The sequence below is a fragment of the Pyrus communis genome, chromosome 16 (genome assembly GCF_963583255.1).
Source record: "Pyrus communis chromosome 16, drPyrComm1.1, whole genome shotgun sequence".
Lineage (NCBI taxonomy): Eukaryota > Viridiplantae > Streptophyta > Magnoliopsida > Rosales > Rosaceae > Pyrus > Pyrus communis.
In genome coordinates, this window is record NC_084818.1 from 12,166,194 (window position 1) to 12,227,141 (window position 60,948).

Genomic DNA, 60,948 nt, shown 5'->3' on the forward strand with positions numbered 1-60,948 from the left:
ATTTGATTTATTATATAACCAAACACATGACTCTAACAAGCCCATTACAAGTTAGTTTTCCGAACCAACATCTATTCACAGCCAAGAAATTAAACTTGGAGCTATGCTTTTGCTTGCAAATCAAAATCCTGAATCAATAGGGTTGATTTAGTTGAATTAAGATGGAGAGTGACGGAATCAGTTGCTAGAAACTCTTTCATGCTTTAATTGTGGTGCTAACCTTACTACAATGTGTCAACCCTCCCCTTTCCCTTGGATTCAAAAATATTTCTTCAGGAGGAGTGATGAGGTGCATTGAGAGGGGAAGAGAAGCACCCCTTGCTTTCAAACAAGGCCTCGTGGATCACTACAATCTCCTCTCTTTGTGGGGAAGAGAAGAACACAAGCAAGATTGTTGCAATTGGGTAGGCGTCCACTGCAGTAACCGAACCAACCATGTTTCTCAACTTAATCTTGGATGGTATTATTTGCGTGAAGCTTATGCACTTCAATAGAAAGGACACCCACAGTATGTCGAATATTATTTGCAAGGTAAGATGATGAGTCCTAAACTGATTGAGTTGCATCATTTGAAATATTTGGACCTTTCTTGCATTAACTTCAATGGAAGCCAAATTCCTGATTTCATTGGTTCTCTTTCCAATCCAAGACACCTATCTCTCTTATACTTCTTTTGGTGGTCAAATTCCAACTCAGGTTGGAAACCTTACCCACTTGTAATATCTCTGAATTCATGGCTGCCTCATCTTTCTTCATTAACAAATTCGGACCTAAGTTGGAGCAATCTCAGTAATGTTCCTGACTAGCTGGAAATAGTTAGTAAGCTCCCTAAACTTACTAACTTGACATTGGCTAGATGCGGTCTTCCTTCTCTTGGAATTGATTCCACTACTCTATTTAACATAAATTCTTCTAAATCTTTTGCACACGTTGATCTCAGTTCCAACCAACTCACATCTTCATCTTCTTCCGTATTTGAATGGTTATCCAAATACAATGCCAGCCTTGTTCATCTTGACCTCTTTCACAACTATTTAACTGGTTCAATTCTCAGGGTTATTGAAAACTTGAGCTCTCTTGTCCATCTAGATCTCTCTTGGACTGTGGACCACTCTAACAATCATCTTTCTGGATCAATTCCTATTCTCACTAACTTTTCATCATTGAAAAGTTTACGTCTCTATAAGAATCAATTAAGTGGAACAATACCTGAAAGTATTGGTCAAATGTCTAATTTGGAGAATATATACTTGGGTATGAATGCTCTAGAAGTAGGGATGGGCAAATTACCCATGGGTATGGGTAACCGCGGTTACCCGCCCATTTAAAGTTCAGGGTTATGGTTATGGGTAACTGTTTAGACAAAAAACGGTTATGTTATAACCGTTTACCCGTGAAATTTAAATGGGCGATTATGGGTATTACCAGCGGTTCTAACGGGTATCCATTTAACCGTTTATGGGTATTACCCGCAATTATAACGGTTAAAACTCCCTTATTCGAATATATCTAGAAGGGGTAATTACGGAAACCCATTTCTCTCAACTCTCCAGATTAAGGTCTTTGGGTTTGTCCTTTAACTCCCTAGTTTTAAACTTCCATTTTAATTGGATTCCTCCTTTTCAATTGGATTTCATACGTTTGTTGTCCGAGCCCAAATTGGCTTCGAACTCAGAATGAGTATTCATACCTCCGTATTTCTGATGCTAGAATTGTGGATATCCTTCAAAGTTGGTTTTTGGGTATGACTCGTTACGTGAAACTTATCAGTCTTTCAGATAACCAAATTGGAGAAATGTTTGCAAATTTGACAATGGATTTTGCATATCACCCTCACATAGATTTGAGTTCGAACCAAATTGAAGGTCCAATTCACGAAACTTTATCGCATGCGTCATATTTGGATCTATCTAATAATAAAATTTCAAGATCGATTTCTATCTTGTGTGAGGCATATAGCAAGTTAAAGTATCTTAATCTCTCAAGCAACAATCTCTCTGGGCAACTTTCCAAACAATCTAGTTATGCTTGATTTGAGTTACAATTCTTTTTCCGGGAAAATTCCATCCACAATAGGGTCACTGTATCACATGCAAACATTGAAATTAAGAAGCAACAGATTTGTTGGAAAGTTGCCTTCATCCTTCAAGAATTGCACCAGTTTACAAGTTATCGATGTTGGATACAATCAATTATCAGGACACATACCAAAATGGTTAGGGGTTAGCCTTCAGAATTTGGTTATCCTAATGCTTTCCTCTAATAATGGTTAGGGATGATGCAACATTAATATCGAAGGGAAGAGAATTGATTTCTCGAGCAATAGATTAACATGGGACATTCCAAGTGATATCATAGATCTTGTTGGGTTAATTTCTCTAAACCTGTCGAGAAACAGATTGACAGGTGAGTTACCTGCAAAGATTGGAAAGTTTCAAGCACTGGATGTCCTTGATTGTCAAGAAACCAGATGGATGGCAGAATTCCAACAAGCCTTGCTTGGATACATCGTCTTAGTGTCTTGGACTTGTAATACAACAACTTCATTGGCAAAATTCCTACAGGCACTCAGCTCCAAAGTTCTGATCCCTCTGATTTTGCTGGAAATCCTCAACTATGAGGACCTTCACTTCAAAAGATGTGTGGTGATCAACAGGTAACTGTGATCTCAAGTAATGAAGAAGAAAAGGAAAGAGCCTATAACGTGGGGATTTTATGTCAGCATGGGGCTTGGTTTTATTGTTGGATTTTGGAGAGTTTGTGGCGGTCTGATTTTCATTAGGCCAAGGAGATACTCGAACTTCAAGTTCTTGAATGTCTTGAATGATTGGCTTTATGTGAGGGTGATTTCGATCAAGTGGCTCTTCAATTAAGCAATGGTACAGAAATGTGACACTATTTTTCTTTCTTAAATTAACCGATATGCATGCATCTATTCGTAAAGACTTTTTGATAATTTCATTGTCTTCTTCAAAACCTAATTATGCGTGCTTGTTTATTTTTATCTTCAACGTCTTCTGAGATAACACAAAAGGGTTCACTTCACTTCACGGGCCTTATCTATTTTAAGTTTTCAAGTATTGAGTTGTCATAATAAAGAACTTTACTACTAAATCTCCTTGGCTGATGAATTGTTAGTGTTACTTGTTTGTAAGAAGTTTATGTTTATGTTTACTTTATCAAGAACTTTCTGTAGTATATGTTTTGAATCCTGATATTTACTAAAGAAATTCAGTTAATTCCGGACTGCATATGATTGTTTTGTTTGTCATAAATTTTAGTTCAATGGTTTGGTTGCATTCTTGTGCATGTCTATCAATGATCAGACGACGTTTAACAAACTAATTTTCATTAATTTTCATCAGAAATAATACACCAGGAATCCTATATGCTTTCTGTACACAAATTACAAGCTTCTAAATGACATCCTGCCTATCAGTGTTTTTTTACAACTTTCTATTTTTTCTATTTTGTCAAAGTAATTCATATACTCGAATCATTTGACGCATGGGAAAGCAAATCAAATAAACATTTCAAATACAATATATACTGCTGGAAAATGACGAAATCTAATACTGTGGAAATGATGAAGCTTTGGCTCTAGTGGTTTTAAACCTTATGATTGATCGGCGGCTATATAAGCTGAGAACCAACCCGAGAGAAGCGGTAAGCCATGCGCCTGGTCGACCAGCCTAGATTTTCACTTCTGTCTAGCTGCTTTGCTCCTTTTGGATTCAAGCATACTACCCTCCTTAAGTGCTGCTTCAGCTTCACTGTCCATTCCAAGGGCCGAAAAGGCAACAGCCTGAAGATAACATGCAATGTGCCAAACTAGGGAAACTATTTGTGCTTGCATTGCAAAGTTTATAGCTTCCTGAGGCTTGTCACTCATGAGATAAGACAAACTACGCTGGGCAAAAATTGCTGGAGAAACCATCTTTCCAACACCAATGAACTGCAAGTGAAATAGAACTGTCAGCAACGATAACAAATGCAGAGAAAGCAGCATGTTCGTTTTATTGGTTAAGCAAGTAGAGTTACTAGGTTCAGATACACTAAGATACTTTAGACTACCAATTTTCTTTCTTCAATTCTTCCTATTATGAACTAGAAGATAAAATGTAAAGATCGTATTCTGACTGGAAATCTATTGCCAAACAAAATTTTGTACGAAGCTGCGTTTAGTAATTTATTTTAACAGGTCAGATAAAGAACATCCTATTGAAGGCCAAATTTCGATATTGGTATGAACATGAAAGCAACTCTTATCAAATCTCTACTTAGAATTTCCCATTAGTGTCATAATAAGAACCTAACCTATGAATAACACTCAATTGTGGTTTGAAGTCCTTGTGCTTAAAAGCAGAATCCCCCCTTTTCTTTGATTCTAATGATTCCTGCATTTGGTCAGTCCACATTTGGAACGAGAGCAGCAATGGAACAAAATCATTGAGAAGGCTAAATATATAATTATATATACAACAAAACTTATTAGATATTTCCTCATTAATTAAACAAAAATAGAACCTCATTGTCATTCCATCGTCTTTATAGCCAATATTCTCTAGGATCACATGTATAGCAGTCAAATCCCTTCTTGAGCAGGCTCACCAAGTAGTGAAAGAGAAGACCAAGAGGTACCGTGTGGGATACCCATCAAAACAAAAGAAGGAACCTGCTGAGGTAAGCAAAAAGAAATAAAGGAAGTCCAGGATACAGTTACCAGCATCATGTTAAGCATCTATATATGATTAAACTACTACGACGGTGTAGATCTGAGTGCTTCTAATTGGCACCCAACAGGTACGGTATCACTGAAAACCCCTGTAGTTAACTACCCTCAATTTTGGGGCATGAGAGATTGATATTTTATAAAGTATCATTCACCATGAGAGGCACGAGACAAAAGTGTAGCTCTCTCAAGTCCTCACTAATAACAAATTAGAGTCACGTCCCTTTCCCAAGTTTTCAAATATTTCTGCTTGGTACAAGGTTCAATATTAATACAAACAACGAATTGGTCGATAGTTAGATACGAGCTTACACAAATAGCTCAGATTGAGCCCAGTGAAAAGAAGATAACACATGAATATATTGCTTACAAGACTGCCCCAAAATATAGATATAGAAACAATTGTGAAGATTTTAAACAGCCAAACTAGGCTCCCTGGGTGAAGTTGGGAATATAATGCTTAATTAGAGAAACAGAGTACAGAACTAACCTAAGTTTCTATTTCGGAAGAGGAGTCAAAGGAGCACCTAATGATTTTGGATTTGGTCGCTCTAAGGGTTTAGATTGTAAACATCGTGAAGCCAAGTGTGCCAACTCAGTACCATCATCATTAGAAAGTTGTCCTTCCAAGCAAGAATCTGTCAGCATCTGAAGATTTCTGTCTCGAATCAGGTCTAGGGCCTGATACATAATGGTCAACCACCAGATGAATAAATTTACTTGTGTTTACATATCCTAAGAAGGATAAATTCTCACGCAGAGTTCATAACAAGTACTGCTTGAACTTCACTGTCCATTCCAAGGGTCGAAAGGGCAGCACCCTGAAGATAAGATACAATGTGCCAAACAGGGAAACTACTTGTGCTTGCAGTGCATCGTTGAGAGCTTCCTGAGGCTTGTCACTCATGAGATAAGACAAACAACGCTGGGCAAAAATTGTTGGAGAAACCATTGTTTCAACATCAATGAACTGCAAGCGAAATAAAAATGTAAGCGATGATAACAAATGCAGATAAAACAGCAATCAAGGATATACTAAGTTTTTTTTCCGGTTTTGTTCTTTTTATTGGTCATGCAAGTAGAGTTACTAGGTTCAGGTACTCTAAGGTACATTAAATTACCAATTTTCACTAAACACGTCGTTCCTAACTGATTAAAAATGCTCCTCTACATTCATAGAAGAAAAAAGAAAGTGCTCAAACAATCTACACAGTATAGCAGTCCAAGAGCATTCATAAATCATATTTTCTCCAGCTTTTTACAATCGTAACTTTGGCTTCGTCGTAAACAATCAAATCCAAATGACAGAAAGATCGCTTTGGGCATCTTGAGCAATCAAATACCAAAACATTTTTAATTACAGAGTGGTAACTACACAGGCAGACAAAACTTCCCAGAATCTCACTGACATTATCATTTTGCTAAAAAAGACGTGAACAAAGTCGATGAAAAGCGAAAACAAAATATACCAAACTAGTCCAGTTACACAACTCACATTCATTCTACAACTAACAATTGTAAATCGAACCTGAAATGGAAAGACCCCAAAATTTGTGAGCTCAAATTGCAGACCTGAGAAATTAAATTGTGAACCAAGAGATTAAGTTTTCATTTTCTCGCTACCCTTTTCGTAAAAAGATCAAAGTTTGATTTCAGAAGACGAAATTGCGGGAAGAAAAAGGAACTTACAAGGTCGAGAGCGTTGGGCTTGGAGCGGTAATCAGCAGTCAAGAGGAAATAGGGAGCAATGACAGTGGTCACCATGGTTGTCCTCCTCACCAGCCCTTCGGTTTTTGAGTTAATCGTGATGCTTTTGCTTTCGCTTGGATTCTGTGGAAAGAAAAAGGGTTTAAAGATGGAGACTTTTGAGAGTTGGTTTTGGAGAAAGTGATTAAGTGAGGGTTTTCATTCTTGGGAGGGGAAGAAAGCACAATATGCAATTGGAAGTTCAGTTTGAATTGGAAGCAAAATGGGTTTATTCCTTTATTTTATAATTTACTAGATTAAAATATAAAAGTTTAAAAAAATATACAATATATGAAGGGATGTGATATTCACACACCCTATTTTACTTCTTACACACATTTTTATTATCGGCCGTCGGATCGGATGAATGGAAGAAGATCAAAAGATAGAAATTATCAATAGGTGTGTGAAAAGTGAAATAGGGTGTGTAGATAGCACATCCCTATATGAAAAAGGAGAAAAGTGGGAGAGAAATGATTTTTTGGAATTTTTTTTTTTTTTGGATGAAAATGGGGCTAAAAGTAAGAGGCCAAACAAATCCACTCAATAATAAATCTAGATCCGAATATCCTAAATTGATCTTCACGGATAAATCTAATTGAACAAGAAGGAGAAGTATCAAAATAAAAACTACCTAAACCTACATTAAGACTATAGGCCACTAAATTGTCCGCTACAAAATTCTTTTTTTTTTGTAGACATGCCGAAATTTGCATTTGACACACTTCGACCCAGAATGTCCACTTGGACTTCAAATCGAGATGTGTTGATCGATACCAAGAAGGTGACCAAGCCATAAAGTGTAGTGATGTGGAAAAATGTGAAGAAATTTAAACCTAAAAATGCATAAATATAAGAGTACGCCTACGAGTTCGAACCGTTGAGTACTTCGAGAATACGGTAAAATAATAGCTCGTACAAGTCACAAAATGACGGTCCACGAAAGTCAACAATCTCGTTTTTAGGGGCAATTTCATCAATTCACTCTTTTAAAATTAATAAAATTGTAAAATTAGGGACGGGTTGTCATAGTATTGCCAATATCTTGAAAGCAAATCTCGATAAGCCAAAACAAGGATACCTAAAGGATGATTATTGCCAACAACTTGCAACACCAAATGAACTATGCCTGCAGAGTCTAATTCCACCAATAATTTATAATTAAAATGCAATGATGATGGCGTTTGAAAAAAAAATTGGTTTGTGCGAAATTACATTATGTTCAAGATTTTATTTTGTGGTGGAAGACCAATTTGTTCATTTTTCATTTGATAATTTACTACCTTGAAGTTTCGTGGTTTTCAACATTTGGTATATGAATTTTTTTTTTCCCAGAGTCATACCTCAAGTCTTAATTTTGGGACAGTCTCATACATTTATTAAGTTTTCCGTCAGAACCTTCAGTAACTGATGACCTGGTGCTCAATTGGACAATGATTGGATGCCACGTGGCCATTAAAAAAAAATTAAAATAAAAAACTAGGGTAAGTTTTTTATTACTTTGAAGTTTTTTGGTTTTTCAATATTTCATATATTAAGTTTTTTTTTTTTCATCCCAGTCTAGCACATAAAGTGATAATTCTTAGATAGTTTCATGCATCCGATAAGCTTTCTAATAAAATAGCAGTCAACTTGTGAAATGATGTTCATGTGAACAATGACTATGCACCATGTGTCAATCTATGGCCCACATGCATATTAAAAAATTAAAAATTAAAAACACCAAGTTCCTGACGAGTTTAAAACTCAACCTAGGCAAACTCGGCCTTGCCGCCCGCAACATGTTGACACAAAGATCGCAGCCGAGTGTCGAATTTGAAAAAACAACACTAGGAGTTTCAACCCTTCATTTTATTTTAAATTTTAAAAATTTTAATATCCATGTGGGCCCTAAATGCGCCCAGTCATCGTCCATGTTGGCGCCACGTCACAGGTTAACTACTGTTTTAACATAAAGCTTAATGAATGTATAAAACTGTCCAAGAATCATCACTTTAGGTACTAGATTGAGAAGAAAAAAACTTATGTATGAAATATTAAAAATCAAAAACTTCAAGGTAGTAAATTTAAATTTATCCTAGTTTTTATTTATTTTTAATTTTCTTAATTTTCGATTTTTTTATGTCCACATGGCACCTAATCATTGTCGACGTGGGCACCACATCATCGGTTAACGGAGTTTCTGACGGAAAACTTAACGGATGTATGAGACTATATCAAAATTAAGACTTGAGGTGTGACTCTGGGATGAAAAAAATTTCATGTACCAAATGTTAAAAACCACGAATTTCAAGATAGTAAACTGAGATTAACTCAAGATATTATATATAGTGAAAATACGATACTTATGAGATGAGGATAAGGTTTTTGAGATGAAAATCATCTTGGGGAATTTTAATCCACACAAAGGGAAAAAAGAGTGTTGCCACATCAAAATATTACATAGTTTTATTATGAATATAAATAATTATATCAAGTGGCTCTTCAAACCATTTTCGATTTTGTGCAAAAAGATATTAGTCAAGGATTTAAGAAAATCCCCCTTTTTGAGTTGCTTCACTTTGATCCTTAATGTATTTTCATCTCAAGTTTGTCAAAAAAAAAAAATAATAATTTGAGAACTGTTATTAGCACTCTAAAAATTCTATTTTGCATTTCTCACAAGTAGGGGTGCAACACAGGTTGGGTCAACCTAAATCCGCTCATGCCCAACCCGATTTCAAACCTAATAAAGAGGGTTAGAATGAAGTACAAACCCACCGAAACCCAACCCAACCTCAACCCGATTATCTATTAGGTTGTAGGGGTAGGTTTGATTCCATTTTGTTTGGTTTTTTGCCGAAACCTAACCCGACCTCAACCCGATTATTTATTGGGTTGTAGGGGTGGGTTCGGTTCCTTTCTGTTTGGTTTTTTGCCAAAATTGAAAATCGAATCGAAGTTACTATTCTGTTTGATTTTTCTTTTCAGATTGGTTTTTTTAATGTATATTTTCAATAAAGATAACACCGTTGCATGGCCACTTAGTACTACTGACACACACCGACCAAAATCAAGGCCTGCTACCTGTCACGTGAGGGTGACGTAACCATGTGTGCAGTTCGGAAATGATAATGATATAAAGAAATGTGAATAACTAAGAACCAAGCTAACTAATTTACACTAAGCAAATAACAGTGCAATCTCGATATTTAAGTGTGGTTACACAATAATCAAAGCATAGGTAGTCAAAGTGCAGTCTAGTAGGACAAATACTAATTATACAATACTGGAGGTGGTCCTACATTAGTGATAATCTATCAGAACCGCCATCAATTCCTCATAAGCCACCAATAAGCACTCTTACCTAAAACATGGAGGGGCGCAAAACAGAAAGTGTGAGTGGGCAAAAATAAAGCTTTTCAAAACCATTTCACTTATCAAAGGTAATAACCCTTTGCTGTAAAACCTGTATAATTTCCCAGAAAATAGAATACATACGTATATCAAAACCATGCTCGGAATAGCAAAATCCACATATATGCCATGTCAAATATCTTAGCATAAAATATGTAAGCCAGGTGATATAAATTAATGCAAATGATATGTCAGCCGGAGTCACTTAATATGACATGTACAGCTGAATTTATAGTTTATCCATATAGCCGGAGTCACCTAATATGACATGTACGGCTCAACCAATAGCTCAACAAGTATGCCTGCACACGAGTCGGAACCACCTAAAGTGGTCTGTACGACAGGACTGGGTGTAAATAAATACGCTCAAATGCTACGATCACATGAAGACTGTGCGAATGATCGTGGATCACCTACGAGTCGGAACCACCTATAGTGGTCTGTACGACAAGAATGTGCACCTAACTTGGATCCAAGGTGAGTGTACGGTGCAGGAGGTGAACATCACGTGAAGGACTATGCCTTGACCACGGGCGGGAGCACTAACACTGGGGTGCAGGTTTATGAGCTATAATACATCTCAACATAATCATGCAACTCACATCCACAATCTATTAGCTCACCTGGCACTTACCTGAGCTTTTGTAACGTCAAACATAAATATGTGCAACTACTAAATGCATATTCTAAGTATAAAATATTTGGCATGGCATTTCAAGACATAAGTCCATTTAAATGAGTTTCTGGGAAAAAATACCAAGCACACATATATATATATATATATATATATATATATATATATACTGAAAACCAAAAGCCCATTCATTGATATGTGGCAGGGTCGTAACCCCCGAGCCTCGCCTGATTGCGCTCGTCCTCTAGAAATGTCTCACCTATATGTGAAACTATTTTAACGTTATTTTAAACACATAACCAAAACTAGGTAATAACTTCTCATACGTTACTCGATTGGGGTATTTGAATATACCATCGTGTCCTACTCAACCCCACGAACATCCCCATATTTTTAGAATAATTTTCTAAGTTCCCACGTGCCCTCACACATTGGTCAAGGCATAGCCATATGCGCCGCGCACGCGCAGGCACGTGCCTGATATGCTAATGGATTCCCTAATGGTGTTAAGGAATATTCCGTTAAATAACAGCATACACCGTTAATTTTACCTAATGTCGTTAGCATATTCTATCAAAATTGAAGGAATATTCTCCTTCTTCTCCAATGGTTCGCCGGATTCCGACGCCGGCCACCGCTGCGTTTGCCGGTTTCTGGGAAAACTTAAAACTTGAATATCTTCGCCATTTCTCAACCAAATTTCATGAAATTTGTACCAAAATGAAGCTGTAAATGCTAGTTCTTACCACTTTTACATCCTAAACCCAATGGAAAATGGCCGGAAAAATCCTTGAAAAACCGGCTATTCCTGCAATCCCACAACCAAGCTCATTTTGACGTCCAAACTTAACCAAAACTAGCCTAACATGCTAGAGAAGATGAATTCTTACTTCTTAAGTCTTAAATCCAGCTAATATCTTCTCGATCACACAGAAGAAAAATCCACTCCTTGCTGGAGCTCGGGCATCTCAAGTTCTACTCGTCTTTTCCTCGAACCAAAGGCATGGCTCAACTCCAAGGCTTGCAAGGAGTTCAAAAAAAAACCTCTACTAGCTCGATTTGTGAGAGATGAAGCTGGTAGAGAGATTAGACGTACGGATTGTATGGACGAGGAAGACTCGAGAGAGGGAGAGAGAGAAGTCTATACGTGTGTGTGCACGTGTGTGTGTCCGGATTGGGTATCCATATAAAATTCTTAAGCCCTAATTGGGCTACCAATTGTAGGCTAAGATTCATCCAAAACAATCCCAAGCTTCAATTGGGTTCAAAGAAGTAGGAAATGACAATAATTAGTCCATTTTCTTAGCCCAATAATACATTCACAACCCAACGCCTCAAGGGTAAAATAGTCATTCCACGCTATCGAGGATAAAATATATTATATTTCGGGACAGGTTGTCACAACTATAGTCTAGAGGTATTTATTTTCACTTGTAAGTGAGAGATTTTAGGTTTGATTATCGCCAAAGGCGAATTTGAACCACATTATTATTAGTCCATTGTGAGACTTAGCCCACTCCCTCACCCCTTAATGTAGATAATATCGTTTGTTCAAATAAAACAGAAAAAACACCGTTATGGTACACTATATCACTAATGTATGCATTGTTGAAAGTTCAAAAGGAGGCCGAATGCTTATTTATTCCATTACCAAAAAAAAGGTAAGATGCATATATTACAGTACTAAAAATGATAAAACAATTAAAAAAAAAATGATACCAATAATTGTATCAAGCTAAGCTTACATTACATGGATAACCAAACAAAACAACCGGGCAAAAGCCTTATTCAAACATAAGGCACCGACCTCAAATAATTATAACGCAAAAACTAAATTCTAATAATTATATGCAATGGGAAATTAACATAGAATCCATTTCATACCGTTTATTAGTTAAGCAATTGGCTCCTGCCAAAATCCATTTCATCTTAAGCACTTGGCAATAAAAAACAATAACAAATCCTTACGTTAATTGCATATGTACACAGTGTAATGTATTAGTTAGTAAGGGTTTGTTAAGTATCATAATACTCGTTTAAATGGGTTTATAATTCGGTTGAGTTTGGTTTAGTTTGGTTTCTGAACTTTTGAAACTGAAACTAAGCCAATATAATCCAGTTCGGTTTATTTCAATTTTGGTTCGGTGTTCAGTTCGATTTTTTTCGGTTTCAATTTTTCGAACCAGTCTCTATTGGGTTGGATTGATGTTTTGCTCGTCCATGTCAACCCAAACTCAATCCAATTTCTACTCAAATTGCTCATACACATATTACTCGTCCCACTTCGTATTATATAAGCTAGATTACAAGTTTGGAATGGCTATACTTGAAGTTTGTTGTTTGCTTTTTATTTGAACAATGTGCAATAGTATTGCTTTTTGTTAAAACATTAATATTGTCTTGTCATTTAATTTCAACTTTGCATGGTTGAAACTTTAAAATGCCTATTTGCTATTTGGTTTATTTTTTTAATGGATTATGATGTGTAAAATTGAATTTTAAATAGTTCTGCATTATTTGGTTCAAATTTGAGATCTATTTTATAAAATAATGGGGTTAAAAAGATTGAATATGATAAAAGGATAATACTTGGGTGACTGTTCAGTACCTCATCAAACCAAACATTCTTCTTCTCCCTCAGGTACCGTTTGGTACGTGGGACGGGACGGAACAGAGTGGGACAAGATGTTCCGTCCTACGTTTGGTGCGTCTAAAACGGGTGGAACGAGCTGTTCTACAAGACGAGTTTTGGATGAATTTTCGTTCCACCTCACCCCCTGGAACAACTCGTTCCACATCCGTGGAATACAAAATTATAACCTCTCCGTCTCCTTCTTTTTCCTCCTTATTTCCATCCGAAGGCATCTTTGCTCCTACTTCGTTCTGTTCCGTTCTGGCCCGTCCTGTCCCGTCCCATTCCATTTCGTCCCGACCCGTCTGCATACCAATACCTTATCGAACCTGACGCACCCACAACCCCACTCTTCTCCAGTGATCCCAATCCCTAATTCCTGCGACCCACCAATCCCTTTCTTCTACAGCGACTGCGATCGTCGTCCTCCGTTATGGACGATGGCGATGATTGCGACCTATCATCATCAATTCGGACAGTCCCTCTCACCATTTGATCGATGATGTTTGTGCCTTGTGGTGACGAGCAAGATCCTGAAGCCACAATTTCTGCCATTAATTAATTTGGATCTCCATAGTGGTTACAATCAGTGCGTGAAGAAGAACCTCAAGGAAGAGCATGAATCTATTTTTTATAAAAGTAAATCGTATGAGTTCAGTTAGATGGGTGACAGCTTTTTGTGAAAGAATTTGCAATGGTTTTGCTGGTCTGGAACTGTCAGTACCCAAGTACTATCCTTGATAAATTTAGGCAAACCCGAATTCACTTGAGTAAGCCCGAACCCAATTTAAACCCGAAACCGAATAAACAACAACAATGGAAGAAGAGGCAAAGCCAGCCGTGTCCACAGCCACCCAAGTCCTCCCATCCCCTCTGAGCTCCGCCGAAGTTCTCCCTGTCTAGCCTCCGCCGTTTTCTCTTCCTTCCAAGACCAAGAAGAGACCTCTTGAAAATGATGCCCTTTTCTCCAACTCATCCACTCTCTAAAAGGTTCGCGCCGTCCTCATTTTCTCGAGGTACAGTTAAAAACCCATCTCCCAAGTGTTGCATCTTTATGTGAATTTCTTGTGAATTTTGAAGATTTTTGTGATCTGGGACCGGGTTTTCTTTCTATTCAATTGTGAATTTGGGTTTGTTTGGATTCACAATTTGAATGTCTTTAACATTTCTAAATATTTCATTTTCTATAAAAAGATTAGATAACTGTGTAATCTTTGTAATTCCGGTGCCTTGTACTTGCATTTTAGTCTTTATTAATGTGTTAAGTGATCGTTACGTAATCTGTATGCCATGGGTAGAATTTAGAAGTTGATTTGGTCCTTTTGACACTGCAGAGGATAGGCCTATGGGAGTTAACTTGGTTTGTAGATTGTTCATCTATCAACGTTGTCATTGTAATCATTCTCAATCAATTTCTTTAAATTCTGCTGTTGTGCGCTGCTTCGTTTGTTTGCTACATTAAATGAAGTATGGATGAAGTAACTTTTTGTTTTTTTGTCATCTTGAAGGTTCTCCGGACCCCTGACTTTTGAACGTGCAAATCATCCGAAGAAATTCAAGATTGTCAGCTCATCAGGATTTTGTTTTCATCTTTTCACACAATGACATATATTTATCCCTTGAGTTTAATATGATAAAGCTGAGCTGATTTGTTAATCTTAAATTAGTGGTTTATTAATATGGTACTTATGATTACATCCGACCTTCATTCACGTGCTAACTTGGTTTATTAATCTATCGTGTGAATAATTATATTGAGTTTCACGAGTGAAACTCAGTTTGTGATAGTTTTATTGTTGGCCACCCAATCCTAGAATATTGTTAGTAGCATTCAGATGGCATTCTGCTTCCTTTACGAGGAGATATCTGTCTCACTCATCTTCTTATGTTGACGCATGGTTCTGTCCTGAGTTTCTTGAGCTCCATGTATGCCTTCACTCCAGATTTTGGATCCCTTTAGACACTTTTGAGTTCAAGGCTTTTTATGACGGAGCCAATTGCATGAGATGTTGTTTGTCACTAGTGATTTGCTTATGATTATGTATGTTGCAAATTGCAGATGTGAAGCTTCTGATGGAACTTTGCAAACAGATGATATTCGCTGGAGATTATACATATACTAAAACCCGGTTCGCCCGGGCACTGTTTTTCACTGTTCGTGAACAGTTAAAGGACGGTAATACCCTCGGGGTTTCAGCTCTCATTTTCTGCTTTCCTCAACTGGGTTTTCCTTCGTCGTCGTTGTGCGCTCTGATTTCTCTCAATTTCTTCCTTCTTGTTTCGCGAAATTATCTCCGGCGAGACACGATCTTTGAATTTTGCAATCATTGTTGGCTGTTCTTCTCTGTGTTTGGCTGCGATCCGTACGTTGGATCGATTTCGTCTTTTTCACCATTTTGTTTCAAGCCTCTCGTTTGAGAGAATTGTTACGTATTAAGGTTAGTGATTTCTAAATTTTTGAGTTTTGCTTTGCAGTTTGATTTCATTTTTGGTTGTCTTGCCCAGATGTTAGAAGCTTTTAATTTTTTTGGGTTCAATTTTAAATGGGTTGTTGCTTTCGGAGTTTTCTTTTGATGACAGAGATTAATCCGTTGGTTTTTAGTTAGGTTGTGTTGGTTTTTTTGGGTACAATTGTTTGTTTTGTTTTTTTAGTTAGGTTGTGTTGTGGGTCTTGACAATTGTTTGTCTTGCCCAGATGTTAGAAGATTTTCTGTTGAAATTGTTTCTCTTCTCTTCTTTGTTTTTTTTTTTTTTTTTTTTTTTGTGCCATCGGGTTTTGCATGTGGGTGTATAATCAGGTTTTCTTTTGAATTTCAGAAGATTCAGTTTTTAATTTTTTTGGAACTTTTGTCTGCAGCTTTGGAAGGCATTTATGCTTAAGGTGAGAAACTTTGGTTGCTCGCTTTTGGGTTTTGTTGTAGAATTAAGTTTTTTTTTTAATTTTTTAATTTTTATTTAAAAAAAAAACGAGTTACATTCGTGGGAATTCATTTGTTCTTCTGTTTTTCTGCATCTGGAAAATGCCACCTGATGTGAGTTTATAATTAAATATGAATATCAAAATGGGTTTTCTGTGCAAATTTTCTTTTTCTGATTTTTGGGTCTTTGTTTTCAGGCTTTAGCGCCGTCGTTTTCCGAAGCCCTCTGTACTCAAGGTAAGCAATTTAAAATTTTGGTGGACTTAGATTTTTGTATTAAGTTTTATTATATTGGAGTTAAATTTGGTTGCACCTTGGAGTTGGTTTTGTTGAAGTTTCTAATGAAATTGAATTCGGTTCTTTTTTGGGGTTGATTTTGTTTATATTTTTGTTTAGTTTTATTTATGCTTTTAACTTAAAGGAGTAAATAGGTCCTCGTTACAACACTAATGTACCACTTAGATACATATATATAAATGAAAGGTCAGACTGATACACTTTGGAGGAGTGTATCAGACGTGTACCTCCGATCTGGAGGAGTTTCTCCATTGAAGTGTTTTAAGATATGCTCAAAGTATTTGACGTATCTCTGGGAAAATCATAGAAAAAATTGTTAATCACAATGATGTAGATGGATAAGGAACACCAAGCTTAAACGGGAAATCCAAAAATTTAACTGACTCACAAGCTGACTTGGGAGAACCAGAGTTTTTCCATCCATACACCTTATATGGTTATAGTAATTCATGGCCTCCTCAGCCATAGGGAAGAACTGCAGATACATGGAAAAACAAACAAGAAAAGTTATAGTCATAAGTGCAAGAAATATAAAGCCAAAAGAAGCACCAACATTTCCACCATACAACCCCAGGTCTTAAGGTGCTGATTATTGATTTTACTTTAAGAAATAAGAGAAGGCTACAAATCATTACTCCTGTCCTTGCCATACCAGCTTTACAATGAACCACCACAACATTTTCGACGCCCTCCTGTAACCATGAATGAGCACTTCGACAAAAGGATTCTATGAGCTCGATTGGGGGGCAATTATGATCATCAAATGGGAAACTTGCAACCTTGAAACATTCAGAGAAGCCAAATATAGAAGAAGCTCTTATTCAACATGACTGAAAAACAGAATTACAGCAACGAAAAGTTAAACGTTTTAATCTATTTGACTATACTTTCAACTTTCTTCCTTCTCAATATATTAACACATACAAGATGGCCCTCATTATGTCATCACATCATTCACATAAATGTCTTATGATTTCATCAACGGCCATTTTGTTATTTAATCAAAGATGTTAAAGTGAAGAACTTTAATAGCTCCATCAATGATATAGAATTCTTTTATTATTATTATTTTTTTGCATATAAAAGTGTTCCAAGCACTTCACCTAGCAACAATATCATGCCTTATTTTTCAATTTACTTATAAGGTTTCACATTTTTGTAAATATCAAGAACAAAAACCTGGGACAGCCTCACAATTTGGTGCACTGACTAGGTAATTGACAGTTGGGTATGGGTATGGGTAGTTAAAAACTATGAGACATGAAATTATTGTCAAATGCAAGGACAGAAGGTCATGTATTTGCAAAGTTGAATCGGCCCAAGGACCGAGTTGGTATGTTTGAGTAGATTACCTGATCTCCTAAGTTGGGTTTAGGTTTAATGCTCAGTAGTTGTTGTGCTTCTGCTGCTTTTTAGTTGTCGAGGATATGCAGGGAGAGCAAGTAAAAAGATTGTATTCACTGTGTTGACGCATTATTGAACAAGAGACCCAAGGGGAAGGACATATTCAATCTCAAGGTTTGTCAGCTTTCACTTATTAATTTTATTATTATTAATTTTGTTTGCTCTTTGAAATTTGAATGCATGAGTTTTTAAATTTTATTGCGATTAGTTTACCTGAGATGGGTTTTGTATGTTATTTTCTGATTTGGTTGCAGGATGCGAATCATTGCTTCTTTAGAAAAGATTAAGGAAGGTGAGCAATTTCAGAAGAAAATGCGATTATCATTTTCCAGAGATCACGGCATGCCCCTTCCGTTATTTTTTGGTGGTTGTAAAATTATGACCTGACATGGAAGTGGGTTTTGACAAGATTTTTTTTTTTTTTTTTTAATTTTGCATCTGCAGTGTCATGTTAAGCATTATTGTTTACGTATAAATGCGAGTGTGTTTTACATTTATTTAATGCCTTTAATTTTAACCTCTGCATTTTCAATGTTCACTAATGCCTTTAATTATCCTCTGTTTTACATCTCAGTGACGACACAAAAGCTCCATAGAAAAGGTATCAGTTTTTGACTCAAATTTCGACGGTGCCCTATCATCTCTCCCAAAATCAAAGCAACCCCAAGCAATTCTAGAATCATTTTTCTGTGTCCCAAAATACAGTATGTAATATCTTCATCTCAAATTTATTCATCTCACAAACGTTGATATCAAGTTCATAGTTTTTCATTGTTCGAAATTCCACACTACTCAATATTTAATAACACTTTTATTTTCCTCTATTCACCTTGTTATTTGTGATGTTGCAGCAAAGGAAATATCAGACGCGACTCTTACTCCAAAGGCTCCAACTAGAAATGTATCAGATTCCCCAATCATTTCTGAAACCATATATATGGCTGCAAAACAGATATGTATACCCTTTCATTGTTCTATACTTTTTGAATTATTCACGACCTAGTAAACATGATCTCTTTATCCCATTCGCTTTAAACTCAAATAGTTCACAAGATTTCTTTATCATAGTATCTTTCGACCATCTTTTGTATGTAAGTAGGACAATTTCGTAAATCTTTTGTATGTAAATATTATATACATATGCATCAAGCATTCTCTTTTGTATGTAAATAGGATTATCTACTAAATCTTTTGCACGTAAAATAGTATGTACATACAGATCAAGTATTTTTGTATGTACATAGTGCTATACACAAAATTCCATACAGTTTTCAATCCTGCAGCATCGCGCGGACCTCTCTTACTAGTATGGTACTATTATCTGGACATGGGACTAGGACATCAACTTAAAACAGTTGCAGTGTGTCAAGTGTGCATGCAGGCCCAAATGCAAACCCAGACCAAGGTAAGCCATCTTCCCAAACCCAGGCCCCTCCCAAATTCCTTGTTTCGATTCGAAGGAGGATGAGAAACCGGCCAGTCCAGCGGCAGAATTGATGACAAAAAGCAGGGTCAACCAACGGGATTGGGGATTGTGGGTTAGGGTTCTTTTTGGGGATTGGGTGAGAGAGATTTTTGGAGAAAGGTGCAAATGATGACTAAGTTAGAGGAAATAACTCATTTATATACGAGGGCAATTAAGTCATTTCAACATGTAAGAAAAATCATATTTCTGTCCTATTGTTTGTTGTGCATGGCGTGCGCATATTCGGTTTGTCCTATTTCAATCCTAAGATTAAGAAAATTGATCATTTTTAACAATTTCTCAAATTTTTAAGCTTACTTATGTGATATTAAGTATGGCCATTGTAGTAACTAGTAAGGTTTTAATAGTTTAAAATTATCAAACTAACTTACTTATGTGCCTGGCATTTTAAACACTAAGAGGAAGAGCGTTTGTAACAAATATTGGATTAACCGTTAAGGTTTTAGTAGTTTAAAATTATCAAACTACTAGTAAGGTTTTAGTAGTTTAAAATCCAATTCCCACCACCACCGCCGCATATTTTTTCACATTTTCACACTTCTAAATGAATTATTATGAGTTTTTAATGTGCTTTGGCATTTTAAATTCCTTTGTATTTTTAAAGTGCCTTGAAAATTTTTAAGCTTACTTATGTGATATTAAGTATGGCTATTGTAGTAACTAGTAAGGTTTTAGTAGTTTAAAATTATCAAACTAACTTTTTATCTTAATGGGTTGAAACAAGTCATCCACATGTAAATCCGTTAACGACGTCATTAACGGGTAACCCAATAACGACCTGATTAGTTATTTTATTGATTCGAAATCCGTTGTTTTTTATCGTGCTAACTGATTGTGTAATAAATTGCTAGGTCTAAAAAGGGCTAAGGCAAACAACATTTAAAACGAATAAATAAATCTTTTTTTTTTTTTGTACAGAAAAAGAATAATAAATTTTGAATATATAGATTTTATAGGAAACTTCATTTTAATCCTTAAAAAATATGAGTTTTAGACTATAGCCTTGTGTAAGATTAAAATCTAATTTTAGTCCCTAGTACATTTAATCATCTCATTTATTAGTTATATTTTGATGTTTTATTTATCTTTTTATCCCTATTTTAATGTATTAATTACATTTAAATTTAATTTTCATTTCATTCATCATAATATATTTTAATGTCTACATTTACGCAACTAATTTTTTTTATGATATATATTTCGATAAACTCCGAAGCCAGTATGTAACATCCCGTCCCGAAACTAAAGAAACGTACGTTTGAAATTACAATTTTACCCCCTAGTTCGTTACATTTACGTGTAGTTTTGTGTAGTGTGGTGTTGTAGGACCACACACACACTCACACATCACCCTCACTCTCCCGGGATTCCCTCCCTCTTTCCCTCACTCTCTGTCTTTCCTGTCTCTCTCTCTCTCTCTTTCTCTCTCTCCCCGAGTCCATCTTCTTCTTCTTCCTTCTGCAAACATACGGACTACACACAAACATATTCAAACCTTCACCAATCAAGAAACCAATTACACCATTGAACTCGTGAGGTTGTGAGGAGCACAACCATACCAACTTCAGGTAAGAATTCTAACGTTTTCACGTCGTTTCGACAATGGCCGAATTATGTAATGTTCATGCAACCCTTAAACTAGCTTGTTTTTGGAATTTTGAAGCTCGTAGTTGTGTTTGTGAGGTCCCAAGGAACCTCGGAGTGTATCGTTGGACGGAAGTGGACGTCGGGATCGTCCTGTTCAAAGTTGGCCGACTTTTGAAGTTGTGGACAGGTATGATCTAGTAATTTTTAGCCCTTGAAACTAGTCTATCGTGATTCTACTAGTCCTAAGCTTCATTTTGGCGTTTGAATCATGAAAAATGGTTGAAAAACGAAGGAGAAAACTAAGTTAGAAATTTTCCCAGTTTTCCGGCGCCGTAACGGTATCAGTTAAGTTTAACGGAATATTCCTGACGGCGTCAGCTGACGCCGTCAGTGTGCATGGCACGTGGCCGCGCGTGGGGGGCGCGTAGGTCCGTGCCTATTCAGGCGCGTGGGGGCGCGTGCGGGGTCCAAAAATTATTCTAAAAATATGGGTGTGATCCTGAGGTTGTGTAGATCACGTTGGTATATTCATTTGTCCAAATTGAGCAATGTATGAGAAGTTATTACGAGAAGTTGGTTATGTGCTTTTAAATTAACGTTTTCGTAGCTTTTTCGCGTATAGGTGATTCGTTTTCCGAGGACGAGCGTTCACACTCGAGGCAGGGGGGCTACGACCCTTCCACTTATCAGTGAGTGGGCTTTTGTTTTCCGTATATACCTATATACATATTAATTCCCAGAAATTAAATAGAAAAGGTTATTTGTTTTATGCCATGCATCATATGAATGTTGTTTACGCATCATCGCATGTATTAGTAGTGGCATACATATATATATATACATGTGTATTTGGTGTTGTGGACGCACAGGTAAGTGCCAGGTAAGTGGTATTCATGTTTGTATTTCTGTAGTAGTTTGAGATGCTTAGAGAGCTCATAATCTGCACCCCGGTGTTAGTGCTCCCGCCCAGGGCCAGGGCATAGTCTTTCACGTGATGTTCACCCGCACCACACGCTCGCCTTGGATCCAAGTAGGTGCATAGCCTTGTCGTACAGACCACATTAGGTGGTTCCGACTCGTAGGTGACCCGCGATTATTCGCACAGTCTTCACGTGATCGTAGCACTAGAGCGTATATATTACACCCAGTCCTGTCGTACAGACCACGTTAGGTGGTTCCGACTCATGTGCAGATTCAGATATTGAGTTGAGATTGGAGCTCTATATGCAACCGTACAGGTCACGTTAGGTGACTCCCGGCTGCCAGATTATATGTTATTGATGTGATTACGCTTGAGCATTTATAATTGATTATGAGATTCTGTTATGGCATATTCTCAAGCATGAATGGCATATTTTGGAGCATGATTGGCATATCTATACATACGTATATATGTTCATTTTCTGGGAAGTATACAGGTTTTACGGCGAGGGGTTAGAATATATTTTGCTAAAGAGTTTTCAAAGAACTTTGTTTTTGCCCACTCACGCTTTTGTTTTTGCGCCCCTCCAGGTTCTAGTGGTCTAGCAAGTTCGGTGGTTTATCCCAGAGGGCGTCCCGGCATTTCTGACAGACACTCACCATTGTAGGGTCACCTTCGGGTGTATATATGTCGCATTTTTCCTTCTTGACTGCTGTAGACTCGCTCTGAAATTGTGTCTCACATACACTAGTACTTTGTATGCTAGTTAGTTTTTAATTATTCGTACTTTTATATTACTATCTTAATAGCTTCCACACGCGCACATGGCTACGTCACCTTCGTGTGACGGCCAGCATGCCCTGATCTCGGTCGGGGTGTGTCAGCTTGGTATCAGAGCCTAGGTTTGGCAGTCCTGTGTCTTTGTGAGTATTCTAATAGTTGGTGTCTTCTGTCAGAATCATGCCGCCTCGTCGGGAACCACGTCGCTCAGATGAGCCTAGTTTCCCCGATCTTACTCAGTTGGGGGAAGTGATTGCTACAGCCCTTCAAACAGTGATGCGCCCTCCCCAGAGGACTCCTCTGGAGACTATGTATAATCTGAAGTTGGATAAGTTTAAAGGTAGTGAGGGTCACGAAGGCGCAGAACGATGGTTGGAACACATAGAGAAGACTTTCCGTGTGTTGCATAACCAGGGGAACCTTCCTATGGAAAGGTGGGTTGAGACAACCTCATGGTTTCTGGAGATGGAGTCTGCAGCCTGGTGGGAACAGGAGCTTCGTAGGTTGACTCCAGCTCAGATGACCGATTGGAATGTTTTCAAGGATGTGTTTCAGAGGAGATTTGTATCCCCTGAGTATATTGATCGTAAGAAACAGGAATTCACTGAATTGAAACAGCGAAAGATGACGGCTAACGAGTATTATCGTAAGTTCACTGATTTGTCTCGTTACTATCCTGATGTCGCTGGTAATCCGGCGGAGATGCTTCGTCGTTTCCGTTTAGGCACTAGGAAGAGATGGCGTTCTATGGCGACTACTACTCACTGTGAGTCCTACCAGGATTTTTACGAGATACTGTTGAGGATAGAGGACTCAGAGAATATGTCGAGTGACAGTGACGAAGAGAAAAACGGCAATCAGAAGAAAGACGACAAAGGAAAAGGTCAAACATCGCTTGGGCCTCGCCAAACTCAGAACTTTAAAAGGGGTGGTGCTAGTTCGAGTTCGTCTAGTGGTGGTTTCAGTACCTCTGGACAAGGACGTGGAGGTAGGTTTTATGGAGGTGCTCGAGGCCAGAGACAAGGTGATGGTGGTCGAAACCGAGTTCCATTTTGCCGTAGATGTAATAACCGACATTTCGGCGAGTGTAGGCGTGGCAACGGTGTTTGTTTCACGTGTGGACAGATGGGACATATAGCTGTGAATTGTCCCCAGGGTCAGCAGCAGAAGCCGCAGCAGACCTTTATGCCGCCACCTGCACCGATTCGGCAAATCCAGGGTCCGAGTAATTATGGTCAAGCAGGTAGAGGTGGTGCTTACCACTATCAGGGTGATGCTGTTCCCTATGCTCCGGGACCGTATCAGTACCCCCAGGACCCGTATTCACAAGGTGGTTATCCCCCGTATCCCAGCAACTACATGCCGTATCCTCCAGCTCCAACGGGTGGTTCTCAGTGGTACCAAGGAGGACAGTATCAGCAGGGTGAGATTGCCACTAGTAGTGCAGGGTCTTTGAGACAGTTGGGTCAGCCCAGTCAGGGGCGTGGAGCTCAAGGTCGCGGTGTTCAAGCGAGCAGAGGTCGTGGCGGACGACAGCAGGGCCATGGGCGTATTCACAATATTTCCCTGCAGGATGCTCAGAACAACCCGGATCTAATTATGGGTACGTTAAACATTCTTGGTTATTTTGCTAGAGTCTTAATTGATTGTGGAGCTACACACTCCGTTATTTCTCATACATTTGCTCAAGTAACGCAACCTCGCCCCACACCTCTAGGGTACGATTTAGAGTTCGCTATGCCTAGAGGAGAGAGATGTGTTGTAGATTGTATGTACCCAGGATGTCCAGTGATAGTAGAGGGTGTTGTTATGCCCGCTGATCTTATCCCGTTAGATATTGTCGATTTTGATGTGATTTTGGGCACAGATTGGTTGCACTTCTATCGTGCCAACATTGATTGTTACGGGAAAGTAGTTACGTTTCACCGTCCTGGATTACCTGAGGTTACTTTTGTGGGTGAGCAGAGTGGGGTAAGACATGGCGTTATTTCGGCTTTGCGAGCGAAGAAGTTGTTGTCTAAAGGTTGTCAGGGGTATCTAGCTCATGTGGTACTAAAGGAGACCGTTCCTAGCAGAATTGAGGATGCGAGAGTGGTTAGACACTTCCCTGATGTTTTTCCTGAGGATTTACCTGGTTTACCCCCAGATCGAGATGTGGAGTTCACTATTGAGTTACTTCCAGGTATCAATCCTATTTCTTTAACTCCTTATCGTATGGCTCCCGCTGAGTTAAGGGAATTGAAAGTGCAGTTACAGGAATTAGTGGATAAGGGATTCATTCAGCCTAGTACTTCACCTTGGGGCGCTCCAGTGTTGTTTGTGAAAAAGAAAGATGGGACTTTGAGGCTATGTATCGACTACAGGCAATTGAATCGGGTGACGATTAAAAACCGTTATCCATTGCCTCGTATCGACGATTTGTTTGATCAGCTGAGAGGTGCTTGTATATTTTCTAAAATAGACTTGAGGTCTGGGTACTATCAGCTGAAGATTAGTAGGGATGATGTTCCTAAGACGGCGTTCAAGACTCGTTACGGTCATTACGAGTTTCTGGTTATGCCGTTTGGGTTGACGAATGCACCAGCAGCTTTTATGGATTTAATGAACCGGGTATTCCAGCCTTACTTGGATAGATTTGTTATTGTCTTCATTGACGATATTCTGGTGTATTCTAAGTCCAAAGCGGAGCATGTTCAACATCTTACTTTGGTGTTAAAGAGGTTGAGGGAACACCAATTGTATGCTAAGTTTAGCAAGTGCCAGTTCTGGTTAGATCAAGTCGCGTTTTTGGGGCACATCATTTCTGCTCAAGGTGTTCTGGTTGATCCTCAGAAGGTTGCAGCTGTGGAGAGTTGGGAGCAACCACGAACCGTCACTGAGGTGAGAAGTTTCATTGGTTTGGCGGGATATTATCGGAGATTCGTTAAGGATTTTTCGGTGATTGCCTTGCCACTGACGAGGTTAACAAGGAAAGACGTTAAGTTTGAGTGGAATGATAAGTGTGAGCAGAGTTTCCAGCAGTTGAAGCATTGTCTTACTAATGCACCTGTTTTGGCACTCCCGGACGATAGTGGTGATTTCGAAGTTTATAGCGATGCTTCCTTGAATGGTCTGGGATGTGTATTGATGCAGCATGGTAGGGTGATTGCTTATGCTTCGCGGCAGTTGAAACCCCATGAGATGAATTACCCTACACATGATTTGGAGTTAGCTGCTATCATCTTTGCGTTGAAGTTGTGGAGACATTATCTTTACGGAGAGAAGTGTAGGATCTTTACAGATCACAAGAGTCTTCAGTATCTCTTTACCCAGAAGGAACTTAATCTTCGTCAACGGAGGTGGTTGGAGTTGCTCAGCGATTACGATTGCACGATTGATTATCACCCTGGTCGTGCGAACGTAGTGGCCGACGCACTTAGCAGGAAGTCACAGGGCCGTATTAATGCGTTGTACGCTAGTCGTATTCCTCTTTTGGTGGACTTGCGTGCTACGGGAGTAAGGTTAGAAGCAGAAGATCGAGAAGTGGCATTACTTGCTAATTTTCAAGTTAGGCCAATCTTGGTTGATCGGGTGCTTGAAGCTCAGGTAGCTGATGAACAGATTCAAGAACTAATTCGAGCTCGAGATCAAGGAAGGAGGCGAGATCTCAGAGTTCGTGATTCTGATGGCATGTTGATGTTAGAGGGTAGAATGTTCGTGCCTAGTAATGTGGAATTGAAGAAGGAAATTCTCGATGAAGCACATATCTCGGCTTATGCCATGCACCCAGGGGCAACTAAAATGTATCATACCATTCGACCATTTTACTATTGGCCGGGTATAAAAAGGGAGATAGCTGAGTATGTGAGCAATTGTGCTGTTTGTCAGCAGGTTAAAGCAGAAAGAAAGAAGCCGTTTGGATTGTTGCAGCCGCTTCCCGTTCCAGAGTGGAAATGGGAAAATATCACTATGGATTTTGTGTACAAGTTACCGCGTACACATAATGGCTTTGATGGCATTTGGGTGATTATTGATCGGCTCACTAAGTCGGCACATTTTATTCCAGTAAGAGAGAAGTATTCTTTGAGCCGGTTAGCAGAATTGTTTATCTCGAAGGTTGTGAAGTACCATGGTGTCCCTGTAAGTATTGTCTCGGATCGTGATCCACGATTCACATCGAAGTTTTGGGTAGCTTTTCAGGAAGCTTTGGGTACGAGACTACTTTACAGTACGGCATATCATCCACAGACGGACGGACAGTCCGAGAGAACTATTCAGACCTTGGAAGATATGCTGCGAGCTTCGGTGTTACAGTTCAGTGATGCTTGGCACCAGCGGTTAGACTTGATGGAATTTGCTTACAACAACAGTTTCCATTCGAGCATTGGCATGGCGCCATTTGAAGCCTTGTATGGTAGATCTTGTCGCACTCCGTTATGTTGGTCAGAGGTTGGCGAAAGAGTCTTAGTAGGTCCGGAGATTGTCGAGGAGACTACTCAAAATGTTCAGGTAATTAGGTCTAACCTGAAAGCAGCTCAGGACAGACAGAAAAGTTTAGCAGATCGGCATGCTACGGACAGAACGTATAAGGTCGGAGATTGGGTATTTCTAAAGTTTTCACCGTGGAGAGGTGTTGTGCGGTTTGGAAAGAAAGGGAAGTTGAGTCCCAGGTACATCGGACCGTACATAGTCACAGAAAGAGTTGGTGAGGTAGCTTACAGGTTGGAGTTGCCTCCGGAGTTGGCTAAAGTGCATAACGTTTTTCACGTGTCTATGCTCCGACATTATGTTGCTGATTCGTCGCATGTGATACCTCCTCAACCGTTAGAGATAAATCCAGATTTGACGTATGACGAGGAACCGTTAACGATCTTAGATTGGAAAGAGAAGGTTCTGAGGAACAAAACGGTGAATTTGGTGAAAGTTTTGTGGAGGAATCACTCGGTTGAAGAAGCGACATGGGAGACAGAAAATAGGATGAGGGATTTGTATCCTAGATTATTCTTTGACCGTTAGGGGTGTAATTAGTTATTTTGAATTTCGGGACGAAATTCTATTAAGGTGGGTAGGTTGTAACATCCCGTCCCGAAACTAAAGAAACGTACGTTTGAAATTACAATTTTACCCCCTAGTTCGTTACATTTACGTGTAGTTTTGTGTAGTGTGGTGTTGTAGGACCACACACACACTCACACATCACCCTCACTCTCCCGGGATTCCCTCCCTCTTTCCCTCACTCTCTGTCTTTCCTGTCTCTCTCTCTCTCTCTCTCTCTCCCCGAGTCCATCTTCTTCTTCTTCCTTCTACAAACATACGGACTACACACAAACATATTCAAACCTTCACCAATCAAGAAACCAATTACACCATTGAACTCGTGAGGTTGTGAGGAGCACAACCATACCAAATTCAGGTAAGAATTCTAACGTTTTCACGTCGTTTCGACAATGGCCGAATTATGTACTGTTCATGCAACCCTTAAACTAGCTTGTTTTTGGAATTTTGAAGCTCGTAGTTGTGTTTGTGAGGTCCCAAGGAACCTTGGAGTGTATCGTTGGACGGAAGTGGACGTCGGGATCGTCCTGTTCAAAGTTGGCCGACTTTTGAAGTTGTGGACAGGTATGATCTAGTAATTTTTAGCCCTTGAAACTAGTCTATCGTGATTCTACTAGTCCTAAGCTTCATTTTGGCGTTTGAATCATGAAAAATGGTTGAAAAACGAAGGAGAAAACTAAGTTAGAAATTTTCCCAGTTTTCCGGCGCCGTCGCCGGCGCCGGAGTCTCGCGGGAGAAGAAAGGGGAATATTCCGTTAAGTTTAACGGAATATTCCTAACGGCAGTAACGGTATCAGTTAAGTTTAACGGAATATTCCGTCAGTTTAACGGAATATTCCTGACGGCGTCAGCTGACGCCGTCAGTGTGCATGGCACGTGGCCGCACGTGGGGGACGCGTAGGTCCGTGCCTATTCAGGCGCGTGGGGGCGCGTGCGGGGTCCAAAAATTATTCTAAAAATATGGGTGTGATCCTGAGGTTGTGTAGATCACGTTGGTATATTCATTTGTCCAAATTGAGCAATGTATGAGAAGTTATTACGAGAAGTTGGTTATGTGCTTTTAAATTAACGTTTTCGTAGCTTTTTCGCATATAGGTGATTCGTTTTCCGAGGACGAGCGTTCACACTCGAGGCAGGGGGGCTACGACCCTTCCACTTATCAGTGAGTGGGCTTTTGTTTTTCGTATATACCTATATACATATTAATTCCCAGAAATTAAATAGAAAAGGTTATTTGTTTTATGTCATGCATCATATGAATGTTGTTTACGCATCATCGCATGTATTAGTAGTGGCATACATATATATATATATACATGTGTATTTGGTGCTGTGGACGCACAGGTAAGTGCCAGGTAAGTGGTATTCATGTTTGTATTTCTGTAGTAGTTTGAGATGCTTAGAGAGCTCATAATCTGCACCCCGGTGTTAGTGCTCTCGCCCAGGGCCAGGGCATAGTCCTTCACGTGATGTTCACCCACACCACACGCTCGCCTTGGATCCAAGTAGGTGCATAGCCTTGTCGTACAGACCACATTAGGTGGTTCCGACTCGTAGGTGACCCGTGATTATTCGCACAGTCTTCACGTGATCGTAGCACTAGAGCGTATATATTACACCCAGTCCTGTCGTACAGACCACGTTAGGTGGTTCCGACTCGTGTGCAGATTCAGATAGTGAGTTGAGATTGGAGCTCTATATGCAGCCGTACAGGTCACGTTAGGTGACTCCCGGCTGCCAGATTATATGTTATTGAAGTGATTACGCTTGAGCATTTATAATTGATTATGAGATTCTGTTGTGGCATATTCTCAAGCATGAATGGCATATTTTGGAGCATGATTGGCATATCTATACATACGTATATATGTTCATTTTCTGGGAAGTATACAGGTTTTACGGCGAGGGGTTAGAATATATTTTGCTAAAGAGTTTTCAAAGAACTTTGTTTTTGCCCACTCACGCTTTTGTTTTTGTGCCCCTCCAGGTTCTAGTGGTCTAGCAAGTTCGGTGGTTTATCCCAGAGGGCGTCCCGGCATTTCTGACAGACACTCACCATTGTAGGGTCACCTTCGGGTGTATATATGTCGCATTTTTCCTTCTTGACTGCTGTAGACTCGCTCTGAAATTGTGTCTCACATACACTAGTACTTTGTATGCTAGTTAGTTTTTAATTATTCGTACTTTTATATTACTATCTTAATAGCTTCCGCACGCGCACATGGCTACGTCACCTTCGTGTGACGGCCAGCATGCCCTGATCTCGGTCGGGGTGTGTCACAGTAAGCTCCCAACAGGCCTCGTGCTAGGTAGGAATGGAAATATACATATAAGGATCACTCCCCTAGGCGATGTGAGATCTTACAATCCACCCCCCTTAGGGGCCTGACGTCTTCGTCGGCACACCACGACTAGGGATAAGCTGTGATACCAAATTGTCACATCCCGGTCTCGACTTTACCATAGCACGATATTGTCCGCTTTGGGCCCCGACCACGCCCTCACGGTTTTGTTTCTGGGAAGTCACACGAGAACTTCTCAGTGGGTCACCCATCATGAGATTGCTTTTGCACGAACTTGCTTAACTTCGGAGTTCCAATGAACTCCAAAGCCAATGAGCTCCCAGGCCTGAACTCTGAAGCCAGTGAGCTCCCAGGCCTCATACTAGGTAGAGATGGGAATATATATAAGGCTTACAGGATCCACTCCCCTGGGCGATGTGGGATGTTACAATTAATACATTTGAATATTTTGGTATATCTATCGATACAAACATATAGGTACATTAATTCAATATAATGTATTTTGGTACGTACATTTTGGTATACACATTTGAGTATTGACTTTCTGGTACATTAATTCAATATACTATATTTTAGTACATACGTTTCGGTACGTACATTTTGGTACATACATTTCAGTATTGACATTTCGGTACATTAATTCAAAATAATCAATTTTATATATTTCGGCACAGTCATTTCTGTACACTTATGTATTTATACATTTTTTTTGTATCACAAATTTCTTTTAATATTTTCTCATTTATGTTCTTTTGTAATTAAAGAACTAAATATGTGCATATTAATAAAATTAAAATTTAATGTGGAGAGATTAAATAAAAATACACATTAAATAACAAAAATTGAATATAAATTTTGATAAAAGTACACTTCAAGGGATTAAATTGAATATGTAATCTAGCATTATGTTTTTTTATTTTTATTTTTAATTTTAATCTTTTACAAGGACTAATGTTCAAAAATCCCTAGATTTCATCCAACTTTACGCTTATATTACGTCAACAAATCTAGTGTGTTCCGACCTATTCCAAGGACCAATTACCAATTACCAAGTCAAGTCAATAGTATACATCTGAGCTAATTAATAATTCCAAGGACCATTCATAAAAAATAAAAAATAAGAAATAAGAAAGAAGAAACAAGTACAAAAGTTCAAAAAGAAAATACAACAACAAAATGCCGTTAAAAATATAATAATTCCAAGGACTAAAATTTTAAATTACCAAGTAAAGTCAATAGTATACATCAAAACTAATTAATAATTCCTAGGACAAATACTTTAAAATACAAAGTCATTACATTCCCACTTGAATTGTGGATACTTTAATTCCTGTATAAAGATTTGGCTATGTTTTGGTTACTTATTGTATTGCCTCTGATTGTTACTTGTAGGCCAACCATTCTTTGTAGCGTGTTTGACTGTCTTCTTCAAAACTTAATTACGCGTGCTTCTTTATTTTTATCTTCAACATCTTATGAGACAACGACAACTTCACTTCATTCAAGGAGCTTTCGCGGGCCATTATATGTACAAGTTTTACAACTAAATCTCCTTGGCAAGTGATTTGTTAGTGTTAATTGTTTGTAAGAAGTTTATTGCTACATTAACTTTATCAAAACATTTCGGCAGTATATGTTTTGAATCATGATAATTACTAAAGAAATTCAATTAATTTTGGAACTGCATATGATTGTTTTGTTCGTCGTAAATTTTAGTTCAGGGGATTAATTGCACTCCTGTGCAAAATCTTGTCAAATTTACTAAATGGTTAACTTTTTATTTTTTATTTTTATCCAAGTAGTAATTTATATCATGCCTAACAATGATGCGACGACGTTTAACAAATTAATTATTATTTATTTCATCAGAAATAATACATCGACAATCATATATGCTTTCTATACACAAATTACAGAAAATTTCATGAAAAATAATTTAAGATATATAGAGGTTGTGAAGGGTGAAGGGGAAGTGAGGAGAATTTAAAAGAAAAATAATATAAGATCAGAAGTGGGGCCTTGGCTTTTTGTGTAAGTGAGGATGAGAGAGAAAGGGATGGATGAGAGAGACAGAGAGAAATCGATGAGGCAAGGATGAACAGAGGGGATGGGTGAAACAAAAGGGGGTGAAGAGAGAGAGAGAGAGAGAGAGAGAGAGAGAGAGAGAGAGAGAGAGAGAGAGAGAGAGAGAGAGAGAGAGAGAGAGAGAGAGAGAGAGAGAGAGAGAGAGAGAGAGAGAGAGAGAGAGAGAGAGAGAGAGTTGTTAGTACTTTTATTATATTTTTTGCCAATATTTTTATTATATTTTAGAGTTGTTAGTACTTTTATTATATTTTTTGTCAATATTTTTGGTCTTAATTATTGAATAAATTATTAGACTGCTTTTAGTAAAGATTCAAAGTTTTGAAATTCTTTTTATTATCGTTTGAAGGCTGAGTTATGATCTTTGTACTGTTATTTGTAAGAAACCTTTTTTTAGAACTGTTATATGTAAGAACAATTTTTTTTATTGTTAATTGTAAGACTTGGTACTTCTTCAATGAAATGTTTTCTTTGACAATAGCCTGACTCAACCATAACATGATATTGTCCGCTTTGAACCCCTAGCACGGGTGTGTCAAAATTGAATATGTAATCTAGCATTATGTTTTTTTTTTATTTTTAAATTTTAATCTTTTGCAAGGACTAATGTTCAAAAATCCCTAGATTTCATCCAACTTTACGCTTATATTACAAGTCAACGAATCTATTGTGTTCCGACCTATTCCAAGGACCAATTACCAATTACCAATTACCAAGTCAATAGTATACACCTGAGCTAATTAATAATTCCAAGGACCATTCATAAAAAATAAGAAAAAAGAAAGAAGAAACAAGTACAAAAGTTCAAAAAGAAAATACAACAACAAAATGTAGTTAAAAATATAATAATTCCAAGGACTAAAATTTTAAATTACCAAGTAAAGTCAATAGTATACATCAAAACTAATTAATAATTCCAAGGACAAATACTTTAAACTACAAAGTCATTACATTCCCACTTGAATTGTGGATACTTTAATTCTTATATAAAGATTTGGCTATGTTTTGGTTACTTATTGTATTGCCTCTGATTGTTACTTGTAGGCCAACCATTCTTTGTAGCGTGTTTGACTGTCTTCTTCAAAACTTAATTACGCGTGCTTCTTTATTTTTATCTTCAACATCTTATGAGACAACGACAACTTTACTTCATTGGAGGAGCTTCACCGGGCCATTATATTACAAGTTTTACAACTAAATCTCCTTGGTAAATGATTTGTTAGTGTTAATTGTTTGTAAGAAGTTTATTGCTACATTAACTTTATCAAAACATTTTGGCAGTATATGTTTTGAATCATGATAATTACTAAAGAAATTCAATTAATTTTGAACTGCATATGATTGTTTTGTTCGTCGTAAATTTTAGTTCAAGGGAATAGTTGCACTCCTGTGCAAAATCTTGTCAAATTTACTAAATGGTTAACTTTTTATTTTTTATTTTTATCCAAATTGTAATTTATATCATGACAACGATGCGATGACGTTTAACAAATTAATTATTATTTATTTCATCAGAAATAATACATCGACAATCATATATGCTTTCTATACACAAATTACAGAAAATTTCATGAAAAATAATTTAAGATATACAGATGTTGTGAAGGGTGAAGGGGAAGTGAGGAGAATTTAAAAGAAAAATAATATAAGATCAGAAGTGGGGCCTTGGCTTTTTGTGTAGGGTATATTATCAATTTCCCCCCTGAACTTGTGACCATTGGCCAATTTCCCCCCTGAACTTTAATTTTGGCCAATTTCCCCCCTCAACTCTCATAATTAGTCAATTCCCCCCCTGAACTTTAATTTGGCCAATTTCCCCCCTCAACTCTCAAAATTAGTCAATTTGCACCCTACTGTTAATTTTTTTTTTTTTAAATTTTCCATCTATTCTTTTCTTAATTTTCAATCTTTCTAATAGCTTCCAACAAAGTACTAAAATTAACATAAACTCACCTGCATAATATAGGGTAAAATGTACAAAAACATAATACAGTTAGTATGTGACATGGGTTGATTATAAGAAAAAGTTATGAATCGGGTTTAAAGCATGTAGAAGAAGAAATAATAACAAAAAGAAATAATAATCCTAAACTCATGGATCAAACCTATTTCAATAAAATGGGTTATTCTTAATAAGGAGTCGAAAATTATGAATAGACTAGCCATTTTTTTACTAAAGCTCGATTCTCCGCAATTTACTTGAACTTAGCTTTCACTTTTATAAAGAAAATTGTATTCACATACAAAAATTTACACATCAATCCTTTTTGTTATCAATTTTGTATAGTCAAAAATCAAATAAAATTACTCCATACTGATTTATTATGACTAATAATACTATCTATGATAAATTGTAAAATTCTAAATTTTAATCTATTTGTAATAGGATAAAGATATAGGAACATGATTAACATACATCTTATTTAGTTTCTTACACACACTTGTTTAATTATGATCAAATTAAAAATTTAACAGTAGGGTGCAAATTGACTAATTATAAGAGTTGAGGGGGGAAATTGGCTAAATTAAAGTTGAGGGGGAAAATTGACTAATCATGAGAGAGAGACGGAGAGAAATCGATGAGGCAAGGGTGAACAGAGGGGATGGTTGAAAGTTGAAACAAAAGGGGGTGAAGAGAGAGAGAGAGAGAGAGAGAGAGAGAGAGAGAGAGAGAGTTGTTAGTACTTTTATTATATTTTTGGTCTTAATTATTGGATAAATTATTAGACTGCTTTTAGTAAAAATTCAAAGTTTTGAAATTCTTTTTATTAGCGTTTGAAGGTTGAGTTAGGATCTTTGTACTGTTATTTGTAAGAAACCTTTTTTTAAAACTGTTATATGTAAGAACAATTTTTTTTATTGTTATTTGTAAGACTTGGTACTTCTTCAATGAAATGTTTTTTTTGACATTATTCTTGTCTCAATGTCGACACTCACCATATTTTGAAGAAAAACAAAATACAACATTCTATACAGAATGACTATCTAGGATCGCATCTCCCGAAAACTTTCTCATGAAAATAGAATTTTATCACTTAGTACTATGATCTAATCATATTTCTCTTCACTTATAAGAGAGATCTCTCACTTAAAATAAAGTTTTGCCATTTTGTATTACGGCGTTGTTGTACATGACAATTGAAGACCAAGCGGCTAATTATCCCCAATCATGTACAACTGTGATCGAGATTAGCAAGGGGCCTCTTAAGTTGTGCATCATTTTTGAATAATTATCTCTTTTTTAGTTTTGAGCCTGGTCTCTTTGTGGCCCTGTTTAATTGTGTCTTGCACTTACTTGAAGCAGATGAAATATTAGGATGAAAATCACACACATACCAAAGGGCCAAGGCAAACAACATTTAAAACGAATAAAACTGTGAAAACAAATATAGTGTGTTTTGAACTTATAATTTCAAGGAGCCAACACGGGTTGGTTCAGTTGATAAGATTTCTGACTTGTGTATCGCCCCACCAAGGTTTGAGTCTCATTGCGAGCTATTTCCAACTCGAGATTGTAGGTATGTCCTGACGTTGGTGGTGAGAGTAACCAATCTCCCCTAAATTTTTTACGATCGAATAATTCCAAGGATCAAGACTTTAAATTACTAATTCAAGTCAACACATTCTCACTTGAATTGTGGCAAGTTTATCCTGGATAAAGATGTGGCTTTGTTTTAGTTGAAAAAAAATTGAGGTTCCACCATAAAACCAATTGTCAATATGAGGAGTAGCCAACCTCTTGTAAGCCCTTACAAGGTTTCTCCTTTCACCAATGTGTCACTCTTGCAAGGTTTCTCCTTTATAAATTGGAGAAAGAGAACCCAAATTTAGGGACACTCTCAGTGTTAATAATAATAAAAAAAATCTTATTTTCTTTTAACTTTATATAAAATGTTGAGTTGCAAATTTGAGAAATGTATAGATAAAGGTGGAAGCACAATAATCAAAATTTGAAGTGTCTTAATTAAATATTGAAATCCCACAAATATTTAATTAATAAAATATAAAATTTGAGCGCTCAAATTTTTTTTTTTTTTTTGGTGAATATATATCGTTGTAAGAAAAATAAAAAATATAGAAATAATATCCCGCTGGAAAGATAAGTCAGTCTCGTGAAAAATAACGCAATAGTATTAACACTTATGCACTCCAATCTCAAGCATTGATTCTTTTGGTTCCAAATTTCCACAAGTAACCTCCCCGATTCAACAAAATCCTATTTGCACTGAAAAAATTTCCAGAAGTAATCTCCACAATTCAACGAAATTCTTATTTGCATTGAAAGAAAAAAAAAGAGTGAAAATTTTGAAATATCACATGAACTTATATATATATTTTTTAATTTGTCATATGAACTAAAATTTTAAGCAACTATGATAACCCATTGTGAGGCTTAGCCCAATACCCACCTGCATAGATAATATCGTTTGTTAAAAAGAAATACAAATCACAAATGATGTGACTGTAATAGGAACAAATTTCTGGGTTTTTGTTGTTCATTAAAGACACATGTTCCATTTCCAGTTTGTGATTAGGGATGGGCAAAATACCAAAGGGTATGAGTAACCGCGGTTACCCGTCTATTTAAAGTTCACGGTTATAGTTATGGGTAATTGTTTAAACAAACTAACGGTTATGGGTATAACCGTATATCCGTGAAATTTAAATGGACGGTTATGGGTATTACCTGTGGTTATAACAGGTATCCATTTAACTGTTTATTTGAATATATGTAAAATTAAAAAAAAAAAAATTAAAAACCCTTAATTGTTCAATCTCAGTGTTTTGTGAGAGAAAATAAGTGTTTATCACAATAGGTGCTTCTTTTGGCCCGCATGTTCCATTTTCAAAAGTGCTCGAGAGTGCAGAGGGAGCAAGTAGTCAACTTTTTTTTGGCTTCTAATGAATGTCTCCCTCCAAGATCGTTCTTTGTATTTAGATGCATCAATCAACATCCACGTTCTTTTAAATAAATAAATAGTTGATTTGTTCAACGGAAAGTGATTTTGTTTTTTCTTATTGTTGTCTTTTGACACTCCTTTGTAGCTATAAATAAATAAATCTTTTGACACTCTATTAATTTATTCAATTTAATGGTAAAAAAAAATAAAAATTAAAAACAATAATACATGATATGAATTATTGTTTTTTAGTCTTAATTCAAGTATGTGATAGAGGAGGCTCATCCTTGGTTGTCGTCTCATCTCCAATTTGATGTACTGTTTTGGTGGAATAAAAAGTGTATAAGAGGAACAAAAATGGTGTGCGACAGTCGGAATCTTTTTTCAAAATGTTGAAATTTCTTTTATTTAGCTTTTACAACTCATTCTCATTTTTTCCTAGAAATTTAATAAAAAAAGGATAATATTAGGAAGGTTAAATATGCAGGCTAAATTTTAGTATTTATTCAATTTACATGTGATAGAGGAGGCTCATCCTCAGTTGTGGCCTCATCTCCAATTTGATGCACTGTTTTGGTGGAATAAAAGGAGGTGGATTGTCTGCCCTTCCATTTCCATACTCTTCCCATGTCTTTCTGTTTGTGTGGTCACGGTTAAGTCACGTCAACATTTTATATTCCTATTACTTTTTGTTTTATTATTTTTATAAAAAAATTAATAAAAAATGTTGACGTGGCTTAACAGTGACCACACATCACATGAGGGCATGGGAAGAGTATGGAAATGGGAGAGTAGACAATCCACCTCCGGAATAAAAAGTGTAGAAGAGGAACAAAAATGGTGTGTGAAAGTCCCAATCCATTTCCAGATTGTTGAAATTTCTTTTGCTCAACTTTTTGTTTACTTTGCCACTTAGTACTACGGTATAGTAATATTCCTCTTTATTTGTAAGTGAACCACTTGTTAAGCTATTGTGAGGCTAACCCACCCCCTTTTTCTTAGACCATCTCCTACCCTTGAGTTAAAACCTAAAATTTTTAACTCAGGAACAATTTTTCTAATCCGACTCTTATGGGTTAAATTTTTTGCCCGGAATTATTAAAGAATGAATTTAAGATGATTTTTTTTTTCTTAAAGTGACTTAAAAAAAATTATGTAGACTATCCTAATTTAATTTTATGAACATTTTAGATTTCGATAAATATTGAAAAATCACTAAACTGACACCATAAAACTCGTGGAACAGTGCGAAAGAATATGAAACACATAAAATAATTTTTTACTTTGTTTAAGATTTATACTAATTAAAATTCCAAGTAAAAGTTGGCCGAATGTGAAGAGAAAAAATTGGGAGGGGTTGCCACATGCATAGGGCAAGTCCAAGACAGATTTCCTTCGACGCTTACAAAATAAAAAATAAAAAAAGTTAACAAGAATTGGAAACAAACACCCTTAAATTAGGTTCGAAAGATTACACATTCAATGTTAATATTACATATATCGTTGTTACAATTTCTACTCTAGTTCAGCAATTGGTTCCAACTCTAGTCGTCTTGCCGGAATGCTTCCATTTTTAGTTGTAGGACCTGTAGAAACAAAGGGATTAGGCGGCATGGTCAAGCTTTCTCCGTCTCCTTCTAACATCTGAACTGCTATTTTCATGGACGGACGATCCACCGGGTGCCACTGGATACACCATAGCCCTATAATTGCAAGTTTCTTTGGAATTTTACCATCTCCTTCTTCCCCAATATGGATTCGTAGGTCATCCCCTTCCTCTAGAAGATTATAAATCCACTGTGGATAGTAAATTTCATTTGTGGTGTTCTCGATGGTTGAACCAATATTCTTCCTTCCTCCTACCATCTCGAGCAGCAGCATTCCAAAGCTATAGACATCTGCCTTGTAAGACACGTTTCCGAAATTCCTGGAGAACACTTCGGGTGCAATGTATCCCATGGTCCCCCTGGCTGTAGTCATAGACACCAAGCTTTGATCCTTGGAACATAACTTGGCCAAACCAAAATCAGAAATTTTTGGAGTGAAGTTTTGGTCTAGCAAAACATTATGGGGTTTGATATCGAAATGGAGGATTCGTTGATCACATCCTTGGTGAAGATATTCAATTCCTTTGGCTATTCCGAGGGCAATATTTTGCAACTTATCCCAACCAAGGAAGGAATTCTTACTATCTGCAGATGAAATGAAATCTTGCAGGGAACCATTGGGGAAGAACTCGTAAATAAGAGCTCGTACAAATCCATCAGCACAAAATCCAACCAAGCGAGCCACGTTGACGTGGTGGATATGACCCATGGTTCGCACTTCATTTACGAACTCTTCGCCATCTCCCTTAGAACTGTTGAGGACTTTGACAGCAATAAGGAATTCAGAAGAAAGCCTTCCTTTGAAGACAGTTCCATAGGCTCCTTGGCCCAACTTGTCCTTGAATTGATCTGTAATCCTCTTAATATCTGCGTACAAATACCTGCTCGGTTTGAGTGCTTTGTAATCTTCCAAGAATCTTTCAATTCTTAATCGACTCTCTTTTTCCTTTCTGTCAGCGCTATATACCCGATATGCTGCAATCATCAGTAGAACGAGAAGCAAAGAACCCAGGATTCCACCAGTAGCCAATAATTTCCATGTGTTGCCTGTAAAAGATAATTGCAAATTAAATCAAGACTGTCAATCGATTAATCCTAATAAAATGGACAACATCTTTTTTAAATAATAATTACTGAGACATAAATTTAAAGATGTTTATAAGTAGTTACCACTGAGTACAAATATATGTTATCCTTACTTGGTTTCCTCACACATTCAATTTCACTGTTGGTGCCACTGTTCTTCCATCTACACCTCTTTCCATCTGCTTCACATTCTGTACAATTTGGTTTAGACCACTTGAAACGAAGAACATCATATTCCTTTCCTAACGAACTACCAGTTGGAACTGATAAAACATCATACATTCTTGTACAAGACAGTAGCCGCAGGAAGAGATAATCATAATAATAATCACCATAAACACCATAAGTTGTGCTACCAGGGTCACCGAGGCAGGGGACTTGATGCCCATAATACGTTCCAACAGGTGGGCAGCTGAATAAGGTAACGTTATCGAAGTTCAAATTTGACAAGTAGAAGGGAGAGAGTGGCATGTTTGGGAGTTTTACAGGCTTTATTAGCAGCAAGCAATTAGGGTGATATGGGTCATGCACTTGGATTTCCTGACGCTTGTAATCTATGCGCTTGACAAAGAATTTTACTAGGATTATTGGCTGCTCATCTATCTGATTGCATTCAAGCCCAGGACCACAATGATGCTTGAGGTGCAGTGGAAAATGGATAGCCGGGCCTTGATCATCGCTACATTTGGATTTGGAGCACGTAAATTGGCTTGCTTCAACTACTTTGAAGAAAACCAGTAACAATATGCAAAAGGAAGCGATGAGCAATTTCTGCATTTTTGAGCTAGTAATAGTAATAATAATGCGCATGGAATCTAATTAAACGTGCACACATATATATACATACGTAGTAGTTATAGAGTATTCTGCATTAACAATATGCAAAAGGAATAGAGGAGCAATTCCTTCATCATTTCATTACACAAGTCGGTCTTTGCCATTGACCGACTTTCCTCTATGATATTTTCTATGCTAATCAATAATTTGAGTGCTTACTGCATGCAACTTCAGGGAAGGTGCTTCCTTTTATATTATACAAATTAAAAAAAAAAGATTATCCGTCTTAAATTGTCTTCTCAACTGCAAGTACTGGTTTGTTTTCGTGGATGTGACCTTCTTCTCCAACCTACTCTTCTCAATTACTAAAATGCTACAAATGCACTACCAAAATACTAAATAAAGGTCTTTGAAATTCCATAAAATTCTATGAAATTTATAACTCTTTTAAAATCCTTCAAAATCTTAATTGATCACACCTCTCTAGGTTTTGTCATCCAAAAACCATCCCTGCCCTCAGAGGGTACTTTTATTGATACCCAATTTTATGTTAAGTTCACCAACTAAGAAATTTTTGTCATAGCTTCCCAATTATCCTCCACTAATAACATTAGAATTTTCAAGCTTCCCCCACCTCCTCTCTCCTCACGCTGCCTCTCTCCTCCCTCTCATTTCATTGCACAAGTCAATCTTTGCTATTGACCGACTGTGTCCAACAAACATCATTCACTGACTTTCCTCTAAGGAACTTCACGGAAGGTGCTTCCTTTAACCCCATTCCTATATTATAATATGAGTATGTATACAACCGTCTAAACTACTACTTTTTGTCTACTAGTAAACAACTCTCTCTCTCTCTCTCTCTCTTTCTCTTCTACCCATGGAAAAAAGTGGAAGCAGATCCTTCACCTTGTCTTGGTGGCCTTTCGTTCTAGCCTTTCTTGTTCTTTGCTTTTGCAGTGAAACTTGTAACGCTAAGGATGATAGTAAGTCTTCATGTACCTCCTCCTGCGGCCTTATTTACATAACTTCTCCTTTTCGACTAAACGATGATCCGAAGAAATGTGGCGACAGAAGGTACACTCTTTCCTGTGAGAACAACAATACAACAGTTCTAGAACCACTTGGTTCTGGCAAATACTACGTACAGGCAATCAACTACAAGAACAAAACAATCCGACTTCTAGATCCTGGCCTTGACAACAACAATTGCTCTTCCATGCCTCGAAATTTTCCGCACTATTATTTTCCAGTTCCATATGGTTCACCGCTTTCAACGTCAACGTCAGTATTTTACTTGATGTGTAGAAACCCAGTGAATTCTTCTCTGTACGTGGATACTGCTCCATGCTTGAATAATAGTGCCACTTCTTTGATCCAACCTAAATCTTATAGTTATGTCATGGTTGGCCGCCCAGGCTATTTGGATATGGAAGATTGGAATGAGGGTTGCAGTGTCGAGCGGATGGCTTGGATGCTCTTGGACTACTCTAAGGGGTACTACAATGCCTCTTATAGTTATGAATATATACACAGTGCACTCATGTATGGCTTTGAGCTTCGACTGTATTGGCCTGATGAACTACGTTCACCCTGCAATGGCACGTATTCCTTTTTGATGCACTTGGACTACAATGCCTCTCATTCTAAATGTTTTCCACGCACCATCCCAGGTGCGTAATTCTCAAATGAAGTACTAACTTATAATTACTTTGTTCTCAAGCAAGCTTATTTGATGGATGGCTTGTAGGTCTATTTTACATTGTATTTGAATGATTTAATTGTCTATCTTTTAGTTCTTTCTTTAAATGCCAGTCATACTAGTATTTTTTGAAAAATCATATTCTTCTATTTTCTTTACTACAACTGAATGTGTTTATGGTTTTGGATTTTTCTAATTTTTTTTTATCTATGAACGATGTACTAAAATATAAACAGTTTGAATCGTTGTATACAAAATGAGCAGCACCAGTCGTTCCTCAACGGAAGAGGAATATATATTCTTTCTTTGCGAAACCTCCTGCTAAGCCATTCATTCTGCTTGAAAAATATATCAACAATATTCATATCATGTCAACAGTATATAGATACATACAGACATTATTATGGATATCATATCGTAACAATATTATTGATATCGTAACAATATTATCTTAATAATACAATATTTATGAGGTTATCTGAACTATATAAAGAGATAAACATTTCATCCTATTAAGACTATTTATATTGTGGTTGTTGTCTATATTTCTATTACCGCTAAACACTTTTAATTGTTTTTCTTAGGGTAAATACATTTTCCCACCTCAAGTTTGGGATCGATTTCAATTCCTTACAACATCTTTAAAACATACTTTTTTTATATCAATATAATACCTATTTTCTATCCATTGATTCACTTGACGTGGTTGCTAAATTTATGTGGCAAAAAAAATATTTTTTTATTCATGTAAAAATAATTAATTAAAAAAGTTATTAATTAAAAATAATAATAATAAATAATAAATAAAAAAATAAAAAAAACCCAGAAGCCATCTTCTTCTCCGTCCCCCTTCCCTGCAACCCAAACCCCCCATACCCCCACCCCACCCCACCCAAAACCCCAAAAAAACCCAGCTATTCAACCCAAAGCCCCAAAATCAAAAGGGGGAATTAAATTCTCAAGACGAAAGAAAAGCACTTCACACAGATCCAATCAGAGCAAAACCCAGATTCAATCACACACAGAAACCCTCAAATTAAAACCCAGATGCAAAATCCACAAATTTAACTGAAAACCGCAGCTTAGGAGCTAGAAGATTACCTTACCATCCACGATGTGGCAGCAGTCCTTGCCATCATTGTGAGTGGAGACCTCAGTCAAAGCAAAGGGAATTCTAGAGAGAGAAAGAAGAGAAGTGGACTTAGAAGGAGAAAGCAGCTACAAGACCCGATCCGTCTTCTTCTCCTTGTCTCCGTGGGGGCACCTCTGTGTCTTCTGCAACTCTCGCTTCCAAAAAACCCAGCTGGGTTTTCGAGTGGGGGTGGGGTGGGGGGTTTGGGTTGCAGGGAGGGGGGTCGGGGAAGAAGATGGGTTATGTTGTTTTTTTTTTTAAATTTTAAATTAATAACTTTTAAATTATTTATTTTTAAATGAATAAAAAAAATTTGTCACGTGACATAAATTTGGCAGCCACGTGACACAAATGTGACAACCACATCAGTTTTTAAAGGATCAATAGATAAAAAATATAACAGATTTACCATATTGAAATAAAATAGTACTTGAGGTATGAAAGTGAAATATTTTAAAGACATTGTAAAGAATTGATATCGATTTAAAAGTAAGATGGTAAAGTATAATTTACCATTTTTCTTATATAATGGCCATTTCCCAAAACTATATCCCTTTATTTCTTATGTATGCTAATGCTGTACAGGTATCAACAAATGGCAGCAGCTTGAATTTTATTTTCTAACGGTTGTTATGCTAATGTTGTTTTATTCTTTTACTGTAGGTTTCTTTCAATATGTATGGGCTCAAATCCGTAAGTGGTCCCTCTCCAAAACAAAAATGAAGAAAATAAATCTCTCCTTTTTGTTTCTCTTTAAAATTCAATATTTACGATTTTAGAGTATACACAAGCTTCTAACTTCTGTAGTTAGATTTCAACGTGTATCCTCTTCCAACAAATTATAAGTAAGAGTAAATTATGTTACATAACAAACTCGTACCTCATTTTTTTAATATTGCAACATCATATATTAACTTATAAATTCATTGCAATATTAGACTTCCTTATTTTTATCATTTATTTGTCAATTAAATGATGACCTTAGCCACTCCCTCAACCTAATTGAATTGAGAAATTAAATAGTAAGAAATTAAGGTTTTTCAGTAGTCTTGCACCCTAGCGTGCAGGTGTGCGAAGGTTTATGAAATTCTTAATTTATTAATATTTAATTAATTTTTCAATTTAGTTGGGCGAAAGAGGGGGTCTCGCGTCTGATACGTGAGCAGTTAATAGACAAATTGATGGATAAGAAGACAGAGGTCTGACGTTGTAATAGATACGTAAGTTAATGTATGATATTGTAATGTTCAAAAAAATGAAGTAAAAATTTGTTGTGTGGCCCAAGATTGAGGTTGTGAATAATTACCCTATAAGTAAACATGGCAGGCAATAAACTAAATAATCTTTGAAATTTGGTATTCAGTTGTTGGTTATATACCAAAAGCGTAATTGTAGGACTCGCTGAAAATGTATGTTTCAAAACTTGATGATGTAACACTAACGAAGACTCGTTGTGGTATTGCTAATGTTGTGTATTTTTTTCACTTCTGTCACTGTAGGTTATACTCTGAGTGGAACTGCGGATCTTGGTAAGGACTGTCTCTTCAAATGCTAGCTTCTGTCTATGCAGTCTAGTGTTTTGCCGGTGCTGAATTTTGTTTGGTATTTATTGCAGGATACCTTCCTCGATGGTTTCCATTCCATTACATCCATTCCATCGGTAAGACAGAGCTTGTATTTCTTGCATATATGTAGTCAAGTCTTTGATTTTTATTCACTTTTCAAACTAATAGCCGTTGATATAATTGGCTTTTACTCTTTGCTATTTTGTTGCAGCGCTTGGATGGGAAATACTGATGGGCATCGGTAAGAAAAGCTTGAATTATTAGTTGTATATGTGCGTGTGTAGATTCCAACTTGTCATGAATGAAACAAAGTAAAATGTAATTTAGAAACAAAAGAAGTTGAAGAAAGTTGAAAGTAGTGTGGATCTAACATATAAGTTTCTTATCTTATGATTCTTTTGGTGATATATATTTTTGCAGCCTTATTTTTTACAGCAAGACTACTGTTTGGCATTCCAATTGCGGCTGTATTTTTAGTCTATAAATGGCGAAGAAGACATTTGTCAATGTATAATACAATAGAAGACTTTCTCCAGCGCGATAAGAATTTCGTGCCTATAAGGTACTCTTACTCGGACATCAAGAAGATGACTCGCAGGTTTAAGGATAAGTTGGGCGAAGGCGGCTATGGCTCGGTATTTAAAGGAAAGTTACGCAGCGGCCGTTTTGTAGCAATTAAAGTTCTGGGCAAGTCCAAAGCTAATGGCCAAGATTTCATTAGTGAAATAGCTACCATTGGAAGGATTCACCATGCCAATGTGGTGCGACTCATTGGTTATTGTGTTGAGGGATCAAAGCGTGCTCTAGTTTATGAGTTCATGGCTAATGGGTCTCTTGATAAATACATTTATTCCAAAGAAGGAAGTGTGCCTTTAACTATCGACAAAATGTATGAGATTTCTCTTGGAGTGGCTCAAGGGATTGAGTATCTACATCAAGGTTGCGCGATGCAAATTCTCCATTTCGATATCAAGCCTCATAATATTCTTCTTGATGAGAACTTCAAAGCAAAGGTTTCTGACTTTGGGCTAGCAAAGTTGTATCCCGTTGATAATAGCATTGTCACGTTGACGGCAGCGAGGGGTACAATGGGATATATTGCTCCTGAATTGTTCTACAAAAATATTGGAGGCGTCTCACACAAGGCCGATGTCTATAGTTTCGGAATGTTGTTGATGGAAATGGCAAGCAGAAGGAAGAATTTGAATACAACGGTAGAGCATTCAAGCCAAATCTACTTCCCACTGTGGGTATACGATCAGTATAATGTGGGAAATGACTTGGAGATGGACAATGTAACAGAGGAGGAAAAGAATGTAATCAGAAAGATGGTTATAATCGCCTTGTGGTGCATTCAAATGAAGCCAACTGATCGCCCTTCGATGCACAAAGTCATTGAGATGCTTGGAGGAGATGTTGAATGTCTGCAAATGCCCCCCAGGCCTTCTCTATGCCCACAAGAGACTCCTGTGGCTGTGGGTGACATTCAAGACCCAATATGTTCAAACGTAGAGATAACATGTTCTTTGGCAGCTAGGTGATGATCAAGTTCTTAGTTATAAAAGTGAAATAATGTATCATAAATTCTTACTTTAAAAACAGATTTAATTGGTGAAGAACTATTATTCGAGGTTTATATTGAAGAAACTGGTCCTCTATAGTAGACTGACTAGCTTATCAAGCAGTCAAAGGTTTTCTTATTTTTGTTCTTCTCATCTACCCTTTTGCACGGATTCCCATGGCCTACCTTTCACGAGCTTAATGAGCTTCTTCATCAGTCTTGTCCATCTATTTTTTGGCTTCGCCCCAGTAGACAAGGCATTGATGTCTTGATGAAGAAGAATATGATATTTGGACTTCACCCCAAACCTCTTATGATATACATTGTAATTGAACCCAGTTTGATCAATATGAAACAAAATGAACTAATTATGGAGTCACATTTGGACAAAATTTGGTGCTTGATATGAAGGTCACCTATCCATGTGGTATACACACACAAATCCCCCTTATACTTTTTTAAACCATAATAGAAGTGTCATGTGTCACAAGTCAAACACAAGAATATCTATCAATTAGAAAGTGAGACTTCTGTCTTAATTGTGTGGAAATTTCATTATTCCAACTGTGAACCTGCAACTCTTGTTCCTTCAAAAGACTTAAAAAGTCATATAATTTTTTATTATTCTAAAGTCTCGCGTCATTGAATTCCCCACCATTTAAAAATGATATATTAATTGCATTGAACAACATTATCGATCATACAATGCCAATACAATCAATCGTCCCCATCTCTAATTGAAAATTAGTCAAATTGCACGAATCATTCATGCGGTGCAATCAATTGTCCCCATCTCTAATTGAAAATTAGTCAAATTACACGAATCATTCATATGGTGCGGGTCATATGTCTGTGTCACCCGTGCACACGAGTAACATTGACATATAACCCACTTCGTGCACTAATGATTTGTGCAATTTAGCCTCCATCAACATTTGCAACCACACAGACAACCATCGTTGTTGAGCTGATCTGGAATCACTTACAAGTGGGGTGTTGTTTGTATCCTTTCTCGTCACTTTTAGTAACTTGTAGCTAAAAACAAGGCTCATGACATGAGTATGCATTTGTGAAATTTGGAATGGAAATATCTTATAAATTACCATCATCGGTTACAAGCTTGTAACCATAGTTTTATCAGTTAATACACCAAACCTGTAGAATGCTAGAAAACTTTTTTTTATTATTCCTATATGTAGATTTGCACACACACACGAGTCGAAGTTTTTATTAATCTCTCTCCGAAGCAGCAAGCCCCTCGTCCGTCCCCTGAAACCGGTGTGCTGTCTATTTGAGTTGATCTAAACATCAGGAGCGGCTTCTCCTCCTGCGTTTTCAAGTGTATTAAATTTAGATGTTGGATCAGGCCAACAGAAAAAACAAAGCATGTGAGACATATCTTCTCATAATAGCAAGCGTATTGTACAGATCATAGCAGCAGGCATATGATATAGATTATATACATGGTAATCAATCCGAAAACAAAATGCAGCGACAATTGATAGACGCGTAGGACAACAGAATATGCTTGAATTTTTTTTCCATGTCTTGAGTGTAAGAAATTCAGTAAATGTGAGTGTAGGGTCAGTTTGAATCAGCTTTGATTGATAAGAAATGTGTAAACAAAGAGCTTCTACCAATGTTGATCCTATGGCTAGAAGAAGTTACATGCACAAGCATACATGAATCTAAGAATATACATTCGCCACTCTACATTATTTCATTAATTGGATTTCACCTTCTCGTATAAGCTCCAGTTTTAGAGAGAAGGCTTGAATTAGAGCTTATCCGAGATGCCTGATTTTGGCTTATGCAGGGGTCTTATTCAAAGGGTGCAACCAAGCAACACAACATAATATGAGAAGAAAAAAAACTTCTGAGCGTACAAGAGGACGTGCCAAAGAGTGCATTGTATTGCTCATTTTTCTTGCTATAAAATGAAATATATGCGAGTTTGTGCAAACGTGTGCTCATGCTTGAGTGTGTAGCAATGCACGAAAAGAGAACCATGCATTCTCTTGACAAATCGTTCGAACTCCGTTAAATTATGCCTCTCAATGAGAACTGGGCTTAATCTGAGATAGGTAAATGCTGATAAATGCCTGCCATCTGGATCGTTCCAGGGCTTAGCATTTTCTAATATCTTGTTGTAGCCTTCTCTGTCAAAGCAAGTAAGAGCATTCTCACTAGCAACTGGAATGTTTGCATCCCATGCAGCATTCAGCACCTGAAAAAATTTGAAATCCAAAAACATTATCAAAAAGAAAACAAAAAGGCTACACAGATAATATTTTGGTACATAATCCAAGGGAAACTGACATTTCACATGTAACAACAGACTGCCCCTCTTGATCCAGTGTTACTTGCCCATGTTAGTTAGAAAAATTTTAAAGTATTTGTTTGACAGATGGAGAAGAATGAATTTGAGCAGATCCATTATTCACAAAATAGCAACTGACTCGGACACTAAATGTGGCCACCTTCCCAAGAATAAGAAACAGTTCTGTAATCTTACCGTTTTCATAGAATGTGATTACTAGCAGAAATTATTAATTCTACCCCATTATATATAAAAAAAGAGGATTTCATTGATAATTTGATCAGTTGAAATGGATGTAATGCTTTCTTTAGAATGGCTTATTCACCTTGATTCTTCAAAAGGGATCAGTGGAAGTTGTAATATTAGAATGGATGTAATGATTTGATCAACTGAAATTTATGCCAGCAATTTTATTAAAGAAGGACGGGCTATTTGAGAAGTATCTTTGTTGGAGATATGGTAACATTATCTTGACGTCGAACCATACATCTACTAGGACATCAACTTAAAACAGTTGCAGTGTCTCGAGTGTGCATGCAGGCTCAAATGCAAACCCAGACCAAGGTAAGCCATTTGTTGCCATGACTCTTTCCCCTGCAGCTCTAGTTGCAGCAGAGCCCTTTAACAATCAATAATGAGCCCAAAAGTTGGATATTCCTCTCTAAATATGTGCTTCTGCACAAGGGTACTGTGGACACCCAACTATAAAGATAAATACTTAGTTGTTCATAACCGTTCTCGGGTGCCCAGAGACAATTCCTGAGTGTCCATTGAATCAGCTTTTCGTAAGGAAAACAGCTAGACACAGTCAGACTCATTCACAATTTGATAGATGTCCCCCACCTTAAGCCATTTGTCGCCCCAACATACCAGGGCATAGCGAGTTGGCTATAATAATATGCTTCCCCTTGAAGTTGCACCCAAAGTTAGAATCCCTTTCTATAGTTTAGATTAGATTAGCATATTGCTCGAATCAGAAAAGCTAGATGTAGCCCCAAACTCAAGCATCATGATGGACATGAAGAGCATGATTCTGCTCTAAGCACTTGTCCAATAAATATTGATCTTTTTGAGCATAACATCCCACCATTTGAGTGCCTTGCTTTTAAAGGGTTTAACTTCATCCCATTGAGTGATTTAATTATCACTTTTGAAATTTGTGGTTTTGATAAAATTACTTTACACTAGGATTTCAATCCGTTGTTGAACAAAAAAATAAAAAAAGTAGTTTTGTGGAAAGCAAATTTGGTGGTGCCTCAAAAAGTGTCATTTTATTAATTATAGTATCTAGTGAAATTATTGTATAGCGACCATATCCAATAGGGACCCTAAATGAGGTTTCATAACCCTATAGTCCCTAAATATAGGGACAAAGAGTTTTTTATGGGCCAGAAAAGAGGTCCTCAAATTATTCCAATATGTAAGGACTCTTCGGATATCTCAAAGAAATTATCAAATGCGAGGATCGTATGTAGAAACTCATCGAATATCTAAAAGAAATTATCAAATGTGAAGACCGTATAAGGACTAAAAGAGTGAGCCCCAAGGGTGATTTTGAGTGGGAAGCAAACCTAACCCACTTGATAATGCTTCACATCAGCTTATCTCACCACCAAATTGATGCAGTCAGTATTGGGCCTCACACCACACTTGTAACATCTTTGAGGTCTGGGTTAGGTTCACCTGGCATTTTAGACCCAATTCGTTAACCTATCCAACTCACTTGTTAAAATTAACATTTAAGTGAATGTTTAAAGGGTTGGGTCGTCAATGAATAAACCCGTTAATCACTTGTTTTTTTTGAGCATCTCCAAATGAGATGTCAAATTTTGAACATAAAATTTAAATTTGACAGCGTATGTGGCATTTTGACATCTTTTAAAGTTTTTATTGTCCACCCAATATGTCAAATTACATTATTATTTTATTATATTATAAAATAAATCATTAAATTAATAAAAACTTAATTGCAACATTAATTGCAAAAGGGGACCGTTTCCCTTATATATTAATCAGGGCGTGTTAAAAAGAAAAGAGGAGTCAACAATAACATTAAGGATGCTACTTCGCTGCTGAACATTTCAACAGGAGGTCCTGCTTACACCCAATCCCCGGGTGGACACGTAAAATTTGGACACGTGTCCACCCGGGGATTGGGTGTAAGCAAGACCTCCTGCTGAAATGTTCAGCAGCGAAGTCTTATTCTAACATTAATTGCAATGATGATTAAACTAATAAAAAATTAATAAAAAACATTAATAATTAATTTTGAAGCTGCTGTCAAATTTGACAGCAACTCTCTTATTGCCAATCCTGTCATCACCACATAGGATTTGACATTTCGGTTGGAGAATATTAGTGTGGTCTTTTTTTATTGTTATAGTTTATGTGGACATTTTTACGTTTCATTTGAAGATGCTCTTACAAGTCATTTTGGTCTACCCGCAAAACCCGTCAATCGAGATTGGTTGTGTAATTTCAGTAACAAAAACAACGATAGGCGCGGAGCAAAGGCCGTTGATGAAATATGTGGTCTACGAAGCGTTTAGGATTGAGTCGCCGGTGCCGTTGCAGTACGGAAAGGCAAAGACGGATATCCTGATCAACAGCCACAACGGGGCGTTTAAGGTTAAAGAAGGGGAGTTGTTGTCCTGATTTTCGAGAGAGCCGATGAGTTTGTTCCTGATCGGTTTGTAGGCCAGGACGGGAGAACCTGTTGAAGTACGTGCTGTTGTCGAACGGTCCGGAAACGGAGAGTCCGACAGTCAGGAACAAGTAGTGTGCTGGTAAGGGCCTTGTCGTGTTGGTTTCAAGGCTTTTGGTGCTGCCATTGCTATGACGTCACCGAAAAGAGCTAGCTTCTGAGTTATTTGTTTTTTATTTTTATTTTAGGGGACTTGTAGATTTTTTTTTTGTAAGTGGATAATTGGTATACATTGCAGTGCAAATTTTTTTTTTGTTTAAAAAAATTGTTAACGGGTGAAATGGATGATCTATTAGTATAACGGATTGAGTTGGGTGATCTATTAGCTTAATGAATTGGGTTTGAGTGATCCGTCAATTTAACGGTTTGATTGAAACCGATGCAAACTTAATAAAAACAACCCGTTTACAGGTTTAGGGTTTGGACCTTGTACTGTTATTTGTAATAATTTTTTTTTTTTTTTTTTAATTTTAATTTGTAAGACTTGGTACTTCTTCAATGAAAATGTTTTCTTTGGCATTACTAGCATATGAGCATACACAAAGTGTGTGAATAAATTTTTTATTTTTGTTTTTGAAATAGAAGGAAAGAGGAAGAGAAAGCAGAGAAAACAGCGTGTTCGTTTTATTGGTCATGCAAGTAGAGTTACTAGGTTCAGATACTCTAAGATACCTTGAACTACCAATTTTGTTTCTTCAATTCTTCCTATCATGAACTAGAAGATAAAATGTAAAGATCGTATTCTAACTGGAAATCTAACACCAAACAAAATTTCGTACGAAGCTGCGTTTAGTAATTTATTTTAACAGGTCAGATAAAGAAGGCCAAATTTCGATATCGGTATGAACATGAAAGCAACTCTTATCAAATCTCTACTTAGAATTTCCCATTACTGTCATAATAAGAACCTAACCTATGAATAACACACAATTGTGGTTTGAAGTACTTGTGCTTAAAAGCAGAATCCCCCTTTTTCTTTGAATCTAATGATTCCTACATTTGGTCAGTCCACATTTGGAGCGAGAGCAGCAGTGGAACAAAATCATTGAGAAGGCTAAATATATATACAACAAAACTTATTAGATATTTCTCCATTAATTAAACAAAAATAGAACCTCACTGTCATTCCATCGTCTTTATAGCCGATATTCTCTAGGATAACATATATAGCAGTCAAATCCCTTCTTAAGCAGGCTCACCAAGTAGTGAAAGAGAAGACCAGGAGGTACCGTGTGGGATACCCATCGAAACAAAAGAAGGAACCTGCAGAGGTAAGCAAAAAGAAATAAAGGAAGTCCAGGATACAGCTACCAGCATCATGTTAAGCATCTATATATGATTAAACTACTACGACGGTGTAGATCTGAGTGCTTCTAATTGGCACCCAACAGGTACGGTATCACTGAAAACCCTTGTAGTTAACTACCCTCAATTTTGGGGCATGAGAGATTGATATTTTATGAAGTATCATTCACCATGAAAGGCACTAGACAAAAGTGTAGCTCTCTCAAGTCCTCACTAATAACAAATTAGAGTCACGTCCCTTTCCCAAGTTTTCAAATATTTTTGCTTGGTACAAGGTTCAATATTAATACAAATAATGAACCGGTCGATAGTTAGATACGAGCTTACACAAATAGCTCAGATTGAACCCAGTGAAAAGAAGATAACACATGAATATATTGCTTACAAGACTGCCCCAAAATATAGATGTGTGAATATTTTAAACAGTCAAACTATGCTCCCCGGGTGAAGTTGGGAATATTATGCTTAATTAGAGAAACAGAGGAGAGAACTAACCTAAGTTTCTTTCGGAAGAGGAGTCAAAGGAGCACCTAATGATTTTGGATTTGGTCGCTCTCAGGGTTTAGATTGTAAACATCGTGAAGCCAAGTGTGCCAACTCAGTACCATCATCATTAGAAAGCTGTCCTTCCAAGCAAGAATCTGTCAGCATCTGAAGATTTCTGTCTCGAATCAGGTCTAGGGCCTGATACATAATGGTCAACCACCAGATGAATAAATTTACTTGTGTTTACATATCATAAGAAGGATAAATTCTCTGTCCATTCCAAGGGCCGAAAGGGCAGCACCCTGAAGATAAGATACAATGTGCCAAACAGGGAAAACTACTTGTGCTTGCATTGCATCGTTGAGAGCTTCCTGAGGCTTGTCACTCATGAGATAAGACAAACAACGCCGGGCAAAAATTGTTGGAGAAATCATTGTTTCAACATCAATGAACTGCAAGCGAAATAAAAATGTAAGCGATGATAACAAATACAGATAAAACAGCAATCAAGGATTTACTAAGTTTTTTTCCGGTTTTGTTCTTTTTATTGGTCATGCAAGTAGAGTTACTAGGTTCAGTTACTCTAAGGTACATTAAATTACCAATTCACTCTTTTAAAATTAATAAAATTGTAAAATTAGGAACGGGTTGTCACAGCATTGCCAAGATCTTGAAAGCAAATCTCGATAGGCCAAAACAAGGGTACCTAAGGTATCGTTTGGTATGCAGACGGGACGGGACGGAACGGAATGGGACGGGACGGGACGGGACAGGACGGAACGGAACAGAGCAGGAGCAAAGATGCCCTCGGATGGAAACAAGGAGGAAGAAGAAGGAGACGGAGAGGTTATAATTTTGTGTTCCACGGATGTGGAACAAGTCGTTCCAGGGGGGTGAGGTGGAACGAAAATTCACCCAAAACTCGTCCCGTGGAACACCTCGTTCCACCCGTTTTAGGCGCACCAAACGTGGGACGGAACGCCTTGTCTCACTCTGTTCCGTTCCGTCCCACGTACCAAACGGTACCTAAAGGATGATTATTGCCAACAACTTGCAACACCAAATGAACTATGACTGTAGAGTCTAATTCCACCAATAATTTATAATTAAAATGCAATGATGATGGCGTTTGAAAAAAAAATTGGTTTGTGCGAAATTACATTATGTTCATGATTTTATTTTGTGGTGGAAGACCAATTTGTTCATTTGTTCATTTGATAATTTACTACCTTGAAATTTCTTGGTTTTCAACATTTGGTATATGAAATTTTTTTTCCCAGGGTCATACCTTAAGTCTTAATTTTGGGACAGTCTCATACATTTGTTAAGTTTTCCGTCAGAACCTTCAATAACTGATGACCTTACTTTGAAGTTTTTTGGTTTTTCAATATTTCATACATTAAGTTTTTTTTTTTCATCCCAGTCTAGCACATAAAGTGATAATTCTTAGATAGTTTCATACATCCGGTAAGCTTTCTAATAAAATAGCAGTTAACTTGTGAAATGATGTCCATGTGGACAATGACTATGCACCATGTGTCAATCTATGGCCCACGTGCATATTAAAAAATTAAAAATTAAAAACACCAAGTTCCTGGCGAGTTTAAAACTCAACCTGGGCAAACTCGGCCTTGCCGCCCGCAACATGTTGACGCAAAGATCGAAGCCGGGTGTCGAATTTGAAACAACAACACTAGGAGAGTCGCCTTCAATACGGAGGTAACTCGCTAGGAACTCCATAATTTCAACCCTTCATTTTATTTTAAATTTTAAAAATTTAAATATCCATGTGGGGCCTAAATTAACACGTGACGCCCAGTCATCGTCCATGTTGGCGCCATGTCACAGGTTAACTACTGTTTTAACATAAAGCTTAATGAATGTATGAAACTATCCAAGAATCATCACTTTAGGTACCAGATTGAGAAGAAAAAAACTAATGTATGAAATATTAAAAATCAAAAACTTCAAGGTAGTAAATTTAAATTTATCCTAGTTTTTATTTATTCTTAATTTTCTTAATTTTCAATTTTTTTATGTCCACATGGCACCTAATCATTGTCCACGTGGGCACCACATCATCGGTTAACGGAGTTTCTAACGGAAAACTTAAAGGATGTATGAGACTATACCAAAATTAAGACTTGAGGTGTGACTCTGGGATGAAAGAAACTTTGTGTACCAAATGTTAAAAACCACGAATTTCAAGATAGTAAACTGAGATTAACCCAAGATATTATATATAGTGAAAATACGATACTTATGAGATCCAAACTTAACCAAAACTAGCCTAACATGCTAGAGAAGATGAATTCTTACCTTCTTAAGTCTTAAATCCAGCTAATATCTTCTCGATCACACAGAAGAAAATTCCACTCATTGGCAGAGCTCGGGCGTCTTGAGTTCTACTAGTCTTTTCCTCAAACCAATGGCATGGCTCGACTCCAAGGCTTGCAAGGAGTTCAAAAAAAACCTCTACTAGCTCGATTTGTGAGAGATGAAGTTCGTAGAGAGATTAGACGTACAGATTGTATGGACGAGGAAGACTCGAGAGAGGGAGAGAGAGAAGTCTATACGTGTGTGTGCGCATGTGTGTGTCCGGATTGGGTATCCATATAAAATCCTTAAGCCCTAATTGGGCTACCAATTGTAGGCTAAGATTCATCCAAAACAATCCCAAGCTTCAATTGGGTTCAAAGAAGTAGGAAATGAAAATAATTAGTCCATTTTCTTAGCCCAATAATACATTCACAACCCAATGCTCAAGGGTAAAATAATCATTCCACGCTATCGAGGATAAAATATATTATATTTTGGGACGGGTTGTCACAACTACGGTCTAGCAATATTCATTTTCACTTGTAAGTGAGAAGTTTTAGGTTTGATTATCGCCAAAGGCGAATTTGAACCATATTATTGTTAGTTCATTGTGAGACTTAGCCCACTCCCTCACCCCTTAGTGTAGATAATATCGTTTGTTCAAATAAAACAGAAAAAACACCGTTGCATGGTACACTATATCACTAATGTATGCATTGTTGAAACCTTAAAAGAAGGCCGAATCCTCATTTATTCCATTACCAAAAATAAGGTAAGATGCATATATTCCAGTACTAAAAATGATAAAACAATTATCAAAAAATTATACCAATGATTGTATCAAGCTAAGCTTACATTACATGGATAACCAAACAAAACAACCGGGCAAAAGCCTTATTCAAACATAAGGCACCGACCTCAAATAATTATAACGCAAAAACTAAATTCTAATAATTATATGCAATGGGAAATTAACATAGAATCCATTTCATACCGTTTATTAGTTAAGCAATTGGCTCCTGCCAAAATCCATTTCATCTTAGGCACTGGGCAATAAAAAACAATAACAAATCCTTAGGTTAATTGCATATGTACAGAGTGTAATGTATTAGTTAGTAAGGGTTTGTTAAGTATCATAATACTCGTTTAAATGAGTTTATAATTCGGTTGAGTTTCGTTTAGTTCGGTTTCCGAACTTTTGAAACTGAAACTAAGCCAATATAATCTAGTTCGGTTTATTTCAGTTTTGGTTCGGTGTTCAGTTCTATTTTTTTTCGGTTTCAATTTTTCGAACCAATCTCTATTGGGTTGGATTGATGTTTTGCTCGTCCATGTCAACCCAAACCCAATCCAATTTCTACTCAAATTGCTCATACACATATTACTGGTCGCACTTCGTATTATATAAGCTAGATACAAGTTTGGAATGGCTATACTTGAAGTTTGTTGTTTGCTTTTTATTTGAACAATGTGCAATAGTATTGCTTTTTGTTAAAATATTAATATTATCTTGTCATTTAATTTCAACTTTGCATGGTTGAAACTTTAAAATGCGTATTTGCTATTTGGTTTATTATTTTCTATAGATTATGATGTGTAAAATTGAATTTTAAATAGCTCTGCGTTATTTGGTTCAAAATTTGAGATCTATTTTATAAAATAATAGGGTTAAAAATATTGAATATGATAAAAGGATAATACTTGGGTGACTGTTCAGTACCTCATCAAACCAAACATTCTCCTTCTCCCTCATCGAACCTGACGCACCCACAACCCCTCTCTTCTCCGGTGATCCCAATCCCTAATTCCTGCGACCCACCAATCCCTTTCTTCTACAGCGACTGCGATCGTCGTCCTCCGTTATGGACGATGGCGATGATTGCGACCTATCATCATCAATTCGGACAGTCCCTCTCACCATTTGATCGATGATGTTTGTGCCTTGTGGTGACGAGCAAGATCCTGAAGCCACAATTTCTGCCATTAATTAATTTGGATCTCCATAGTGGTAACAATCAGTGCGTGAAGAAGAACAGAGCATGAATCTCTTTTTTATAAAAGTAAATCGTATGAGTTCGGTTAGATGGGTGATAGCTTTTTGTGAAAGAATTTGCAATGGTTTTGCTGGTCTGGAACTGTCAGTACCCAAGTACTATCCTTGATAAATTTAGGCAAGCCCGAATTCACTTGAGTAAGCCCGAACCCAATTTAAACCCGAAACCGAATAAACAACAACAATGGAAGAAGAGGCAAAGCCAGCCGTGTCCACAGCCACCCAAGTCCTCCCATCCCCTCTGAGCTCCGCCGAAGTTCTCCCTGTATAGCCTCCGCCGTTTTCTCTTCCTTCCAAGACCAAGAAGAGACCTCTTGAAAATGATGCCCTTTTCTCCAACTCATCCACTCTCTAAAAGGTTCGCGCCGTCCTCATTTTCTCGAGGTACAGTTAAAAACCCATCTCCCAAGTTTTGCATCTTTATGTGAATTTCTTGTGAATTTTGAAGATTTTTGTGATCTGGGACCGGGTTTTCTTTCTATTCAATTGTGAATTTGGGTTTGTTTGGATTCACAATTTGAATGTCTTTAACATTTCTATATATTTCATTTTCTATAAAAAAAGATTAGATAAATGTATAATCTTTGTAATTCCGCCGCCTTGTACTTGCATTTTAGGCGGCCTTAGTAACTATGCCTTGAAAAAAAAATTGTCTAAATAATGAATTTGATGGAAATGTCTGTTAGTAATGATTGAGATGGTTAATGTTTTCGGTTGCAAAATTCTAATATTTGAACTATTAAGTGAAGAATGAAGGCAAGTGATTTATGTTCTCCAGTGAATTCAGGTGTTTCTATTTTGTATTAAGTGAAGCTGGCCAAATTAGTCTTTATTAATGTGTTAAGTGATCGTTACGTAATCTGTATGCCATGGGTAGAATTTAGAAGTTGATTTGGTCCTTTTGAGACTGCAGGGGATAGGCCTATGGGAGTTAACTTGGTTTGTAGATTGTTCATCTATCAACGTTGTCATTGTAATCATTCTCAATCAATTTCTTTAAATCCTGCTGTTGTGCGCTGCTTCGTTTGTTTGCTACATTAAATGAAGTATGGATGGAGTAACTTTTTGTTTTTTGTCATCTTGAAGGTTCTCCGGACCCCTGACTTTTGAACGTGCAAATCATCCGAAGAAATTCAAGATTGTCAGCTCATCAGGATTTTGTTTTCATCTTTTCACACAATGGCATATATTTATCCCTTGAGTTTAATATGATAAAGCTGAGCTGATTTGTTAATCTTAAAATAGTGGTTTATTAATATGGTACTTATGATTACATCCGACCTTCATTCACGTGCTAACTTGGTTTATTAATCTATCGTGTGAATAATTATATTGAGTTTCACTCGTGAAACTCAGTTTGTGATAGTTTTATTGTTGGCCACCCAATCCTAGAATATTGTTAGTAGCATTCAGATGGCCTTCTGCTTCCTTTACGAGGAGATATCTGTCTCACTCATCTTCTTATGTTGACGCATGGTTCTGTCCGGAGTTTCTTGAGCTCCATGTATGCCTTCACTCCATAGGGAAGAATTGCAGATACATGGAAAAAACAAACAAGAAAAAGTTATAGTCATAAGTGCAAGAAATATAAAGCCAAAAGAAGCACCAACATTTCCACCATACAACCCCAGGTCTTAAGGTGCTGATTATTGATCTTACTTTAAGAAATAAGAGAAGGCTACAAATCATTACTCCTGTCCTTGCCATACCAGCTTTACAATGAACCACCACAACATTTTCGACGCCCTCCTGTAACCATGAATGAGCACTTCGACAAAAGGATTCTATGAGTTTGATTGGGGGGCAATTATGATCATCAAATGGGAAACTTGCAACCTTGAAACATTCAGAGAAGCCAAATATAGAAGAAGCTCTTATTCAACATGACTGAAAAACAGAATTACAGCAACGAAAAGTTAAACGTTTTAATCTATTTGACTATACTTTCAACTTTCTTCCTTCTCAATATATTAACACATACAAGATGGCCCTCATTATGTCATCACATCATTCACATAAATGTCTTATGATTTCATCAACGGCCATTTTGTTATTTAATCAAAGATGTTAAAGTGAAGAACTTTAATAGCTCCATCAATGATATAGAATTCTTTTCTTATTATTTTTTTTTTTGCATATAAAAATGTTCCAAGCACTTCACCTAGCAACAATATCATGCCTTATTTTTCAATTTACTTATAAGGTTTCACATTTTTGTAAATATCAAGAACAAAAACCTGGGACAGCCTCACAATTTGGTGCACTGACTAGGTAATTGACAGTTGGGTATGGGTATGGGTAGTTAAAAACTATGAGACATGAAATTATTGTCAAATGCAAGGACAGAAGGTCATGTATTTGCAAAGTTATCAGCTTTTGACTATCCTCTGTTTTACATCTCAGTGACGACACAAAAGCTCCATAGAAAAGGTATCAGCTTTTGACTCAAATTTCGACGGTGCCCTATCATCTCTCCCAAAATCAAAGCAACCCCAAGCAATTCCGAAATCATTTTTCTGTGTCCCAAAATACAGTATGTAATATCTTCATCTCAAATTTATTCATCTCACAAACGTTGATATCAAGTTCATAGTTTTTCATTGTTCGAAATTCCACACTACTCAATATTTAATAACACTTTTATTTTCCTCTATTTACCTTGTTATTTGTGATGTTGCAGCAAAGGAAATATCAGACGCGACTCTTACTCCAAAGGCTCCAACCAGAAATGTATCAGATTCCCCAATCATTTCTGAAACCATATATATGGCTGCAAAACAGATTATGTATACCCTTTCATTGTTCTGTACTTTTTGAATTATTCACGACCTATTAAACATGATCTCTTTATCCCATTCGCTTTAAACTCAAATAGTTCACTAGATTTCTTTATCATAGTATCTTTCGACCATCTTTTGTATGTAAGTAGGACAATTTCGTAAATCTATTTTATGTAAATATTATATACATATGCATCAAGCATTCTCTTTTGTATGTAAATAGGATTATCTACTAAATCTTTTGCACGTAAAATAGTATGTACATACCGATCAAGTATTTTTGTATGTACATAGTGCTATACACAAAATTTCATACAATTTTCAATCCTGCAGCATCGCGCGGACCTCTCTTACTAGTATGGTACTATTATCTGGACATGGGACTAGGACATCAACTTAAAACAGTTGCAGTGTGTCAAGTGTGCATGCAGGCCCAAATGCAAACCCAGACCAAGGTAAGCCATCTTCCCAAACCCAGGCCCCTCCCAAATTCCTTGTTTCGATTCGAAGGAGGATGAGAAACCGGCCAGTCCAGCGGCAGAATTGATGACAAAAAGCAGCGGCAGAATTGATGACAAAAAGCAGGGTCAACCAACGGGATTGGGGATTGTGGGTTAGGGTTCTTTTTGGGGATTGGGTGAGAGAGATTTTTGGAGAAAGGTGCAAATGATGACTAAGTTGGAGGAAATAACTCATT

At 37.1% G+C, this 60,948-nt stretch overlaps 2 protein-coding genes, 2 long non-coding RNA genes and 3 pseudogenes across 6 annotated transcripts; 4 read left to right on the top strand and 3 right to left on the bottom strand.

Annotated features, from left to right (window-relative positions):
• Positions 1–161: 161 nt before the first annotated feature.
• Positions 162–1,328, top strand: LOC137719816 (receptor-like protein EIX1; annotated as a pseudogene).
• Positions 1,329–1,414: 86 nt separating this feature from the next.
• LOC137719817 (receptor-like protein EIX2) lies at positions 1,415–2,873 on the top strand (annotated as a pseudogene).
• Positions 2,874–3,632: 759 nt separating this feature from the next.
• On the bottom strand, positions 3,633–5,697 carry LOC137719533 (serine/threonine-protein kinase BSK7-like; annotated as a pseudogene).
• A 7,767-nt stretch (positions 5,698–13,464) lies between these two features.
• Positions 13,465–60,465, top strand: LOC137719535 (uncharacterized). 3 transcript variants are annotated; one of them, XR_011066404.1, is made up of 8 exons: positions 13,465–14,156; positions 14,649–15,578; positions 15,998–16,021; positions 16,256–16,295; positions 17,772–17,873; positions 18,014–18,051; positions 59,875–60,004; positions 60,152–60,465. It is a non-coding gene; the product is annotated as an uncharacterized lncRNA (long non-coding RNA). The 3 variants fall into 3 exon arrangements; XR_011066402.1 differs by lacking the exons at positions 59,875–60,004; positions 60,152–60,465 and adding exons at positions 18,334–18,463; positions 18,611–19,504; XR_011066403.1 differs by lacking the exons at positions 15,998–16,021; positions 59,875–60,004; positions 60,152–60,465 and adding exons at positions 18,334–18,463; positions 18,611–19,503.
• Positions 38,265–40,947, bottom strand: LOC137719530 (rust resistance kinase Lr10-like). Its single transcript, XM_068458573.1, has 2 exons — positions 39,661–40,947; positions 38,265–39,508 (listed from the first exon to the last, which is right to left on the bottom strand). The coding sequence occupies exons 1-2, from the start codon at positions 40,355–40,357 to the stop codon at positions 38,370–38,372; spliced, it is 1,836 nt and encodes a 611-aa protein (XP_068314674.1). The 5' UTR covers positions 40,358–40,947; the 3' UTR covers positions 38,265–38,369.
• LOC137719534 (LEAF RUST 10 DISEASE-RESISTANCE LOCUS RECEPTOR-LIKE PROTEIN KINASE-like 2.1) lies at positions 41,069–46,631 on the top strand. Its single transcript, XM_068458575.1, has 6 exons — positions 41,069–41,997; positions 43,822–43,869; positions 44,655–44,687; positions 44,774–44,818; positions 44,935–44,964; positions 45,144–46,631. Exons 1-6 carry the CDS (start codon positions 41,205–41,207, stop codon positions 46,262–46,264), a joined length of 2,070 nt encoding a protein of 689 aa, XP_068314676.1. The 5' UTR covers positions 41,069–41,204; the 3' UTR covers positions 46,265–46,631.
• Positions 47,359–48,513, bottom strand: LOC137719536 (uncharacterized). Its single transcript, XR_011066405.1, has 2 exons — positions 48,292–48,513; positions 47,359–47,608 (listed from the first exon to the last, which is right to left on the bottom strand). It is a non-coding gene; the product is annotated as an uncharacterized lncRNA (long non-coding RNA).
• Positions 60,466–60,948: the final 483 nt, after the last annotated feature.

Excerpts from the sequence above, each read along its gene's own strand:
- LOC137719530 (XM_068458573.1), bottom strand. The coding sequence starts at position 40,357 with ATGCGCATTATTATTACTATTACTAGCTCAAAAATGCAGAAATTGCTC. Across the intron at positions 39,509-39,660 it reads TGAATGTGTGAGGAAACCAA|GCAACACATGGAAATTATTG; the intron begins GTAAGGATAACA and ends TATCTTTTACAG.
- LOC137719534 (XM_068458575.1), top strand. The coding sequence starts at position 41,205 with ATGGAAAAAAGTGGAAGCAGATCCTTCACCTTGTCTTGGTGGCCTTTC. Across the intron at positions 41,998-43,821 it reads TTTTCCACGCACCATCCCAG|GTTTCTTTCAATATGTATGG; the intron begins GTGCGTAATTCT and ends CTTTTACTGTAG. Across the intron at positions 43,870-44,654 it reads CCGTAAGTGGTCCCTCTCCA|TAGGTTATACTCTGAGTGGA; the intron begins AAACAAAAATGA and ends CTTCTGTCACTG.